We start from the raw sequence: 60,481 nt of genomic DNA on the forward strand, positions 1-60,481 counted from the left end.
TATGTCCGAAATATTGTTATTTTTTAGTTCTTTTTTCTGATATTTGACTGCCGTTCCCACTTTTCATACAAAATAACTCATACAACCGAAGCACATTAAACAAACGAAATATGGAAATCAATTTAGAAATAAACCTTTGTTATTCCAAAATAGTCACGTGGTTTTACCTCATCTTCAAATAAACAAGTTGTCGACTTAATCAATTATAACAAGTTGAATTTATCATGTCGACTTCTTATTACTATGTCATTACATTTATGTTAGCAAGTCGACATTGTAATGCAATTATTTCTTCGTCATTCCGACAAGTTGACTCCACATGATGATTACATTCAAGCTTATAACACACAACATAACTAATAATTCCGACTTATTAGCAACAAAATCACTTTACAAGGGGTGTACCATATGCGCTTCCATAAAAATCAGAAATCATACAAAATGAAATCATTGTCCTTGAAATGTAAGTTTTTACCAATTTTCACATTTAATGTTTGACTGTTATAATGTTATCTTTCAACTTTGTTACTATATGAGCTAAATAGGCATTTTCTCCGATTCTCAGAGTAGATAAATGTTTTAAGTGTTGATCTTTTTTTTTTTATTTACAGGTTTGCCTGTTTACGCACACTCTGAGACTGTCTTAAAAGAGGTTGGTTGGGAAACTTTAGAGGAACGAAGAAAAAGAAGAAAACTACAATTATTTTATAAAATTCAGAATAATAATGCCCCTGAATATTTATGTAACCATTGTGCCCCCTAAAATTCAAAGTACAACACAATATCCCTTGCGAAATGGACAAGATATCATTTTACCATTTTGCAGGCTGACACTAACGTCCCAATCCTTTATCCCATCAACAATTAAACTTTGGAATAATTTGAACATATCAGTTCAAAATGTAGACTCGTTATCAAAATCAAAAGTAGAATTAAAAAACTACGACATTCTAAATGAGAATCAATCTAACTTAAAACATTATTTATATGGTCCAAGAAAATTGAACATAATATTAACTCAATTTAGATGTTCGGCATCGTTCTTGAATTGTGACTTGTTTAGAGCTAACATTATATCTGATCCAACATGTAAATGTGGTTTGGATATTGAGGACATGCACCATTTTTTCTTTGATTGTCCTTTCTATCTAAATGAAAGGGCTATTCTGTTTAATGGTCTCAGCTGGCTTCCCGAAGGCTGCGATTTGGACTTAACACTACTGGTTTTTGGAAAAGACACTCTTTCCTATGATCAAAATGTGCAAATTGTTAAACAAGTATTCAATTTTATAAAGAGATCAAAACGATTCCTCGTAGTATAGTATCAACATAGGTAAAACACACATCATCATCATTATCATCATCAACCTAATCTCTGTCGTTCTTTCCTCATTCCCTCTACTTTTTAGATCACCTGGCCGAAAGGCCAAGTGAGCTTTTCTCATCACTTGGCGTCCGGCGTCCGTCGTCCGTCGTCGTCCGTCGTCCGTCGTCCGTCGTCTTCGTCCTGCGTTAACTTTTACAAAAGTCTTCTCCTCTGAAACTACTGGGCCAAATTTAACCAAACTTGGCCACAATCATCATTGGGGTATCTAGTTTAAAAAATGTGTCCGATGACCCGGCCAACCAACCAAGATGGCCGCCATGGCTAAAAATAGAACATAGGGGTAAAATGCAGTTTTTGGCTTATAACTCAAAAACCAAAGCATTTAGAGCAAATCTGACATGGGGGTAATATTGTTCATCAGGTCAAGATCTATCTGCCCTGCAATTTTCAGATGAATCGGACATTTCGTTGTTGGGTTGCTGCCCCTGAAATGGTAATTTTAAGGAAATTTTGCTGTTTTTGGTTATTATCTTGAATATGATTATAGATAGAGATAAACTGTAAACAGCAATAATGTTCAACCAAGTAAGATCTACAAATAAGTTCACATGACCAAAATGGTCAGTTGACCACTTTAGGAGTTATTGCCCTTTATAGTCAATTTTTAACCATTTTTAGTAAATCTTAGTAATCTTTTAGAAAAATCTTCTCCTCTGAAACTACTGGGCCAAATTTAACCAAACTTGGCCATAATCATCATTGGGGTATCTAGTTAAAAAAATGTGTCCGGTAACTCGGCCAACAAACCAAGATGGCCGCCATGGCTAAAAATAGAACATGGGGGTAAAATGCAGTTTTTGGCTTATAACTCAAAAACCAAAGCATTAAGAGCAAATCTGACAGGAGGTAAAATTGTTGATCAGGTCACGATCTATCTGCCCTGGAATTTTCAGATGATTGTTAGGTTGCTGCCCCTGAATTGGTAATTTTGAGGAAATTTTGCTGTTTTTTAGTTATTATCTTGAATTTTATTATAGATAGAGATAAACTGTAAACAGCAATAATGTACAACAAAGTAAGAACTAAAAATAAGTCAGTATGACCAAAATAGTGAATTGACCCCCTAAGGAGTTATTGCCCTTCATAGTCAATTTTTAACAATTTTCTTAAAATTTGAAGATTTTCAATAACATTTTCCACAGAAAGTACTGTTATAGATAGAGATAATTTTAAGCAGCAAGAATGTTTAGTAAAGTAAGATCTACAAACACATCACCATGACCAAAACACAATTTTGTCAAGAATCCATCTGTGTCCATTGTTTAATATTCACATAGACCAAGGTGAGCGACACAGGCTCTTTAGAGCCTCTAGTTTCAGTATAGATAAGTTATATTTAAGTTGTTTATATTATATGATGCATGCTCACGTTCAATTTGTATTGTTATATATATTGTATTGTGGAGAAGACTTTATGTGTCTGATCCTTTTTCGCTTTGAGCAAATAAAATATGTTTAAACTAATATGAGCTAAATTTAAAGTGTAAATAAAAAAGAAAAGATCAACGCTTAAAACATTTATCTACTCTGAGTTATCTACTCTGAGAATCGGAGAAAATCCAAAAACCATGTTTTGGAGTTACTGCTCCTGAAACACCTATTTACACTGATTTATGCAGTTTTCTTGAATACTGTAGGAGCTTGGTTAAAAATGTAAATGCAAAAATTATCAGCACAACAAGATCTACCTACCCTGAAAATTTCTGAAAAAAATCTGTCAACCTGTTTTTGAGTTATTGTTCTGAAATATAATTTTTTTCACCAATTTTTGCATTTTTTATATTATCTTGAAAATTGTACATCGTTGTTGTAAATGGGTAACTTCTCAAAAATGAAATTAACTGCAAATTGTATAACAGCCTTTATAGACATTTAGCCGAACACCTTTTGTTTCTGTACCAGGTCAGACTATCTAATCCTATAATTTTTGTTGAAACTGTACTGTAGTCCTTTCAAAATTTTGACAAATGAAAGAAATGTATAGTCAGGTGATGCACATTTTTCAATGCGTCTTCGCCAATTTTCTTCGTCATTGTCTAATCTTTAATTTTTGTTGAAACTGTACTGTAGTCCTCTCAAAATTTGGAAAAAATAAGAACAATAAGAACACCAAGTGTTTATTTGTTAAAAAGCAGTAGTAACAGTTACATTTGTATATACAAATTGACCACTTACCTAAAACTGCAACTTTTGACACAATACTGTAGATAACATCAACAATCAAGTATGAAACCCCTTACAGTAGGAATTACAATATAAATCATACTGGCATGAAGACAAATCTACTTATCAAGAGCTATATAAAATGGTCAACACTGCTCAGTTATCAAGGTACATCTATAAAGCTGTTGATCCTGATACCTTTGTTCATGTAAATAATATTATCATGTCTTAACCAATTTTCTTTTTTTCTATTTTTCAATATCTAAGAGCTGAAAATGTCATGTATTCAAATTGCTCTTATGTAACAAATGTTATTCTAACATAGAGTCTGAGCTATATTGATTTTAATAATGATTTATAAAATATATCTTGATAAATAAAATTTATTTTATTTACCAACTGCAATAAATGCTGGTTAACACTTGAATATTTTTGCTGTAAAATTCACATGAACAAGTAATTTCCAGGCAAACTTCAAGCCATTAAAAACAACCATCACTATACATTTGTTTATTCTTGATTACAAAGCTGTCTTTACAGAATTACATATCAAAATGGATTGTTCCTTCTTTACATAGTACAACTGACTGTTATAAAATGAAAATATTTGGTGGTATTTGACATATTTCTGCTGTAACAACTACAACACACAAAAGTCAACAAACTAAACATAAAATAATTTCTATCTCATCATACATATGTTTACCACTTCCATTCATACAAATGATGTTGATAACGCAGGTCAAACAAAATTAAAGATCAAATGCTCTCACACCCGGCCACCAATGAGTATGAAAAAAGTGTTCTTGGAAATTTTTTATTTTTTTCACTTTCAATTTGAAATAGAAGCCCTTTCTAAAAGCCATAACAAACAAAGTACATTATGTTCTCATATAAAATATTATGATCAAGTGGGACAATACGGCCCTCTAATTTTATTTTGCTTGGCCTCATGAAGAAATGATAGCTATATGTAATGTATTACACCAAAAATGTTGCCTTTAGTTTAATGTATATGTTATATGAATAAACCAAAAGGCTTGTTTTTATGTGAAAATAAAATATGACCATCTTAACTGTTTTTCTGTAGGTTTTCTCTGTTTTACATGTACCCAGTACATTTAACACATTGAGAACACTTCGAGAGTTTACAATGGTCAACTTATATCTCCTTCAATATGAACAAAAGGAGATTAGAATGAAATATCTACAAAATAGCAACCAGATATTACAATTAAACCAAAGCCTAATTTATGATCTCTTACAATTGACAAGCATGAGGACTATTCCATTTAAATGGTTTTGAGAGGGCAAGAAGGGGCTACCCTAACTCCACAAACAACCAAAATAATATGGATTCGATATTATTTGTAAGAAACAAATTTTCATGGATTTTGTGAGTAGAGGCGAACCACATATTCAAATGTTCAACAAACCACTAATTTTCTATAGACTTGTATGCAGACTTTTGTAAAATCACGAAATCCAAATATCCACGAAAATGCATTTTTTGGTTTAATCTATGAAAATTGGTACCCTCTGTAAATATAGAAAAATAAAATATGGATTCTGAACATTTCTTTTTTTTACATTTTTGTAGGTTTTACTGTATTTCATGTTAAAGCAGGTTTCACAAGTAAAACTGTGAGCTAGTGCTCACTGATGATACCCGCGATGAAATATTTCGGAATACTGTTTTTTTTTTTTTTTTTTTTGTTTTTTTTTGTTTTTTTTTGTTTTTTTTTTATAATATGGATATATGGATGGCTGTTAAAATTTAACTTCCATTGCATGCAAATCAAATATATATTCAGGGCGAGTACATTATAATGCGATATGAATATGGACCCTTCTTTGTGCAAGACCTGCATGCTGAGCCGAACTTTAAGCTTCTAATTCACGAGACACGATCTAAAACAGTCCTCAGGAAGACAAGTCACCCTAACCAGACACGTTAATCATAATCCAGGCTGACATGTTCGCTCTTACTCCTAGCTAGGGTGTCACGCGTCTAGCGGAGTAGCAGCAAATACTCAAGTTTCAAGTCTTTGGTTTGATCCAGTCCACGGTACCATGCGACCACGCCGAGTGAGGCATTGTGTTTTCTAAGTACTTTATTACTGATATAAATCAATTTTGAGATAGCAACAGTGAGCAAATTATAGTAAGTGCGTACCTACTTCCTCTTCCAGAAAAATCGCTGAAGAACGTGTTTTAACAACGACTGAACTTAAAGATGCTACTGAACACCAAAGGCATCAACTATAATTAAATTGAGAATGGAAAGTGGAAATATGTCAAAGAGACAACAACCCGACCAAAGAGCAAGACAACAACTGAAGACCACCAATGGGTCTTCAACATAGCGAGAAAATACTGCACCCAGAGGTGGTTCTCATCTGGTCCCTAATTAAAATTGTGTATATTAGTTCTCAATCAGTGAAAATGGACGTCACACTAAACTCCGAAACATATAAACGAACTAAAAATTAGAAATACACACAAGACTAACAAAGGCCAGAGCTTTCTGACTTGAGACATGTTTTCCTAAATAACACAAGAAATCTTTTTTTTTTAAATCTAGGTTTCAAATATTGTAAGATATTAACTTTTCCATCAGCCTTAAACGCTTTTTGTTTTTATGTACTAGTATTAGACAGTTTGTTTGTTTGTCTCCGTTGACAGTTATGATTTCTATACTTTGTTTACGACACTTTCTCATAAACGCTTCACTTAATTGTATCACAAATATGGAGATTTCTTGCGGAAGTAAGACACCCCACCTGACAAGAATTCATAAAAACAATGTCAACTAGATTTGTAATTGCTAGCAATAACGGATGGCACCCTTCCCCCATTGCCAGGTGAGCGGCAGCCATTTTGAAAAATTCAAAGTCAAAGATAACATATACACATGCCAATTAACATTTTTGTAAAGTTTCGTCAATTTTGGAGCATTTTGAAATTTTTGAAATTTTTGCTATTTCAATGGTTACGGGTACCATTTCCAAAATTTCAAAGACAGAAGCAACTTTGAGACATGCCATGTAACATATTGATTAAGTTGTAGAAGGTTTGATTTAATATTCTTGCAGGAACTGCAGCTTCAAAATGTTTTCCCTTAGGGCCAATGTTAAACCTTTGCCCTGTTTCCATGACAATGGTGGCCATTTTGGGATTTCCTAATATTGTCACAACATCTAGGCATACCAAGGAACATTACCATAAAATTTCATCCAGCTAGATCTTATAATGAAAGATTTAGAAATTGCATTTTTTTTCACATTTTATCAGTTTCCATGGCAACGGCAGCCATCTTGATGATGCCATACCCCGTTTGCACAATTTCATATAGTGGTCTACATTATGGTATAGTTCCATCAATATTGTTCAAGCCAATTCTGAGAAATAGCATGGACAAAATGTGTGGAAGAATAAATAAAATAATAAGAAAAAAAGAAACGTAGAATAACAATATGTCACCCAAACTCCGTTTAGGGTGCCATAATTAACACTGAGCTTTTTACGTTAATATTTATACTTAGGTACATACATGTAATAGAATTTGTCTTTCAAGTAAATCTTTTTTTTTTGGCCCTAATAGGCGCTGCCTTTTTGTTAGTAACGGTTGTACCAGTAGTGTAGCTTTGTAGTTCAATCATTGCATTGTATTTTGGGGACGAGAATGCTTCGTTTATATTTTTTCTAGATCAGTACTAACATATACTTCTATACTGATGGAACTATATTACTATTAAGTACACTGAATAGTCCAGGATTGCATTGAGACTTTATCGATGGTTAGAAATGAATCACTATAGATTATCAGAAATTGGAATAATAAAAGATTCTATAAGTAAAGAATTTAAATGAATTTATTGACTGGTATTTTTTTTAACATAAGTCATATTTATGTCTTTTCACAATAAAAAAACCCCTATCTTTTCGGTTATTGATTCTTCTGGGACTGACCAATATCCGAGACATATATGTCACTAAAATGATATACAGTCAGTGGACATAAAAGAGTTCCCACTCAAAAAATGTCCTATCATTTCCAGTAAAATCGATATTTATCAAAAAAATATCCCCAGTCACTTTATTTTCTTTGTGTTCACCTCGTCAGAAAATTAAATGAAGCGATGATGAATAACATCTTCGCTTTTCACAAAAATAAATCTAGGGGAGGGGTCTGAAGGAACTTTTACTTTTTACTGGCAATTAAGTTGACCCCACCATGCATAAGTTTTTAACAATATTTCCTTTAAATATTAGAACAAGCTTTCTTAAATAACAATCACCCATCAAATTTTGATATTAGTGCTTTCCTATATCATATCTATTTTTTTTTTATATTTATATATCGATGTGGACTTTTTTTTAGTGGCCACACTATTATCCGGATTAATTTCCGACTATAGATCTGAATTTATAATTTCATCACGTGACATATTCAAAATGGCGCTTTGCTGTGCAAGTAAGAAAGAAAAAGAAAAATCTAATGTTTTCTCATATATTTCGAATCCCAATTACATCTACTGCATTTCAGCAATCGCTACAAGTTAACACAATATCAATGAATGTCTACATTCAATTTATATTTCAGTACTTCTCAAAATACACACCATACAACAACATGCTTGCCATGCCGGCTTAAAACAGGCATGAGAATCGTAGATTAAAATGATGCTTATGGATACAAATTTATAAATGAGCATTTTGTTGAGGTGGTAACATCAAACATTCAATCTCAAAGAAATCTTGTTAACACCAATGAAATGTCACATGTAATTGAATACCTAAATGATTTGAATTGCCTTTTGAAAATAAGGAGATTACGGTACGATGCCAAAACACCTTATCGCAATTCGGAGATCTACCTGTCTACCTAAGTTTTTCCATACACAGGAGATCAGTTTGATCCTCTATATTTGGCTCTGGTTCATCGTCACTAACTACACTTGTGCTACTTCCGGTGTTATAGGTGTATTCAGTGTCAAAGTTTTAAATAGGGCTCTCCACAGTTAGTTCAGCCATATTGGATAGGGGGCAGATTTTTATCAAAGAGTTGGAAACAGTATGAAAGTATGGGAAATCCTATGCATGTTTCTAAGCAACTGCTCTATTTTAACAATGTATTCCCTCATTTTTCACACTACTTTTATCTCTTTAGTGACAATCTGCCCCCTATTCAATATGGCTGAACTAACCGTGAAGGAGCCTATTATTGGGTGTTCTTTCCAATGTTTCTCTAGACGATTTCCAAAAATCTTTACATTCTGCTTGATGCAAGTTTTAACATGGGTTTAACTTTGACTCATACAACAATCACTTTTCCATTGTGGTGTCGGATATTTTCTGATGTGACTTCAACATTTTCTGGGAACCTTTGCAATGACCAATGTCCAATTGTTTCATATTTTCATGTTGGGGCCTTTTATAACCAACTATACAGTACTTCCGATTTATTTGATCTTTGGCGGACAAATAGCAATAAGGTGTATGACAACTATCCACCAAAGATCAAATAATATAGGAAGTAAGAAATTACATGTATATGGCTTTTAACTATGAGAAAAACAATACTGTATAGTTGGTTATAAAAGCACACAAGTACATGTAGAATAGGCTTTTCTCATCAAGAAAGCTTAGAACATATTGAGAATCAAGCAATGATTGCTTATTGTTGATACAAATGACACATATTCTTTTAGTCAGTAATGAAGTTCCAGAACAGCCAGTTATATCTCCTGTGTCAGGACATGTCTATGAGAAAAGACTGATAGAGAAATATATAAAGGAGAATGGAGTTGATCCAATGAATGGAGAATCAGTAGCTGTAGAAACACTCATAGAAATAAAAGGTAAGTAGCATGACTTGTAATGAAAATAAACTTACAAAATTCAAGTGTATGCTTTCAAAAGGGGACATGTAATAGGAAAGAAAAGAAAATACACTTACAGGATTCCTGTACATGCATAAAAAAGGAGGACATGAACCATAAACGATGTATGAAATGGAGAAAAAAGGTTATTTAATGACCTAATAACATAATACAGTATATTGAAATATAAGATTAAGGTACATGGACCCTTTATAAAAATGGTACAGAATTCAGGAGGTTTTAAAGATATGCACTCTTAATAGAAAATATAATTAATACTGAAAAAGAATGCTCTCAAACATTATCATGATTATGCAGCAGTAAAAGTTTGCATGTAATATTTAGAAAAAGTCATTGCAGTCATTCTTATTGACCAAAGGAATCAACGTCCTGAGTGGTGAACAACTTTAAATAAAGAAGATTCTGGGTATTTCCCAGTGCAACAATAATCCAATCACAAAAATAATTGAAAGACATCTAGAGGTCAACATACAATTTTCCCCTGTAGCACATATAGGTAGAGTGATATTTAGTTAACCTCATCGAAATTTACAAAATTGTTTACAAAGTAAATCAATTCTTGTTTCACAGTTTTGTTTATTTTGAACTCTCAGTCTGACATTAGATAAAAAGCTCCTGTTTATATTTCAAATTTTTGATTTGACCAATCCTTTTTACATCAGACCAAGAAAAAAAGAGAAAGCATATTCCAAATTTACTGATTTTTAATATTATCTCATAGGATATGCTTTCTGATAATATTAGTCTTTCTTAAATCATTGTAAATGTGAACATCTGTGTTCTCTTTAGAAAGAAACAATAAAGATCATTAAATGGATTGAACAAATTCATCATGTAAATGATTAGTTCGTCATGTTTTTGGATAATATATTACAAGTGTATTTTGTTATTTTTAGCTAACCCTCTAGTAAAACCAAGACCTGCTTCTGCCACTAGTATTCCAGCCATTTTGAAGGTTTTACAAGATGAATGGGTAAGAAGTTTATCTGTTTTAACACCCAATCTATATAAATTAAACAAACATTCAGACATTTAGTTTATCTGTTTTAATTAAGTCTGGTTGTATACTTTCATAACTTTCAGATGCTTTGAAGTGACTTTAATGAGATTTGCTGCGGATATATATTCAAATTAAAAATGAAGATTCAAAAAATATCATTAGCCTATTTACAATCCATAAGTTTAAAAGAAAAAATAATTATAGGTTTATTTGAATTTTTTTGAGATATAGAACATGTAGAATATTTATTATACCCCCGCTTTAAAAAAGGGAGGGTATACTGTTTTACCTCTGTTTGTCCTTCCGTCAGTCCCATGAATATTTTTTTTCATCGCATTTTTCTCAGGAACTACAATACAAGGATTTCTGAAATTTGGTTTCAGGGTTTATCTAAGTCAGCTATACCGTGTGATGCATTTTCAGATTGATCACTCAACAACTTCATGTTTACCGAACACTTGTATGATTTTACACATGATAGCCAAGTTGAAAATTTTCGTCACATTTTTCTCAGGAACTACAATACAAGGATTTCTGAAATTTGGTTTCAGGATTTATATAAGTCAGCTATACCGTGTGATGCGTTTTCAGATTCATCACTAGACAACTTCCTGTTTACCGAACACTTGCATATTTTTACACTATTAATATTATCCACTTGCGGCGGGGGTATCATCAGTGAGCAGTAGCTCGCAGTTTCACTTGTTTTTGAATGAAAAGTAATGTCGCTTTATTTTTCATAGGAAATGAATGGAGATATTTCAATGTGAAAAGGGAACATATACAATATATTATTATTCAAATGTATGATTATGTGTAAATTTATTACAGGATGCTCAAATGTTACATAGTTTTACCCTTCGACAGCAGCTACAGACCGCAAGACAAGGTATATATCTTGCTTTTTACCAAATTGAAGGGTTATTTCAAAACATGGATTTAAAACCATAATTTATCTTCTTTCCAATTTAAAATCAGAATTCCAATTACAGAATCTAAATGGAAAAAAATGCTCTCAAAAAGTAGAGTTTAATCTTTTTCCACTGTAAATTCTATATGCCATTTACACATCAGGGAGTGAAAATATACCCAGAAAACTAATGGTGTTTCTGAAATTTCTGAATTCACAGATCTGCATGAACAATACAATTTTGAAGCATCAAAATAGAAAGTGTAAATCATATTTGTTATAAATGTATATGAATATGTTTAAAATGTTTAAAGTGGCTTTGAATTGTTTCACATTATGCCATGTTGGGAACTTTTGTTACTTACTATGCAGTATGGTTTTGCTGAAGAGTAAATGGCTGTAGATATGTAGTTGTTTAATGACATCCTCACCCTGTTTGAAAGTTGTCTCATCTTATAAACACATCTCTTTGATTAGATAACTGAAAGTAAAAACAAGATTAAAGTAATTTAATTTCTTTGAATATTTTTGATTTCAGAATTATCCCATGCTTTATATCAGCACGATGCTGCATGTCGTGTGATTGCTCGTCTAACCAAGGAAGTAACAGCAGCCAGAGAAGGTAAGTTGGTGCCTGTTTATACCAAAAAGTTTTTTGTGTAAAAGTATTGACAAAAAATGTATATCTGTAGATGTTTTTTATTTCAAATTGAGATGGTTTATTTCTAATGACAAAGATAGCTAACTTTATCACGCATGTAGAGTTAAATTTACTACTAAAACAAAGTCTGATAAAACATAGATAAGTAATTAGTAATTTTTTAACGCAATCTAATTAAGATACATGTACCTGTGAGAAAAATCTAACAATATGATTATATTTTCAGCTTTGGCCACACTGAAACCCCAGGCAGGCATTACCCCTGGAAATTATGCAGCCCCTGCACCCCAACCTGTAAGTATAATATTAATTCAACAGATCAGTATCTGCGTTCTTGGTATTTTAATTGCTTCCTTTTCATTCTTTTTCTAAGTGTATGTAAAACTACAATTTCATCAAAGAAATCTAAAACAATATAAGTTTTCACCTGAAATTAATATATGGGTAGCAAAATATGGTACTGGTACTTAAATGAACATTAATAGTTATCTGTATATTAAATTGTAGGTAATAATTAAAAACCTATATTACACTAGTTAAAATATTCCTGTTTTCTTGTAAATTGTTAGAATTTTATCTTCTTTTTTTAGAGTAATAATGAACCTCAGGTAGAAATTTATGAGTCAAGCTGTTTCATTTGTGCAATTTCCTTTAAAACAGCTGTGATAAAAAAGAATAAGTTACACTGATGACTTTTATATAAATAGATATTGTAGAAGATAGAGGCAATAGAACTTCTTTCAAAGTTATTGATAATTTAAACAGTTAAATTCAAATTTAGACATTAGTTGCTATTTTTCAGTCTATTGGTGCAGAAGCTGGACCAGAGGCAGCAGAACCTATGGAGGAAGCAGGCATGAGTGATGAAGTTTTACAGAAGGTATGCTACATACAACTATCTTTATTTATTTTGTAAATATAAATAGGAACAAAGAATCAGACAATAATATGTTTTATCGGTAATTTGTACATTTTTCCTTTGATGTGTACTCACTGATAATGTCAGTATCAGTGGACTGGCCATGATATAAAAATTATTGGGTCAGTACACAAATGACATGCGTGAATGCAACGGGCAAGGATCTACTTTCCCCTTTCATTCGCAATATTGCACATGATTTTTTTCGCAGAAACGCACAAGTTTTTTATGCCCCACCTACGATAGAAGAGGAGCATTATGTTTTTTGGTCTGTACATTCATTCGTCCATCTGTCTGTCTATTCGTCCCGCTTCAGGTTAAAGTTTTTGATCAAGGTAGTTTTTGATGAAGTTGAAGTCCAATCAACTTGAAACTTAGTACACATGTTCCTTAAGATATGATCTTTCTAATTTCAATAAGGGTTTTGACCCCAATTTCACGGTCCACTGAACATAGAAAATGATAGTGCGAGTGGGGCATCCGTGATCTGGGGACACATTCTTGTTGGCGAATGAAACACTTGTCATTGTTTGAAGCTCCCACAAAGTTCGTTTAGCCTTTTTGAACGATTGTTGTGAAAATATGCCATGAACAGAAAAGGTATGAAAACCATGATAAACTTATGAAAAAAACGTTTTCTACACTATGATTGATAAATGAAATTCAAGCTTTCCTTGCTATTCACAAGGACGTACAACTAATAGTAACATTTCGTCCATGCTGTTCCAATCTGAGTTTTTATTCATAAAATACCAATACATTTATTTTATACATAGCCTGGTGCTGTTCCAAGTATAGTTTTCTTTTTCTGCTTCTTGAGAAGTATTTGTTTTACCTGTTCAGTCAATATAAAGTGTTACAATTCATATATCATAGATCCAACACATATATAGTGACCAAAAAGGTACCGCTATTGCACAAGAGAATCTAGGGAAGAAAATGAAATGTACGCATTTTCAACATTTTTGTGGGAATGTTATATACAATTTTAAAAGATGTGGTTTCATTGTCAATATAAAGACAGATATTCATAGAACGTAGAGAATAAAAGAGAACATATTTAAATGCAGATCTGGGATAAATTTTTAAAAGGGGGCACCAAACTAGACAACGTTTTGAGTGAAACTATGCTGATTCTTTGTGGAAAAAAAAGAAATTTGATTTCCGGTATGCTAACATTATATTTGGCATTGTTAGAGTCTTGTCCAAAGCAGAATATTAATGAAACGCATTTAATAATTCCTTTTCGATACTTTGTGCAAGAGAACGCCATGTTTACTGCACTGTGATTAAATTTCAAATGACGTAATGTAGCCTGTTACGTCAAGTGTGATTCGCCGTGATTCGACGCAAAAAAGAAGTTCGTTTGTTATTTTCTCTATTATTGTAGTGATTTTTTTTTTTAAATTACCGATAAACAGAATAAAGGACTTTTGTTTTTTATACTGACGATATCACAGTAAAATATCATGCTCACCTGATCTTTTACTGTGATAAAGTCAGTATCAAAAACAAAAAGTCCATTATTTTATATGTAGAAAGTCTTACTTTGTTGAGCAGAAGAAATTAATTTTTACCACACACATTATATTGCAAATTCATGAGTTTAACATACTAGTACTGCAGCTCAGACAGTGTCCTATTTTGCCCAAAAATAGTGGGCTACAATAAAAAGTAATTCAGAAATGAATCCTTTGTCTTAAAACTTTGTTTCTACATTAGAAAATGCCTGTACCAAGTCAGGAATATGACAGTTGTTATCCATTCGTTTGATGTGTTTGGACTTTTGATTTTGCCTTTAGATTTTTGTCGAGCCTGCAACTTTTGTTGCAGAAAGCTCGACATAGGGATAGTGATCCGGCGGCGGCGGCGGTGTTAGCTCACTTCTTAAAAGCTTTATATTTTAGAAGGTGGAAGACCTGGATGCTTCATAGTTTGTATATAGATGCTTCATGTTACGAAGTTTCCGTCAGTCACATGTCCAATGTCCTTGACCTCATTTTCATGGTTCAGTGACCACTTGAAAAAAAAGTTCAAATTTTTTGTTATGTTGAATTCTCTCTTATTATAAGTAATAGGATAACTATATTTGATATGTGCGTACCTTGCAAGGTCCTCATGTCTGTCAGACAATTTTCACTTGACCTCGACCTCATTTCATGGATCAGTGAACAAGGTTAAGTTTTGGTGGTCAAGTCCATATCTCAGATACTATAAGCAATAGGGCTAGTATATTCGGTGTATGGAAGGACTGTAAGGTGTACATGTCCAACTGGCAGGTGTCATCTGACCTTGACCTCATTTTCATGGTTCAGTGGTTATAGTTAAATTTTTGTGTTTTGGTCTGTTTTTCTCATACTATATGCAATAGGTCTTCTATATTTGTTGTATGGAATGATTGTAAGGTGTACATGTCTAACGAGCATAGTCATGTGACCTTGACCCCATTTTCATGGTTCAGTGGTTATAGTTAAATTTTTGAGTTTTGGTCTTTTTATCTAAAACTATATGCCATAGGTCAACTATATTTGGTGTATGGAAACATTTCATGATCTTTATGTCAGTCGCACAGGTTTTATTAGACCGTGACCTCATTTTCACGGTTCATTGCACAGTGTTAAGTTTTGTGTTTTGGTCTATTTTTCTTAAACTATAAGTAATGGGTCAACTATATATGTTGTATAGAAGCATTGTTAGCTGTACATGTCTGCCTGGCATGGTTTATCTGACCTTGACCTCATTTTCAAGGTTCATTGGTCTTTGTTTAGTTATCTTGGTTAATGTTAAGCTTATATGACAGTTGTAATAAAGCTTAGCTGTATACTTAGGACTATCAACATAATATCAATAATTATAGTATAGAAGGCGAGACATTTCAGCGTGTGCACTCTTGTTGATTTTCCTTTTTGAATTTTCCTCAGAGTTCAGTATTTTTGTGTTTTTACTTTTTTCTCTGTCATAAAATTCTAAATCACTGTAATAGGAATTTATTCATTTCCACCCATCCACGTCTCTTGCCAAAAAAAATACATACATATACAAAAATAATTGATTGAGGTTAAAAAATAAAATAAGGTACCATCCCACATCTATTTTTATAGAAAGACAGGAATTAAATACATTTTCACTGTGATTCAAACTGCTAAACAATCATCTTATGTGAATCTATATTTCCAGACCTGTATGGTAAATACTTAACTTTTGTCAGGAAATCTTTGATAAAAAGAATTTTCTTTGTGAGGTTTATGTGTTAAATGTTGGATATTTATGTACCAATTGTAATAAAATTGTTATTAGACTTTGTTAATTTTTTTCAGTTACAAGACAAAGCCACATTACTGACAGCTGAAAGAAAGAAGGTAAATTATGAGAACACTTTATTATTAGTTAGTCTGCTAAAGAATTAGACAGCATTAAAACTGGAGAAAGATTTGTTGTTCGACATGTTAGAGATTTCTAGTAAATTGAAAACAATTTATTCTTCATCAACCGAAGTAACTCAGCTGGGAATGGGCCTCAAGTAGAACCATGAAATCTAAACCCTTTTAATTTTTAACTTTAAATCATTTTCTAAATAATACAGTATTTTTACATATGCTAAATGTTATTTTGGTGATTGAAAAATAAAACCAATGCAATTAAGAAAGTAAAAGAAAAAATGTGTGTAGACATGGTAGATATAGATTAAGGAAGTTTGCTGCTCTGTTTCACTATAAATAAATTTCCATAGCACTAGTATATATTACCAGCTGAAGGACACCTACGGATGCGGGAATTCTCGCTACATTGAAGACCCATTGGTGGCCTTCGGCTGTTGTCTGCTCTATGGTCGGGTTGTTGTCGCTTTGACACATTCCCCATTTCTTTTCTCAATTTTATTAATAGGGGATTAATTGAGGACTTGAAAAAGAAAAAAAAATATAGGGGTCAATATGCTTGTTTTCGAGATATTAGCTATTGGAATTTTGGCAAGAAATTGTCTTTTGATTTTTTATAGCTTTATCATTGACCAGTTAAAGTTCTCAAAAACTATTAAAAAATAAATAAGATTTTATAAAACTTTTACAAATGGCTTATAATTATACATGTTAAAGATTTATAAAAAGAAAAATGGGGTTCATGGGCAAATTTTTTTAAGGCATTTAAAATGGATAAAACCAGAGGATTTTGAAAATCTTACAGAAATTCCAAAACATGACAAGCAAACATCCTTAAAAGCACATGTTTACTTCATTACAATTTGAAAAGAAATTAGAACTAAAAAAAAACTAAAAATATTTAATTGTAAAATGTTTCTTTTTCAGAGAGGTAAAACAGTACCAGAAGGACTAGCCACAGTAGAAGATATAAAACAGTACAGACAACTAGCATCACATACAGTATGTATATCTATAATCATAGTCATGGAACTCCAGACATAATGGATACATACTATACATGAAATGTTATATAAAAAAGAAGATGTGGTATTATTGCCAATGAGACAACTCTCCACAAGAGACCAAATGACACAGAAATTAACAGCTATAGGTCACTGTACAGCTTTCAACAATGAGCAAATCCCATACTGCATAGTCAGCTATTAAAGGCCCAAAATCAAAAATGTAAAACAATTCAAACGAGATATCTAGTGGTCTTATTAATATACACAAAAAAAAGAACTACAAATATGTAACATAGAAACAAACAACAACTACTGAATTACAGGCAAATTCATACAAATGTGGCTGGGTTAAAAATGTTAGCAGGATCCCAACCATCACCTTAAACTATCTTCCTATTCACTATCTTCCTATTCACCTATTGTTGAGGGCTGTTTTATTTAAACATACATCATTAATTTACATGATACTACAGGAATGACATTTTGAAATGGGATAACTATCTATTTAAGTAATTTAAGAATATCCCATACATTTCACTAAAAACAAAGAAATATTTACCCTCCATTCCTTGTTGAGTTTTCAAAATACCGTCCCTGGGTCCCATCTAAAAATAAAAAGATGTGGTATGATTAGAAAATTCGGTCACTACTGTGAAGTCATTGTGATAAGATTTTCAAAAGAAAAACATATGAGTCAGAAAACTAAAATCTATATACCAGAATAGTATTTAAGAGGCAATGTCAGAGAGCACCAGGCAGGACTGTTCAACTAAAAAAAATTAATTTGGTCAAACTTATATTTTACCCTTTCAGTATAACATACTGACTGGGAATATATAATTTTTTTTAAAAATTTTTGTGAATTTGACATTTTTTTTAATGAAATTCAATATAAGGGCTCAAACCGCTATTTTCCATTGAAATGTATGGGAAAAAGCCAGTTTCTTACTGTTTTCAATTATCCGTCATCGGAGAAAAACAATACTTATGACAAAACTACCTATATGGAAGTCTAGTACTATGTTGGTGTAAAAATAATGATAATAAAATTTTTGGTATCTTTTTGATTTTTTTTCAAAAAATAAGGTAAAAAAATGCTAAAATAAGGAAAATTGAGAAATGCCAGTTTCTAACCGTTTTCAATGATCCATCATTGGAGAAAAACAGCCCTTATGACTAAACTACCTATATGGAAGTTTAGTACTATGTTGGTGTAAAAAATAATGGAAATAAAATTTTTGGTATCTTTTTGATTTTTTTCAAAAAATAAGGTAAAAAAATGCTAAAATAAGGAAAATTGAGAAAATTGAGAAATGCCAGTTTCTAACCGTTTTCAATGATCCAGCATTGGAGAAGAACAGCCCTTATGACTAAACTACCTATATGGAAGTTTAGTACTATGTTGGTGTAAAAAATAATGGAAATAAAATTTTTGGTATCTTTTTGATTTTTTTCAAAAAATAAGGTAAAAATATGCTAAAATATGGAAAATTGAGAAATGCCAGTTTCCAACCGTTTTCAATGATCAATCATTGGAGAAAAACAGCCTTTATGAATTAAATACCTTTATGGAAGTCTTGTACTATGTTGGTGTAAAAAATAATGAGAATAAAGTTTTTGGAATCTTTTTGATTTTTTTTAAGAAATAAGGTAAAAAAATGCTAAAATAGGGAAAATTGAGAAAATTTGAGAAAAGCCGTTTTCTGACCGTTTTCAATTATCCATCACCAGAGGAAAACAACACTTATGAATAAACTACCTATATGCAAGTCTAGTACTATTTTGGTGTGAAAAATGATGAAAATAAAATTTTTGGTATCTTTCTGATTTAAAAAAAAAAAGGTAAAAAAATGCTAAAATAATAAATTGAGAAAATTTAAGAAAAGCCAGTTTCTAACTGTTTTCAATTATCCATCACCAGAGGAAAACAACATTTATGACTTACTACTGATATGGAAGTCTAGTACTATGTTGGTTTAAAACAAGAATGTTTTCACAGTACACGGATGCCCCACTCGCACTATCATTTTCTATGTTTAGTGGACCGTGAAATTGGAATTCGGCATTAAAATTATAATGATGTTATCAAAGGAAACATGTACACTAAGTTTCAGGTTGATTTAACTTCTACTTTATCAAAAACTACCTTGACCAAAAACTTTAACCTGAAATTTGCACTATCATTTTCTATGTTCAGTGAACCGTAAAATTGGGGTCAAAACTCTAATTTGGCATTTAAATTAGAAAAAAACATATCATAGGGCACATGTTACTAAGTTTCAAGTTGATTGGACTTCATCTTCATCAAAAACTACCTTGACCAAAAACTTTAACCTGAAGCGGGACAGACGGACGGACGGACAGACGAACGGAGGCACTATCGTAGGTGGGGCATAAAAATAATGAAGGTACAATTTTTGGTATCTTTTTTACTCTTTTTAAAACAATTCAGTAAAAAAATGCAAAAAATAAGGAAAATTGTAATATTGAGAAAATTTTGCTTTGGCAAACCAAAATGGTATTACATGGATTAAGTTGCAAAATACCATACACTTTTGCATCTTTATTGTATTTATCATGTTTTAGTGAGTTTTTGATGAAAAAAAATAAAGAAAAAAAGTTGTAGTCTTGTCGCCACTTTGTTCCTTTGGTTGCCATAGCAAGCATAAAATGTACACTATTCCTTTCCTGTATGCCTTTTTTGTACACATTTTCACCATGAAAGTACTTAGTTGGAAGATGCAAGAAAATGCTCACTGAATTGGCATCTAGATCATAAGTCAATGCCACAGATACCTATAATACAATTTTTTGCTGACCTTTGACCTCAAAGAAAAAAGATGACTTTTGTTTACAATTTTGTGTCGGGAGCATTATCTATTTGCCCTTTGACAAAATCGTTTGATATTTGGCACATGTGTGCAGCACCTCAAGACAATCGGTTGTGTTCCGAGGACCATCATCCCCAAATTTATCCAAACCTTCCTTTAGGGGAATTGAACCTTTTAAGAAAATTTCATAGATATCCATTAATTTAAACTAAAGTTATTGTCCAGCAACCAATGTGTCTTCAGACAACAACAATGACGACATCATACCATTATACATTCCCAAAAATTGTTTGCAGTCGAATAATAAATGATTAGATCCTCATTTCTCAATCTTATATATTCTGAACTCCCAACTGGCATGACCATGGATCTTGTCCATTTATATAAAAAAAAATTGGGGGGGGATTTCAAATCAAGGACAGACACCACATGAATACATTAGTACATGCGCATATATGATTGATAGTGACAAAATCTATAAATAAGCATTCTCTTTGTTTTTGCAAAATCAAATATGATTATGCAGAGTGGTTTAATTCTTTATTGAAGGCTGTACCTATTACTATAAACTTTTACATTGTATGGTCTCTTAATGGAGAGTTGTCTGATTACAATTATGCAGAGGCGGATTTAGGGGGGAGCAGGGGGGCTCATATAGGGAATCACTGAAGCTTGACTGGAGCGGCCCCCCTTATGTCAGTCAGTGGGCCCCCTCTTATGAACATTTCTGGATCCGCCACCGTTATACTACATCTTCTGATTTTTATTGTGTTCCATAGCAGTTTCTTCAAAACCTTTGGAAATAGAAGCACCCTTTATCTTCATCACTTGGTTTGTATAAAAGTCAGAATATGACATCAGAGAATTATTCCCATACATCACAATGATTATGGCCTAAAGAGAACTGTGATAGGTACATGTAGCCTTGAAATTGGCAATCATATCAAACCTCCTTTGTTAATAAGACGGATAACTTGGCCTGATTAAATGTGACATATACTTAGCTACAGTGTTAACATAACAATTAGTTTCTTCTGTTTATTAATTCAATCCATAAATTTTGATCAAGATTCAAATGCATGTACTGCACAAAACTAAAAATAGCAAGGGCATACTACATTGATACTTATATTAAAGTTTATTTTGTTTTGGTGTACATATTTCTAAATAGCACAAAAATGTTAACACAATTATTTTTAAAAATACAATTTTTGACTTTTCATTTCCTTTTAACAGATCTGTTTTAATATAAATTGATCCCATTTTCTGTTACTCTGTTATAATTTGGAACTTATTTTATCAACACATATATACATCTTTTTAGAAATTCATAAAAACCCTTGCATAACATAAATGACATGTATAAATATTTGCCTATATAAACACATGAAACATGATAAATATCTAAATAGTTTCAGAAAAATTTGAAATATTCTTTCAGACACCCAGTAATATTTTAAAAGATAAAGATCCACAAACAACTAAGTTGATATTCTTAAAATTGTCCTCTATCAAAATTGTCATTTTCAACATTGAGGTCTCTCAATTACTAAAGTAACTTCCAAAATATTACCAAAAGTCAAACATATACATAAAAAACTTAATAGGTATTGAAATGTTCTGTTGTATGAGTCTCCCAAACTGGTTACAGTTTCATGTGTGATTTTCTTTTAGCTCAGTCACCTGAAAACAAATAAAGGAAAAGTCAAGCTATACATTTATACATCAGCTTTTTTGCTTGAAAATGTTTTAAATTAATTATATTAAATAAGATGAATTTTAATATTATATACATATATTCAAGTACACATATTTGAAGTTTAGTATAATTTTTTAGAAGATTTCACATTCAGGACTTCAAATACATTTGTAGTGAGAGATTAAAACCCTTCTTGCATATCTGGAAAATACACACTTGGTCTCATTAATTATTATGTGTGTGTCATCTGTGTTTTAATTTGTTCTTAAATTAAGCTGACACTGGTCATATTAAAATGTTTAACAATTCATTTGTTATGCATTCTTATTCTGATTTACATTATGTACTGATGTAATGTCTAGTATATTTACAGGATTTAAGATTTCACATACTTTATCTCATATGGTACTTTATCAAAATAAAGATAAACATGTAAAAATGTACTTTAAGAGATACTGGTACTCACTTATGAATGTTCATATTAATGCAGTAGGTTAACTTCAACATCAAGTTGATCCATTTCTTTAATTATAGGCTCCTCTATATGTAAGTCTGTCATCTGATGTATCTTTTATCTGTTTAAAGAAATAACAGATTATAAGATGATCAATTATTCCTTGAATTGAATTTGGAAAATTGTATTTAAAATCAAATTAGTTATTTTCTTATCTTAAGAACCAGTGGAAAATATATAATGAGCTGTTAGCATCTTACTACATTAAAACATTCAAAGTTACAAGACTTTTTTGTATGATTAACTCTATTTTTAAATGGACAGGTTAAGGTATAAAATGATCTAAATGAACACTTTAAAGCAGAAATGTAAATTGTGATTAACTTATTACTAAACAACTTTACTTGATATATTTGAGTCAAATTAACCTTATATGTTATGGGCTTCAGGATCACACATGTACATGTACAAATGTATCTAAAATCTAATGACAAGATCTCAAAATGTGCTAATTTTAAAATATTTTTTTCAGTTTTGAACTAAATGTTAAAAGTTTGAAATCCTTGCAATTGTATCATGTATATATCATATGTCTAACTTAGTTTCTAAGGACATGAAGGACAATAAACAACAATTTTATGAAACAAAGGTATTGCGGTCCCAAAAGATCCCATCTAAATAGTGGATTAAGAATCTAATTATCTTAAGATTTGATATACAAGTTTTATTTTTATAAATAAATATATATGTAATCATGATAACCACTTTTCAATATATGTGTGTCTTTCATATGTCATAATATATAGGTACACTGTATATGTAGCAATCAAAATTACAGAAAATTTAAATTTGACGTTCCTGATTTTTAACAAATTAAGCTTACTGTTTACATGTATATCTGACATAAACATACATACATGTATGACTATCCTGATACATTTTTATGTAACTGTAGGATTGTCTTTACTTTTATAAATTGTGACTTGGATGGAGAGTTGTATCATGATCTATCATTGACACTCATACCACATCTTTTTATACATTTATCTATTCTACATGTACATGTACATGCAAATGTATTCAGTTGTTGTCGCATTTTGCCTACATGTACATTCATTTTGGCACATGAACATACCTTACTGACATGTACATATTAATGATAAGCATAATAAATAAGGTGACAGACATGTATGGTCTGTTATGTATATGGAGGATAGTTGTGATTTTCTCATTGGCAACCATCATGATCATAACCAAATCTTCTTTTTTTTTTGCAACTTTTGAGTCTGAAACATGTAGTTTTATTTTTTTTTATTTCAAATTATTATCCTATTCAAATAATGTTTGAACATGATGAATAAAATTGTATAAAATTGCTTTCAGCACAGATCATATATTTGCAGAGAATAATTTCACATTGTAACTAAAAATATGAGGGAAAGGGGGATGTATTAAAATTATTGAACGGGCCACATGATTTATCCGAGAAGTAATTTTAAACTTTCATAATTTAAATTATTACCTGTTCCAACTGGTATAACTGTCGCAAATAATTCACTATCACTATCATCTGCTTCAAAGTGATCCGCCTTTCCAGTTTTCAAGATGCACAAAATTATGGCATTTACTGATTTAGATCTTTATAGTTTGCTTTTGGTGTCCATGATATACCATGTACTGTTTTAAGGTGGGAGAAAACTGTATAATTTCCAGCTTTTGTTCAGCTGAATCATCAAAAACTACTCACGGATGGCTTTACATTCCTCATATTCCACATTTTACAGCAAATAATACAATAATTTCAGTCTTATAAATAATCGTCATTCCCGTACAGATATTGTAACTGCCTCTGTCTAGAAGTGATCACCCGTACATGTATGCAACAATCTCCTGGTGAGGGAAATAAGTTTCCCAACACCACAAAGTTATGTACTTTTCTTTAATCTTATCAAAATGTTCAATTATGTATAAAAATATACAACAGAAGTTCATTTTTCTGTCAAAACATTACCAGCTGGTTACAACCTTTATCGGTTTTTAAATTGAAGAGCATCACTTTTGGTATGTCTAAACACCAAACAGACAAAAGTAAACTGCTGTTTCCTGACAGTTTACTGCATTAGAACATTTGCATATCAACAGATACCAAAGATGTTATTATCATTTCCTGCTGTATTCATGGTCATCTTTTAGAATATATATCAATTGTTATATTGTAGGCTGTTTTTGTTGAGAAATTAATACCCCTATTTCCCTATATAAGCAGTCAAATTTACTGAAAAATCAAATTCATTTTTTTATACATAATAACCCAATATGACTTTTTAAAATGTCATTTCCCAACAAAACAAGGTGGATACATTACAAAAACACATTTATCTCAAAAAGGCTGTTGAACAAAATTTCCAAGTTCTGCCTGGTTTTCTCTGGCATTGCCTCTTAACAAGGTTTTTAAAACAAATTATAGATTTAAAATTTGGGATGCATGTCACTGTTACTAATACTATAACCTGATAAAACCCTTGGTGATATTGTTAGTTTTGTATAGTCAGCGGTTCATGCTTTACAAGAACTTAAAACATCAATGATAAAACCCTTGGTGATATTGTTAGTTTTGTATAGTCAGCGGTTCATGCTTTACAAGAACTTGTATAGTCAGCAGTTCATGCTTTACAAGAACTTGTATAGTCAGCAGTTCATGCTTTACAAGAACTTAAAACATCAATATATCATATTGATCATTCATAACTAAAAGTTCAATTTTGAAAAAAAACAAAGTAAGTTAAAAATGTACTCAAACTGTAGAAAAAATTAATATGAAATAACTTTATTTATAGGGTTTACACAGTGCCAGTGTTCCAGGAATATTATCATTAGACATCTGTCTGAAAGATACAGCGAAAATTGTTACCGGTAAGGATTGTCATATTATTTATAACTGATTATTTACCATGATTTTTTAAAACCAATGACACACGTCTGGTTTTAAATGGTTGTCAAATTCATGCCAATATAGATAATAAAAGTTTTTATGTACACACTTAACATTCCTATTTTCATCTAAATACATATTATTTACACTGACCTAAAAATGAATCAATACAAAATAAGGAGACCAGTTTAATAAATAAATATATATATATACTCTAATATGATCAAATATTATTTTGAATACTGTGGATTGGTTTATAATTTTTGTGGATGGAGGAAAGTGGATTTCATGGTTTTGTCATAGTCTGCCGACAAGCCTATAGAAAATGTGTTCAATCCACCACAGAAATTGGCATCCCACAAATAATACTGTATAGTGAGTGTTTTATTGAATGTTATTTTGCAGACTATTGTGTTTTTTTGTACTATAATTTAAAGTATTTGTTTTTAGGTGGTAATGACAAGAATGCAGTAGTGTTTAACAAAGATACAGAACAAGTGATGGCCATTCTCAAAGGTCATTCTAAAAAGGTCACCAGTGTTATATATCACCCAAATGAGGTAAGTACAGAAAAAGGATTCAGAAATATTTAGTATTACAGTTTCAGGAAAAGGGTTATAAAATAGCTCCTTCCTTGTTACCCTTTGTTATGGGAAATAAATTAGTATAAGAAGTGAGTTTGCCACTAAGCCTAAATGTCTTCTTATAGGCTTTCATGTAAATAGAAATGTCTAAAGGATTTTTTAGCATTATATAATGAGTTAAAGGCTAATAATCATAAAACTTTCGAGAATGATAACCATAATCAGGTTCATAAATCAACCGTTCAAAATACTGGATTTGGTGTTTCAAGATAACTTTGTGTACTGAGTAGAGTTTTATTACCAGAACTAAATGTTTAAAGACGGGATATGAAAAACGGTTTTATGAAATTATATGCTTTTTAAGTCTGCAATAACGAGAAAATTAAGCATGTTGAGATTAACCATTTGAACATTTGTGATTGTTTTGTAGGAGTTAGTGTTTACAGCCTCACCAGATTGTACAATCAGAGTATGGGGCGTACAGACAGCTCAATGTGCTCAGATAATCAGAGCCCACGACGCACCAGTCACAGGAATCAGTTTACATGCTACAGGGGACTATCTCCTTAGTTCATCTACAGATACGGTAAGTTTTGACATTTGATTATTATCCCAAATAATAATCAGCAGATTTGTTACACAATTACATGAAAACAATACTGTAGAAACATTAATTTTCATTGGGTTAAAATTAAGAGGTTTTATCTCTATATAAGATATCATGGGGATTTAATTTTGTAATTTCCAGTAAATGGAAGTGATAATATATATAGGTTAAATTTTCTTGGGAGTTAATTTTCGTGGATATATTCTTTCCAAGAAATAAACAAATTAAATCCTTTCTGCTTTTACAGTATTAAAAACAACACACAAAGAAAATCAGTCATTTTACCTTGAAGAAATATTAAGGATTTATTTTTAAACATCCTACCTTCTATATTGACCGTCTTAGCAATATCTTCAATTATAGTGTAAATATTTGAGAAAGAACAAAAAAGCAGACCTCTCAAAAATTTACTTCTACAGACAAAACTGTTTATTTATGGATGTGCTAAACAAAACATAATTTCTTTCCATTGTATTAAAGGGGAGATAATTTACTCAAGAAATGACAAAATATAAAAAAAAAGGTATAAAAATGCAAATTTTATTTCAATAAACTAATTGCATTGCAGGGTAGGGGTATCTATTTGTATACAAATTATGTAATATTTCAATAATAATTACAGCATTGGGCCTTTTCTGATTTGAGGACTGGTAGAGTGTTGACAAAGGTGAATGATCCACAATCTCAGCATGGTAAGATTTATTCATATAGAAAATAAATACATTGTATGGAGGTGACAGGTTATGTTTTATTTTGTAAACATAATTAATGCTAAGAAAAAGTTGATTTAAAATATTAATAAAATCTCAAAATGATGACCATTTCTGAAATTACATGCACAGTTTTGTCTTGAGACCGAATGTAGTCTAATTTTAAAATGGAGAATAGAAACAGGAATATGTCAAAGAGACAACAACCAGACCAAAGAGCAGAAAACAGCCCAAGGCCACCAATGGGTCTTCAACACAGCAAGAAAACCCACTTTAGTTCGCTTTGTCCAGTTGTATGGTGTCTTCCTAGATTAGATTTTTAACATGCTTTTCTAAAGGAGTCATCTGGTTATTTAAATGCTGAAGAACACAATTGGGAAGTAGTCAACTGACAACAGTTTTCCTGTTATAAATTTTGTAACTTTCAACCAAACCTGTAAAATTTGTCACTGATGACGAAATGGAGGTCAAATTTGACTTATTTCCCTTTTGTTGTTGATAACGTATGATCCTTGGCAGATCACACAAGCCTAGAGTACCATAAGTTAGAAAACATTCATTTCATACCGGCTGTCCTCTCAAGTTCATCAATGGTTTTAACAGCTCATTTTTTGTTTCAAGTGTTCTGCATAATTTGTATGATTCCACTTACCTCTGTATCTTACCATGTGCTCAGTTTCTGCATTATTTCTGCATTATAATGAACGTTTTTATTTCTATTTATTTTCATAGCTTTGACATGTGCACAGTTTCATCCTGATGGTTTGATTTTTGGAACTGGAACAGAGGACTCAATGATCAAAATTTGGGATTTAAAAGAACGAGCCAATGTGGCTAACTTCCCTGGTCATCAAGGTCCTATTACAAGTATAGCATTCTCTGAAAATGGTTAGTAAACTTAACCTGTAAAAAGAAACGTCCCTTTTCACAGAAATATTTTTAGGAAAACTTTTTTTTGTTTGTTTCAAAATCCTCTAGGAGACATAAACACTGAAATTGAACCCCAATAAATGTTTTATGTTTGTAAATGATAATTGTCTCCTGTTTTCAGCAATTTCAGAATGAAATACTGATGCCATTTTATATCATTAAAAACTAACAGAATTATAGATGAACAATTAGAACCTTATTATAATGACCTAGATCAATAATATTTATGAAATGGAAATAATTTATCAAACAATGAGGTGAAATAAGAAATTGCTTGATGATAGGGGTCTAACAATACACCTCTTGTATAACTTGATGTATAAGAAAAATTAAAAAGATACGTTGGAATGTCAACTAAGATAATTATGTTTTCAGACTTTATATTCAGATCTAAAAATTTCACAAGTAATAATTATTCATCTGTGGAATGTTATCATACAACATAACATAATGAATGAAATTGTTTATAGAATTGTGAGTTCCTAACAAGTTGTTATTCTATCCACAGGTTACTATCTGGCTACATCTGCTGAGGATTCTGTTGTCAAACTGTGGGATCTAAGAAAACTGAAAAACTTCAAGACATTAACATTGGATGACAAATACGAAGTAGGTTAATCAAAGATATATACTGTGAAGCACTTGTTTTTTTGTGGATATTTGATTTTCTATTTTTTGCCAAATTTTGCAAACAAGGCTATAGAAAATTGTTCTTTGTAGAAAATTTGAAGTATTAGTTTATTTAAACCATTAAAATCCATAAAAAATAGGTATTACACTTAACCATAGTTGAGATTTCAAAGTACCCTCCCTGGGTTCCATGAATGTTTTAATGATCAGCATTAAATAATGGATGGATACAACCTTGTAACATATTGCTATTTCCTGGCCTACACGAGGAAAGGGTGCATTGATTTCTGGTCTGTCCTCACATTAAAGTTTATTTTTAAGATGGTTTACCATGAAGTTACAATCACATCAATTCAAACCTTAATAATAAAATTGAGATTGAAAATGGGTTACACGAGCAGTTCTCGCTGGTACATACACAACATGTTTATTATAATGTTAATTTTTTAAAATGTATATCAAATTTCATGAATTATGGTAATTCAGTGTTCTCCCTAGATATTTGATAAAGCATCCTTTTAAAAAAGGAAATTTGAAATACTATCTAGTTTCTAAAAATTATAGCATCAAATCCATATAACACTATCTATAAAAAAATCAATTCAGATAGCATCACATTCAGAAATATAGCATCACATTATCATGATGCTAAAAGGCCCTGGGGAGAACATTGATGGTATAGACCATGCTACTTCATAGATGATTCAAGTTATAACTAAGTTTATGTATAAGTTAAAGGGACATGATCATTTTAAATACTAATGTTCACATTGTTTTACAGGTGAGATCGTTATGTTTTGATCAAAGTGGAACTTACCTGGCTGTAGCTGGATCAGACATAAGGTAAACACATTTGGATGGTAAATCAGGGTTGAGAAACTCCCCTGTATTAGTATTTCTTACGTAGCATTTATCATTCAATACCATATATAAGCATCCACCCTTTTGTTAGCTTATTACAGGTCCATCTTATTTTGATTGTCCAATATGATACTATGTATGGTGAAGATGATTTTTTTGTTTACAGTTTTAAAGAACATTATGATTGCCAGCTGTATACCTCTTTAATAACCATGAATGGTTTTTTTGTTGAGCCTGCAACTTTTGTTGCAGAAAGCTCGACATAGGGATAGTGTTCCGGCGGCGGCTACGGCGGCTACGGCGGCTACGGCGGCGGTGTTAGCTAACTTCTTAAAAGCTTTATATTTCAGAAGGTGGAAGACCTGGATGCTTCATACTTTGTATATAGATGCTTCATGTTACGAAGTTTCCGTCAGTCACATGACCAATGTCCTTGACCTCATTTTCATGGTTCAGTGACCACTTGAAAAAAAAGTTCAGATTTTTTGTAATGTTGAATTCTCTCTTAATATAAGTAATAGGATAACTATATTTGATATGTGCGTACCTTGCAAGGTCCTCATGTCTGTCAGACAGTTTTCACTTGACCTCGACCTCATTTCATGGATCAGTGAACAAGGTTAAGTTTTGGTGGTCAAGTCCGTATCTCAGATACTATAAGCAATAGGGCTTGTATATTCGGTGTATGGAAGGACTGTAAGGTGTACATGTCCAACTGGCAGGTGTCATCTGACCTTGACCTCATTTTCATGGTTCAGTGGTTATAGTTAAATTTTTGTGTTTTGGTCTGTTTTTTTCATACTATATGCAATAGGTCTACTGTATTTGTTGTATGGGATGATTATAAGGTGTACATGTCTAGCGGGCAGATGTCATGTGACCTTGACCTCATTTTCATGGTTCAGTGGTCAAAGTTAAGTTTTTGAGTTTTGGTCTATTTATCTAATACTATATGCCATAGGTCAACTATATTTGGTGTATGGAAATATTTTATGATCTTTATGTCAGTAGCGCAGGTTTCTTTTGACCATGACCTCATTTTCACGGTTCATTGCACAGTGTTAAGTTTTTGTGTTTTGGTCTATTTTTCTTAAACTATAAGTAATAGGTCAACTATATATGTTGTATAGAAGCATTGTTAGCTGTACATGTCTGCCTGGCATGGTTCATCTGACCTTGACCTCATTTTCATGGTTCATTGGTCTTTGTTTAGTTATCTTGGTTAATGATAAGTTTATGAGACAGTTGTAATAAAGCTTTATACTTAGGACTATCAACATAATATCAATGATTAGTATAGAAGGCGAGACATTTCAGCGTGTGCACTCTTGTTTTCCCTTAATCCATCCTTATGAAATGTTACATTTTGGGAAAAGGTACTAATTAACGATATATCTTGATATGTAAGATTGTTTGTGAAAAAAAAGTCAAATAAAAGAAATGAAGGTTAGAGTAAAATTGACAAAAAAGAACATATTGAAAATTAAACCTGCTTTAATATGAAGTACAGTGAAACCTACAAAAATGTGAAGACAACCCTTTGAAGTTAAGAATCATGTGAAGACAACCCTTTGAAGTTAAGAATCATCATCACTGTTATATATTTTATTTTTCTATATTTACAGAGTATATTTATGTAAACAGTGGCAGGAATTAGGAGTATTCAACGATCACACTGCCATGGCAACCGGTGTCAGATTTGGTCACAACTCAACATTCGTTTCTTCAGTCAGTATGGATAGATCTGTCAAATTCTTTGGGATGAGCTAAAACCAGGAACAATCTGTGAATGAAATCATAATGTTTGTTATCATCATCATCACATATATTTTGGTTTATATAAGGTAGAGGTTGAACTTAGTTCTGTAGAACGCCATGACTGCATTATGAGAACAAATATCCTGCAGTCAAATAAAACTGTTTTGTTTAACTTTATTTTATATAGATGTCACTATTAGCATTTAGACACTAATGTTATTTTTACATTCAAAACTAAAATTTGTTTGCAATTTTTAAACATTTGTACAGTAAGTAATAGTGATTTTCAGCAATGATGCATTGAATTATTAAAATCATTAAAAGTCATTCAATATAACTGATTTAGTGCTTCTCCATGCAAATTGATTTATTTGGTTTGTGGAACATCAACTACACAAAAAAGTACTTCTATTTTCATTGGTGCCAATTTTTTAAGGATAAAGGAAAAAATATCCTTTTTGCAAATTATTAATTTTGTGCTATTACAAAGGTCTGCTTAAAAACCTACTTTGTTGAACATTTGAGTTAATTTTACCTGTATCCAAGAAATTCATTCAAATTGGTATCCTACTAATAATAATGAGTCGACAGTATGTAAAATTACAAAGGGAGATAATGCTGGATCTTTTGGGATTTTGTAAGTACCCACTTAGCTAGCCACATCCATTTTAGTGGAATAGTCCTCATGCTTGTCTATAGTAAGATTTTGGTATTTTGGAAATCCCCTATAGGCTAGCCACATCCATTATAATGGAATAGTTGTAATATGAGGTTGCTTTTGTGTAGATATTTCTTTCTATTCTCCTTTTGTTCATATTGAATGGAGATGTAAGTCAACTATTGTAAACTCTCAATAAAAGTGATTTTCAATATTTACATTTGAAAATATACCTTTAAAAAGAGGAAATTAACAGAAAAATGATGACGGTGTCCATTTTATATTTTCACATGTAACCAATCAATATGGTTTCGTCATAAAACATATACATTAATAACAACATTTTTTTGTTTATCACATGTTATAATCATTTCATTCTTCATGAAGCCAAGAAAAATAAAAAGAGTTTTGTTGTCCCACTTGATCATAATATTTTTTACAAGAACAATGTTCTCTGTTATGTCTTTTTAAAATGGTTTCTATTTCAAATTGAAAGTGAAAGTAAAAGTTTCAAGAGCACTTTTTGATAATCATAGGCTGGTGTTAGAGTATTTGACCTTGATCTTTAATTTTGTTTGACTTTCATTATCAACATCATTTGTATGAATGGAAGTGGTAAAAACATGTATGATGAGAGGAACTTTATTTTAAGTTTATTTTGTTGACTTTTGTGTGTTGTAGTTTGTTACAGCAGAAATATTTCAAATATCACCAAATAATATCATGTCATTTTATAACATTTGTTATATTGTAAACCAACTAATTTTCGTGAACGATTTATTTTCACGATTTTGCGAGTAGAAAAAAATTACGCAAATATAAATCGTTGAGAATAGGTAAAACTTTGATTTTTCCTTAATTATCTTCATCAGGTTAATTTGGGAATCGTGAAATTAAATCATCGCTGTCAAATGGGATTAAAAGGGTGAAATAGAGTATCCTTGAAAATAAGTGGTTTACAGTATTGAAAGAAAGAAGAATCCATTTTAATATGTAATTATGTAAGAGACAGCTTTGTATTCAAGAATAAATGAATGTACAGTGATGGTTGTTTTTAATGGTTAAAAGTTTCCTGGAAATAACTTGTTCATGTGAATTATACAGCATTTATTGCAATTGGTTAATTTAATCAACTTTATTTATCAAGATGTATTTTATCAATCATAAAATCAATATAGCTAAGACTCTATGTTAGAACAACATTTGTTAAATAAAAGCAAATTGCATACCTGACATTTTTGGCTCTTGAATATTGAAAAAAATTAGAAAAAAACACATTCAAGAAAATTGATAAAGATATGATAATTTTAGTTACATGAACAAATATATCAGGATCAACAGCTTTATAGAGGTACCTTGATAACAAAGCAGTGTTTTTCATATAATATACTGTAAACCAACTTATTTCCGTGACCTTCATGAGTGAAAAAAATAACGCAAATATAAATCGTCACAAATATGTAAACTTGGATCTTTCCGTATTTAACTTCATGACGTAAATTTGAAAATCGGGAAATTAAATAGCCGCTATGTTGACTAGAAAGGAGTAGTTAGTTGGTTTTCAGTAGCTCTTAATATACTGACTTGTCATCATGCCAACAAAAAAAGAAATAGTTTAACATAAGTATGATTTATATTGTAATTCCTAGTGTAAGGGTTTCATACTTGATTGTTGACATTATCTACAGTATTGTGTGTCTATAGTTGCAGTTTTAGATAAGTTGTCAATTTGTATACAATGTAACTGTTACTACTGCTTTTTAACAAATAAACACTTGGTGTTCTTACTGATCTTATTTTTATGCCCCACCTACGATAGTTTTAGGGCATTATGTTTTCTGGTCTGTGCGTTCGTTCGTTTGTTCATTCGTCTGTCCCGCTTCAGGTTAAAGTTTTAGGTCAAGGTAGTTTTGAAGAAGTTGAAGTCCATTTCACATAGTACACATGTTCCCTATAATATGATCTTTCTAATTTAATGCCAAATTAAGAGTTTTGACCCCAATTTCACCGTCCACTAAACAGTAAAAATGAAAGTGCGGGTGGGGCATCCTTGTACTATGGACACATTCTTGTTTTATCAAGTTTTGAAAGGACTACAGTACATTTTCAACAAAAATGACTATTTTTGAATATCAAGAAAAGGTTTTATGTGAATATATTAGTTAAATATACTTGCCTGAATCAAGACGAAGAAATTTGGCAAAGATGCATTTGAAAAGATTTCTTTCATTTGTATAAAGACTACAGTAGTTTCAACAAAACTTATAGTATACACAGCAATACGACGACACAAAGAGCCAAAACAAATATTGAGGTTAACTTTATTTAACTTATACAATACTGTTAAAAATTCTTTCTTATTATGAGTAATAGGATAACTGTATTTGGTATGTGCATACCTTGCAAGGTCCTCATGCCTGTCAGACAGTTTTCAATTTGACCTTGACCTCATTTCATGGATCAGTGAACAAGATTTGGTTTTGGTGGTCAAGTCAATATCTCAGATACTATAAGCAATAGGTCTAGTATATTTGGTGTATGGAACTGGCAGGTGTCATCTGACCTTGACCTCATTTCATAGTTCAGTGGTTATAGTTAAGTTTTTGTGTTTTGGTCTGTTTTTCTTAAACTGTATGCAATAGGTCTGCTATAATTGGTGTATGAAATGATTGTAAGATGAACATGTCTAGCTGGCGGTGTCATCTGACCTTGACCTCATTTTCATGGTTCAGTGGTCAAAGTAAAGTTTTTGAGTGTTGGTCATTTTTTCTAATACTATATGTAATACGTCAACTATATTTGGTGTATGGAAATATTTTATGATGTACATGTCAGTCTCACAGGTTTTGATTGACCTTGACCTCATTAATTGTTCATTGCTCAGTGTTAAGTTTTTGTGTTTTGGTCTAACTTTCTTTAAAACTATAAGCAATAGGTCAACTTTATTTGTTGTAACGAAGAATTGTAAGCTGCACATGTCTGTCTGGCATGGTTCATCTGACCTTGAACTCATTTTCATGGTTCATTGGTCAATGTTTAGTTTCTTTGTTAAGTCTGTTTCTTAGAATCTATAAGCAATAGGTCAACTATATTACAGTGCTTATCCAGCAACCTTTGTGGTATCATATTAGCAATGGCTAAACAGTTTTCCAAAGAGCAGTTAGATTTCTTCTCCAACTATTAAACTGATCACATATAAAATGTTTTAGCAGATTGCTCAAGTGAAAGGTTGTTAGTATGAAGTGAGTGCTGTGAAATTAAAATTAATATTTACCATCCAGTTCCAGTTATATGATGTCTTTGTCATGAATTTCAAACAAAATGATGACTTAACATAATATGAGTCATGAAAATTTTTAGAAAGTCCAATAAAACACTAAAATTAAATAATCTAACATCAAAACGCTTTAATGAACGTTTTCCCACTAATCATGGATGTGGGATATTTAGTATACACAGCAATACGACGACACAGAGCCAAAGCACATATTGAGGTGAATTTAATTTAACTTATACAATACTATAGATGAGTAATTGCATACTTCTGTATGACAAATGTTTATAATCAACGAGGCGAGGATTATCATTTTCGACAAATGCCACGATGTTATTTGGGGTGTAACTAGTTGAGGGGAATTGCTTACACTACCGGCAAACCTGGCACCATCACCAATTTTAGTTAGCTGCATGTTCACGAATATAGTATACTAGTCTAGTAGTAGTTGCGACGATATAAGTTTTCAATACTTAGGACTGCTGGCCATTTTAACTACAAGAGAAAATATTTTCACCCTAGTTTTATGTTTGGTGGGATTTATATTTGCGAACCTTCTAGCAGTTACCCCACCACTGAAAGTTAATCCTGGCTACAGAAATGTGTGTGGTATTTTGATATTTGACCAAGTCTTGGTAAGATTAGGATCTTACTAAAAATTGTTATGATAATTCGTCCGTTTTGCTGATTTGACCTTTAATATTGGTTTATTAACCTTAAATGAAGTTTCAGCACCAAACAGTCATTTACCTTGTAAAGAAAGGAATGGGTTTGCTCCAAAGAGTTTCGCTTAAAATTTTGTCATCTCACGCCCCCATTGAAAAACAACGCTTAAATGAAAAGAGGTCTCCCTTAGTTGAGATAATTTCTCGCGGAAAACCAGAATGGACATCTTTTTGTAATTTTGAACGAAAAGCATTAGTTCTGAAAGGTAAAATTAATTTTTAAAAAATTAAAAATTACGAATTTTAATAGAATGAAATTCAAAACAGTGTGGCTGTGGCCATTGATTGACACATTAAATTCATCCATTGACTGGGACAATTTACGTGAACGTTTGTCTGTAACGACCACTGTTCACGACGTACCTACGATAGACATTTAAACTGTGGGGTCACCAAAGGTTTCTTAACGCCTTTAATTATAAGATAATTCGAAAAATAAATCAGGAATAACCTTTATGTTTTGATTTATATAATTGATATAAATCAAAACATCGTGTTATTTCTGATTAATTTTTCAAATTACTTTATTAAGGTGTTGACTATACAATGTTACAGTACGGTACACTTGTTTCACTTGCTTACCACATCTTGTTCGAGAATTAAGCTATCATGCATTTTTTTTTAAATGTTGACTTGTAAAAGCCATCGACATACACGTCAACCAATGACACCAACGACCAGTATAACTTATGAAATCGATATAGATACGACTAATGACACCAACGACCAGTATATCTTATGACATCGATATAGATTACGACTTATGATACTGACGGTCAGCATAACTAGGACTAATGAAACTAACGGTCAGTATAACTTTTGACATCGATGAAGATTACGACTAATGAAACTGACGGTCAGTATAACTTTTGACATCGATGAAGATTACGACTAATGAAACTGACGGTCAGTATAACTTTTGACATCGATATAGATTACGACTAATGACACTAACGGTCAGTATAACTTTTGACATCGATATAGATTACGACTAATGACACTGACGGTCAGCATAACTTTTGACATCGATATAGATTACGACTAATGAAACTAACGGTCAGTATAACTTTTGACATCGATATAGATTACGACTAATGACACTAACGGCCAGTATAAATTATGACATCGACAAACATCACAACCAATTACACCGACGGACAGTCATACACAAGAATGAGGGACATTTAAATTTTTACATTAATCAGAACACGTGATATGTCATTGACAAATCGTATAAATAGTTATCATTGATTTAAGGAGGCTCGCAGGTATAAGATTTTCAGAAAAAAATTTAACATTTATTTTTCATTACAAATTTTATTTAGTACCTTAAGTAGTTGTTACTTTATCATATGGTACAAAATTCATTCCATAAAATCAATTCGTGTTGGCCCCAGGTGACTTATAAAATGTAGATATCATTGAAAAAAAGCTCCAAATTATCTCCCTTTGGTGCAAAAATGCATTTTTTTGGCATTAAAATGGAAATATCTTTTTTAACTCATCGGTGACCCATATTTTTTATTGTTGTTTTCGAATAACCTGTAAATAAACTAAATAAAGATAAAATCTAAGTGATTTCTGTAATTTAGTTCTCTTTTTATTTCGATATTACCGCTAATTTCGCCTATAAGTTCAACAGAAAAAAAGGGCATTAACAAAAATTTATGCTTCTTTCGAAGGCAGATTGTGAGCGTAGATGAACGGTGACCTCATTTTTTTATTTCGTTTTTCTATTAAGTATAAGATAAAGTTCTTTTGTAGAAAAATAAAGTGAAATCCTATATTAAATTAAAAAAAAATGATTTAGACCCGCGAGCACCCTTAAACGGGAAACACTTATACCCTGTTATAATTTGTAGTATATCTTTTTTACCTTAAATGTAATGTAAAAAATCCATAGCAAGTGACATTTAAGAAGGATTTCCAAATATGATTCTTCAAAAAAATAGTTTTAAGTCAGCGTTTACTGCTGTCAATGGCCATTTGAAAATAGAATTCATATCCCCCCTATGTTTCTATTGTGGTTATTGTACCTTCAGTTTTACTTTTAAAAAAATCATTAAATTCGTCGTAGTTAATTTTTCCATAGCAGATAAGATTGAAAAATAATGAAACAATCTAATTATCAAGAAATTTCTTTTTTAAATCAATGTTTTCTGTTGTCAACTGCATTTTGAAATGCATAACCTCAGTTCGACAGATGTCGTATGTACAGTATACAAATGGATCGACATAATAGAAAGATTGACTTTATAAAAGTTTCTGCTTTGTCAACTTTCATTATTTAGAAATAAAAAGTTGTAATTGTTATTGAAAGTTCTATCGAGATTTGATACAGAAAAATGTATCAAAATGACGATTTTTGTTTATGAATTTGATATCCACTGTGACATTTTGTTTTCATAACAACTATTTGATCATAATTGATATTTATTGAACACATTTTGAATTACAAAGTTGCTTCATATAAAATAGTTCATGAAAAAACAAAAAAACTATTTAAAAAAATTAGTGTAGTGTTGTTCAAAGAAAAATAATCTCAGAACTGAATTGTGACTTTTTGTCCTGTGACTTTTTGTCCGTGACTTTTTGTCTGTGACTTTTTGTCCTGTGACTTTCTGTCCTACATTCTCCGTATATACATGGCCATGATATATTTTGATAAAAAAAACGAACAATAGAATAACACAGATACATTCAAAACCGAGGTTATGTCAATTTACCAAAATTATGAAGACTTATTTAAAAAACAGATACGAGATATCATGTGTCATAGTAAAATTATATCTCGGTGAGCAATTTAAAACTATCAGAGTTTTCTATTTTGACATCGACATACACTGCAACCAATTACACCGACGGACAGTATAGCTTATGAAATCGACATACACTACAACCAATTACATCGACGGACAGTATAACTTATGACATCAACATACACTACAACTAATTACACCGACGGACAGTATAACTTATGACATCAACATACACTACAACTAATTACATCGACGGACAGTATAACTAATGACATCGACAAACACTACAACTAATTACATCGACGGACAGTATAACTTATGACATCAACATACACTACAACTAATTACACCGACGGACAGTATAACTTATGACATCAACATACACTACAACTAATTACACCGACGGACAGTATAACTTATGACATCAACATACACTACAACTAATTACATCGACGGACAGTATAACTAATGACATCGACAAACACTACAACCAATTACATCGACGGACAGTATAACTTATGACATCGACAAACGCTACAACCAATTACATCGACGGACAGTATAACTTATGACATCGGCATACACTACAACCAATTACATCGACGGACAGTATAACTTATGACATCGACAAACACTACAACCAATTACACCGACGGACAGTATAACTTATGACATCAACATACACTACAACTAATTACACCAACGGACAGTATAACTAATGACATCGACATACACTACATCCGATTACACCGACATACACTACAACCAATCACACCGAAGGACAGTATACCTTATGACATCGACATACGCTACAACCAATGACACTCGACGGGCAGTATAGCTTATGACATCGACATACACTACAACCAATATCAATGATACCGACGGCGATTACAACTGTAAACACTAACAAAAATAATAACTAAATACACGTATGAACATTTCAACTAATGACACTCATCTATCACGGCCATTACAACTAATGACACTCACGGCCATTACAACTAACGGCACTCACGGCCATTATAAATTACGGCACTCACGACATTATAACTAACGGCACTCAAGACCATGTATAACTAACGGCACTCACGGCCAAAATAACTAACGACACGCACGCCATTATAACCAACGGCACTCACATGCATTAAAACTACGACCCAACGACCTTATAACTAACGGCTCTCACGGCCATTACAACAAACGGCACACACGGCCATTATTATAACTAACGACACCCACGGCCATTACACACATCAGCACTCAAGACCATTTAAAACTAACGACACTCACGGCCAATTTACTAACGGCACTCACGGACATAACTACTGACACTTACGGACATTTCATTTTATAGCACTCACGGGAATTATAATTCATGGCACTTGTGGAATTACCATTGACAACATCCACACCCATTATAACTAATGGCACTCGCAACCATTATAACTCACGGCACTCACGTCATTATAACTAATGACACTGACGTCATTCTAACTAACAGCACTCACGTCATAATAACTAACGGCACACATTACATTATAACTCACGGCACTCACGTCATTATAACCCACGACCATCGCGTCATTATAACTAACGGCACTCACGTCATTAAAACTCACAGCACTCACGTCATTGTATCTCACGGCACTCACCTCATTATAACTAACGACACTCGCGTCATTATAACTAACGACACTCGCGTCATTATAACTTATGGCACTCGCATCAATATAACAATCGACACTCACGTCACTATAACTAACAGTTCTCGCGTCATTATAACTAATGGCACTCATGGACATTATAACTAACGATACTCACGGCCAATATAACTAAAGGCACTCACAGACATTATTTAAAGACACTCACGGCCATTATAAGTAACGGCACTCACGTCCATTATAACTAGCGACACTCACATCATAATAACTGGCACTCGGGGCAATTATAATAAACGATACCCACGGCTATTATAACAAATGACACTCATGGACATTTTAAACTGCGGCACAAATGGTCTTATAACAAACGACACTCACGGCCATTAAAACTAACGACTCAACGGCTTTACAACTAACGGCACTCATGGCCATTATAACTGACAGTATCCACGGCCAGTATAACTAACGACACTAACGGCCATTTAAGTAACGGCACTCACGGCCAATTTAAGTAACGGCACTCATACCCATTCTTACTAACAAAACTTGCGGCCATTATAAGTAACGGCACTCATACCCATTCTTACTAACAAAACTCGCAGCCATTATAAGTAACGGCACTCTTACCCATTCTTACTAACAAAACTCGCGGCCATTATAAGTAACGGCACTCATACCCATTCTTACTTACAAAACTTGCGGCCATTATAAGTAACGGCACTCATACCCATTCTTACTAACAAAACTCGCGGCCATTATAAGTAACGGCACTCATACTCATTCTTACTTACAAAACTTGCGGCCATTATAAGTAACGGAACCCATACCCATTCTTACTTACAAAACTTGCGGCCATTATAAGTAACGGCACTCATACCCATTCTTACTAACAAAACTCGCGGCCATTATAAGTAACGTCACTCATACCTATTCTTACTTACAAAACTTGCGGCCATTATAAGTAACAGCACTCATACCCATTCTTACTAACAAAACTCGCGGCCATTATAAGTAACGGCACTCATACCCATTCTTACTAACAAAACTCGCGGCCATTATAAGTAACGGCACTCATACCCATTCTTACTTAAAAAACTTGCGGCCATTATAAGTAACGGCAATCATACCCATTCTTACTAACAAAACTCGCGGCCATTATAAGTAACGGCACTCATACCGGCCATTCTTACTAACAAAACTTGCGGCCATTATAAGTAACGGCACTCATACCCATTCTTACTAACAAAACTTGCGGCCATTATAAGTAACGGCACTCATACCAATTCTTACTTACAAAACTTGCGGCCATTATAACTAACGGCAATCATACCCATTCTTACTAACAAAACTCGCGGCCATTATAAGTAACGGCACTCATACCCATTCTTACTAACAAAACTTGCGACCATTATAAGTAACGGCACTCATACCCATTCTTACTAACAAAACTTGCAGCCATTATAAGTAACGGCACTCATACCCATTCTTAATAACAAAACTTGCGGCCATTATAAGTAACGGAACCCATACCCATTCTTACTAACAAAACTCGCGGCCATTATAACTAACGGCACTCATACCAATTCTTACTAACAAAACTCGTGGCCATTATAAGTAACGGCACTCATACCCATTCTTAATAACAAAACTCGCGGCCATTATAAGTAACGGCACTCATACCCATTCTTACTTACAAAACTTGCGGCCATTATAAGTAACGGCACTCATACCCATTCTTACTAACAAAACTTGCGGCCATTATAAGTAACGGCACTCATACCCATTCTTACTAACAAAACTTGCAGCCATTATAAGTAACGGCACTCATACCCATTCTTAATAACAAAACTCGCGGCCATTATAAGTAACGGCACTCATACCCATTCTTACTTACAAAACTTGCGGCCATTATAAGTAACGGCACTCATACCCATTCTTACTAACAAAACTTGCGGCCATTATAAGTAACGGCACTCATACCCATTCTTACTTACAAAACTTGCAGCCATTATAAGTAACGGCACTCATACCCATTCTTACTTACAAAACTTGCGGCCATTATAAGTAACGGCACTCATACCCATTCTTACTAACAAAACTTGCGGCCATTATAAGTAACGGCACTCATACCCATTCTTACTAACAAAACTTGCGGCCATTATAAGTAACGGCACTCATACCCATTCTTACTTACAAAACTGGCGGCCATTATAAGTAACGGCACTCATACCCATTCTTACTTACAAATCTTACTTACAAAACTGGCGGCCATTATAAGTAACGGCACTCATACCCATTCTTACTTACAAAACTTGCGGCCATTATAAGTAACGGCACTCATACCCATTCTTACTAACAAAACTCGCGGCCATTATAAGTATCGGCTCTCATACCCATTCTTACTAACAAAACTCGCGGCCATTATAAGTAATGGCACTCATACCCATTCTTACTAACAAAACTTGCGGCCATTATAAGTAACGGCACTCATACCCATTCTTACTAACAAAACTTGCGGCCATTATAAGTAACGGCACTCATACCCATTCTTACTTACAAAACTTGCGGCCATTATAAGTAACAGCACTCATACCCATTCTTAATAACAAAACTCGCGGCCATTATAAGTAACGGCACTCATACCCATTCTTACTTACAAAACTCGCGGCCATTATAAGTAACGGCACTCATACCCATTCTTACTAACAAAACTCGCGGCCATTATAACTAACGGCACTCATACCCATTCTTACTAACAAAACTTGCGGCCATTTTAAGTAACGGCACTCATACCCATTCTTACTAACAAAACTTGCGGCCATTATAAGTAACGACCCTCACTGACATAACTACCGATACTCACAGACATTTCATTTTATAGCACTCATGGTCATTATAAATCATGGCGCTCAAGGGCATAACCACTGACACTCACGGACATTATAAATAATACCAGTGTAACAAACATTACAACTATGATAGCCTTGCACGTTGACACTTAAAGATAGTACAAATTATGACATCAACACAGTACAATGACGTCAATGGAGAGTACTAAACTAATGGCACAACTTTCAATTTTTGTGTGCTAATTTGAACATTTTTTGCAGATTTCGAGATTGCGAAACTATATCAATTTCAGCAAGATAAATACTTGATGGGGGTCGCAATTCTGTGTTATCATTTTTCCATGAACTTTAAAATTTTCTACAATGCTTCATATACACTGAAGATGTGCACACCACTTTGTAAATACATTTTAAAAAGGGAAAATATAATCTTTCTCAAGTATTTGTAACTGTACAATCCTGGCTTTCCTTTAAAACATCTATTTGAATGCTAGTTTTATATTTTAAATAACTGATCTATAAAGCAGACGAATAACTATTATACCATATGGTTTAAAAAAAAATAGACCCTTAACAACTTTTTGATATATACTTTAGAATAAACTGCGAACATTTCTAAACATGAAGCATAGGAATTACTAATTAATTTCTTTTTCTTTTTTTTTTTGAAAGGAATTAGCCATTCATTACATCTCTCTGATATGCATTTAGAATTATCCTTAGAAGATGGCATGGATAGTCTTATCTGGTTTTTGAAAGAAACTTTTTGGATAGCATAGGATGTTTGAACATGTGTATAGTAACAGTAAATGAGGCAGACGACACAGCAATACTGCAAAATGAAAATCTGAAAAAGATCAGAACTTTTCTGGCACACAAATGGGAGGAAAAGAACGTTTTTAAACATTTTGGTGTTAAAACAGCAGTTCATTTTCTTCATTTGTCGACAGATAAGAATTACCAGAGACGTGGAATAGCCTCTAAATTAATGAAGGCTTCACTGACATTTTGTAGAGAACTAGGATTTACCCAGTGTGCATTGCTGCAGACTGTACTTCCAACATATCACAGATAATCTTTGAGAAATTTTAATTTGAAAATTTGTACACTGTAAGATATGACGAATATAAAGTTAATGATGAAATCGTTTTCACAAACATGGGTGACAATAAAGTAGCAATGTTTTTTGTTAAACGGTTATAAATTATGAAATTTTATGAGCAATTTTTTGTTTTGAAATGTATTCCAATTTTTATCCTGTCAACTCTAATTTCTCTGACTATTGATAAACAAAACTATAAACAGAGGAACAGCTAAAGTATTCATCTTATACATTGAACCAAATGTATCATTATAATCCATGTGTATAATTATCGTGTATTAAATTTTATAATTAAATTCATTTTATTTTTGTCAATTTCAACTTTTGAGGATTGAGGAAAGCAAAATTACGATACTTCATTTCTTGGTATTTGAAATACATGTATTAACGAAGACCAAGAAAATAAGTGCTTTACAAATTATAATGAATTGTTAGTATTTTAAATAATAAACACATTCTTCATTTTAATTTTATTTTTGTACAATATCAATAAATAAATAAATAACAATATACTATAAAAACAACAATGACAAAAGTTTTGATTGGTCAATATGGGTTTAGGTGGGGTATTGCAGATAATATGTATAACAGGCCCATGTCAGGAGGATGTACCATAATATATACAATGTTCAACTCTTAAGGTGGTTGAAGTATGTTTTATGACAATGTGGTAATAAGCCATAAAAAAATACTATTTCAAGCATCAATCAAAATTATTGATATAGATAAATTTCAATACTGTAAATGGTTCATTCACTAAGGGACGACATCAAAAGTTCAATGTAGGATAAAAAACTTAATTCACATAGTTTTTTCGCTGACCCCTCTACCCCCCTTCTTAACTTAATTTGGGAAAAATTGATTTACCTATATTGATATATGTAAAATCGATTTTGGATTAACAAAACTTACAGCAATGTTGACCCCCCACCCCCAAACTATTTGATTTAAGTTTTTTATCCTACATCGATCTTTTGATGTCGTCCCTAAAATACTATAATGTGTGTAATGTACCCTTTTTGGATTTCTACAGATATAGAGAAGAAACTGTTTAATGCTAATGTGGTAGTGGTGACAAATTATATAAAAAAATAATCTTTTATCAAATGCAGACATCATAATTGACATACAGTTGTAACTGTGACATAGCATCACATAGTACATGATAAAAATAAGAATATATCCAGATTAATTCTCTTATCATTAAGTAAAACTCCTTAATGTAAAAGTTGTTTATATTTTCAGAGATTTAATTTCATGATTTATTGGTTCAAATCCTTTTTAAAGGTTTTATTTTATTTTTTTCCCCTCAATCTAATCTTCTTAAAAGATTGAATCAATGCATGGAAATACTTTGCTTTTTAAACTAAATAATGAAATTGATGGAAAAAAAAAATAAAAAAATTCTCATTTGTTATCATGGAACATTTTAATTTTGATAACTTGGATTTGATTGGCTGAATGGTCTAAGGGTAATATCTGAAAATCATTTCAGGGCAACCATGGAAAAACACACAGCAGGGGCTTTGATAGAGGAAATCATAAAATAAATACTAGTATTTTGTAATTTGGTCCCATACAAAGTTAACATGCAATGAAAATTTTGATTACTACTAAATTTTGATATCATAATTGTGGTCAGACTTGGTTTTGATTGGCTAAATGCTTTTATGGAAATTATTGAAAAATCGTTGCAGGGTAATAATGGAAAAAACACAGAAGTATCCAATGGCAATACAATTTAGAGCTATCACTTTGTTCACGAAGAGAAATAAAAGGATGTTTTTAAATTTGGCCAGATACAAAAATAACATATAAAAAGATAAAAATTTTGATTCAATATAAATATTGGTCAGTACATTAAAGAAATTTATGGTCAAACTTACTATGGTTTTCTGCAACAAAGAAGTTTTTTTTTCAAGCAAAATATTGTTTGGTAATACAGAGAAATTAGTTCAAGCAAAATAATACTTTGTGCAACAGAGAAGATCTATATTATATGCTACAACACAGTTGATATAAAAAAAAACATTGTTTGGCACAACAGCAGGGATGGGGTAATTTAAAATGTAATGGTAATTAAGTGTAATGCATTACAATTTTCCATGTAATTGAATGTAATGTGTAATTGAGCATTTCTTTAATTACATGTAATGGTAATTTAATTAATTACATTGAAAAAAGCATGTAATGCTCAATTACTTTTGAATTACATTTCAATTACATGTTCTTTTATGGTGTGCCAGATAAGGATTTGTGTTTAATAATATAAATTGTAAAATTCAAATATTGATATCACTTGCTTTTTTTAATATACAAAGCTTGTAATTTATTCCGAAGTTTTTATATCATTTATTTGACCTACAGATCTTTTTTTGAATACTCTAATTATAGTCTATAATTTTAAAAAATGTGAGAATCATATGTTAGTGTTGTTCAGTTTTTAAGAAAGATCTTTTAACTAAATAGATTGATAAGTAATTAATCACCTTGTTAAACAAAAGCAAAAAAAAATGTGTCACTGTGAAACATCTTTCTTTAAATAGACAGATCATTTAGAATTTAAAACCACTGCATATGATCATTTTGTCAAATAAGTATACACAAAAGGATTATAAAAATTAAAATTAACAGCTGTAAAAACAAACAGCAAGTAATCAGATTAAAGTGTCCAGAGGCAATGCCACTATTACATGTATTTTATATAATTAGCAAAATATTGCTAATATTTAGATAATTGTATCCATTGTTTGTAATAAGAATTATTTCAATATTGTGACAAGCACACTTTTTAATATTTTTAAAGTAAAATTTAATTTTAAATTTTTATAATTTCTTTATTCATATTATGTTTAATTCAAATGAGTTCATTTTTGAGATGTCAAAATACCCCTTTATGTGTTGGCAAGTTAATAGGAAAAAATTCCCTCCCCTTACAATATAATGATCTTCTAATCGTAAAACTTCCATGTTCTGATCAAGCAATATCTAGCACATTAGCTCCTGTCGAAAGACTATTTACAATTGCTGTTTTCAGACCAGACAAATTCAGACTAGATGACAAAACATTAAAATAAATAAATTAAATGATTATCAAATGCAACGTTTAAACTATGCTTACATGAATATTTTAGACATGCATTATATATACATGTAAAATATTGTTAAAAAATATCATGATGAAATGTAATGTGTCTTTACAAATTACTACAACAAAGAAAATTTGGTTCAAGCAAAATATTGTTCAGTATATCAAAGACATTTCGTCTCAAGCAAAAAAAAGGTTGGTTCCACAAATTCCTATTGTTTCAAGCAAAATATTGTTTACTACACCAAATTTAAAGTGTTTTAGGTTCAAGCAAATATCATTTGATAAAAACAAAGTATTTGATTCTTATACAGCCCTATGTTATACATCTGACTTCTGAGTTTTATATTCAGGGTGACTGTCTAAATATTCTTTAAGTTTTGTTGGAAAGTCTGTCATCACACCATCAGCTCCCAGTCTGAAGGCCCTAGTGTATTCCTCCTCATCATTTAAAACCCACAAATAGGTCTGTAAAATAAATAATATAGCATCACTAAAATTGTAAGCATTACTTGCTAGTAATCAGGGCCCATATGCATTAAACCACTAATGTTAATTAATGCAATCGTAGTACAAATTTACCATTAGACATGTAGTAAAATCTGTTCGTTTGGAACAAATCTTAACTTATGTAGTTTTATGCATACAGGTCCACTTGCATAATTAGAGTTTCGCAACAATATGTATACATGGTTTAAAGTTATTTTTTTTTTTATCAAACATGTCAAATGACAAATTTTGAAGTAGAAATATATATATTACTGCTGCATGTTTAATTGCATGGGATACCTAGTTAATAGTGACACAATTACAAAAAATATGGCTAACAGCTAGCACATTTTACTTAGGCATTGTACCATTTGGAGTTTCAGTGATTCTCTAATTATTTTTATCTTGATTTATATGTTTGAAGTGGATTTGTAAGTTTTTTCTGTGTTTTTTTCATCTCTGCATATGGTCTTGAGTAGGATCAATAATAAACAGGTGACATGATTTGAGATAGGCACTTCTTTAAGGTACAATGCTTTGATTTTCTCTAATCATTGATTTTTACTGAATAATGTTAAATTCAAGATAATAAAAATAATTTAATGAGTATTTTTTCTCTTCAGGTGTATTAAATGTTTTCTTACAAGTATATGTTCCTCTTAAATATCTTTACTTGGACTATACTTTAAGATATGATATCTGTACTTTTCTGATAAAGGCAATAACATGAAAGAACAAAATTGTTTCAAAATCTAAAATTATAACACTAACCTGCATGCCTCTTCTTCTTAAATGATTAAATAATACTGGACTCATTAGTAATCTGTAATCAATTAATATAAATTATCTATCTGCTTGAAATATCCTATTGGGAAGGCAAGAAAACAAAACAGCCCGGCTTTTCCCCATGAAATCATTAAATAAATTTGAGGAGTGAAGAATAACAGAATAGTAAAACTATCTGACTTTGATTATTTTTATTCCACTCGTCTGTAAATCAAGATGTCTAATCCATTAACCAACTTGAACAATTTGTATTAATTCACCCCCAGTTTTTGGTGGGGTTCGTGTTGCTTAGTCTTTAGTTTTCTATGTTTCATCATCTGTACTATTATTTGTCTGTTTGTCTTTTTCTTTATAAGCAATGGCACTGTCAGTTTTCTTTTGATCTACGAGTTTGAATGTCTGTCTAGTGTCTTTCGTACCTCTTTTGTATAGATATTATTTGTCATTCTAATATCGTTTGTTGACCTTAAAACACTTCTGGATTATAATTGTTTTATTTTTCCCAATTACCAACTTTGATTTTTTTTTCATTTTAAAATAGCAGCTTCTGAGAAAATGTGACCAAAAACTTGATGAAAAAAAGGACAAATGTATGAACAGACAGACAGACAGGGGGATTGTTATAAATTCCTCATTCCTAGAGTGAGGGGTAAATAATTAATTGCTTTTTTCAGACACATACTATTTCCTATAGACTATACTTAAGTAATGCAACTTACACATCAGCTGTACGTAATAAACATGTCATGGCTCTACTGAATTTCACAGGAATCTTCCTGTCGCTGAAATAAGAACATGATAACTAGAAACAGTGAATTTTATATTAATCTTTTGTTACTACTTGTCATATATGATATATTTCTTCAGTTTAGGTGAACCACAAATTTATGTGTTTAACAAAACATAATTAAATTTTGGATGTAATGCATCTTCTGATTGGCTGACAGGTGTTTTGTCTTTCAGCTTATAGACATAATTTTATCATGTGATCATGACGTAATCAACGTTTTTTCCATGATTTACCCTGCCAGGCTTTAAATCAAATTTAGAATTAAATTATAAGGAATGACAGCAGTTTTTTTACCTTCTGTCTATTCAAAACAACATTATGAACATAAAAACAAAGATGTGCACACTTTAAATTAACGTACACCGGTTATTCAGTGTGCACCACATTTTTTATGTAATTTCTCGATTGCTTCATAGACAGAAAAAATATTACAGTCATTCCTTAAATAACTTTTGTTTAGTATCAATATTGTATGAAGAATTTCTCAAAATCTTAAGATTACAACTTTTCAGCAATCCACAAAAATTGGTAAATACCAATATATATATATATATATGATTTAATAAAATACACAACTTTTTTTGGGGTATAAATAAGAATTTGCACACAAGAAACTATCAATAGAGTGCAAAAAGAAAATCTATAAAAGAGTTCAGCAGAGAAATAATAAATATTAACTTTAATTCTTGAGACTTTTGGCATAAAGACTTTATATTTCTTTGCTTTTTTTTGCACATGTCCCAAGTCAGGAGCCTCTGGCCTTTGTAAGTCTGGTATAAAAAAAAAATTTGATCATTTATGTGTTTTGGCGTTTAGTTTGACGTTCATTTTCACTGAACTAGTACACATTTTCAATTAGGGGCCAGATGAGGGCACTTCAAGGTGAGGATTTTCTCAGTATGTTGAATATCCATTGGTGGCCTTTAAGCTGTTTTCTGCTCTTTGGTTGGGTTGTTGTCTCTTTGACATGTTCCCCATTTCCATTCTCAATTTTATACTGTTTGTCAGTCCATACTCACTCAAACACTATACTGGGCATGACAACCTCTAGTAATGATTCTTTGATTGGTACAAAGGGGAGCAACCCAGTGTAAAATAACACAAGCAGCATTATTACTCTCTGCATGGAGAAAATTAATGGAATATCTGGATTCTGAAAAAAAGAAATTATTAGACACTGTGTTACTATATATATAAAATATAATAAAAACTGTAACACAAGTATCAATATGTTTTCACCATTGCGACCATCTTCATTGGTATAAATTACAATATTAAAACAACAATTACATTGCTTTGATACATTACATTTCAATATCTTCTATGACGTTCATATGACATTGCTTTTTCTTTTTTAATTATTGCTTTTTACTATCATTCATACATAGTGTTCAGTACATCAGACTCTAAAGTTTTTTTGTTTTTTAACCCAAAAGGCTTTGTTGGTTTTGATGATTTACTATGCCAAATACTCTATCTATTGCAGTGACTTTTGAAATTTTCATCATTGTGTTGAATGAAGTGGTTTGCTGGTTTTGTTAGTTCTAATTTTTGAAAACTGTTTGTCCTCAGAGGCGGATCAAGAATTTTTCATAAATAGGGGTCCACTGACTGCCTAAGAGGCTTCGGTGATTCCATATATATAATCAACCAAATTTTTCCCAGTCCTACATATTTATATGTTATTTTTTCACATTTTGTACTGTTTATTGCATACACTACACCCACAGTTTTACAGTCTATTTGCAGTTTTATCACATAATATTTTTGTTTCCAGATATATTGGAAAAGAATATGCCATTCAGTGACAAATAAAATAATTGACACTGGACATTAATCAACCAACAATCAATCAATCATTGTATAGATACCAATTACATCACATCAGGTTCCAATTGCCACAATATTAAGAATCATTAAGTTTGCACTATTTGTACTTACAATTGTGTATAATATTTGTACTTACAATTGTGTATAATTTGTCTGTCACTATTTGTACTTACAATTGTGTATAATTTGTGTGTGACTTTACTGCTCCTGTTTCCCCAGGCTATTAAATGTTCTCTCTTATATTCTTTTATCAAATTATTAACCTGAAAAATATATGATAGAACTCTATAAATTGGTTAATTTGATTTCTTATATTTATTTATAGAGAAAATTCTAAAGGACTGAAACTCTTGCACTTGTATGAACAAAAAATAACATTGTAATATCTGTATTATTTAAAAAAAAAAAAAATTAAAAAGAAACATTAATTTGACTTTGTATCAAAACTGTCAACATAGTCATTGTTCCACTGACAAAGTGTACCACATGTTGTAAGTGTCAAACATTTCAATTAGGTTGTTAGAAATTACAAATTTTATGTAATAGATTATTTTTAACTTGACAAGGAAAATTGAAATTCAATGTTAATGGAACAGGCACTTGACTCTCAATATTTCACATTTTTTTTTTTTTTTAAGATGCAAATATCTGTGGTTAATTGAGTCTTGATGGAAATTCTGAAATATATCATCAAGATTTATTCTTCATATTACAATAAACACACAAAACATATGCAATCATCATATAAACATCAAAATATCCCCTCCTCTCCATCAACTATGTATTGAACCGGCTCTTTAAAAATATGGTTTAGTTTTTACCTTCTCTATAAGTTCATCATCATCTATTTTGATATCTATATTTATAGGCATGTGAGGAAACTCCTCAAAAACTTCCCGTAATAATGGTATTCTTCTGTCCTCTCCACCCTTCAGTGTAAATGCTGGAAAAGTAAAGTGTCATCAATATATCTGATTAATGCAAACAAATGAACAGCCCACCAACAGACAAGTATTTTACCTTCAAATCATATACATGTACCTTATGAACTTTATAGTAACAAATATTTTTATGAATAAGTAATTGGCTCTGTTTTCATGCAACTGAAATGAGACATGAATAATTTACTCCAAATATTGAAGAAGAAAAAATTGATTGAAGAAAGCAATTGGTGCTTACATGAATGTTCAATCAACAAGAAAAAAAATTGTAAGGGTTCCATGGAACCCAGTGTCTCGCCTACTATATGAAGCTTCAGTGTAATAAATGTTTTAGGAACTTTAACTGCAGCTTGTAGTTAATGTTAACTGGAAGAAAACTATGTACATAATGAAGTAATATACAGAAAAACAGGAAATATATTTTTACAAAATTTTCTTCTAGCTACTAGCTTTTGATCATAAACAAGCTTCTGTCTAAGTTTGGTACAATTCCAGGATAGTTTAAGAAAGTAATTAAATTAAAAAAAAAAATAACCACACAGTGAATGTAATGTTAACTGATCGAAAAACTAAGTCCATTTATAAGAAAAATATGGATAAACAGGAGTTTTCTTTAATTTTTTACTAAATTTATTTCTGGATACTATCTTATGATCATAAATAAGCTTCTGTTCATGTTTAGTAGAAATCCAGGAAGGTTTAAGAAAGTTATTAAAATTTCAAAAACTTTAAACACAGAGTGAATGTTATGTAAACTGACAGAAAAACTAATTTCATCTATAAGTAAAATATGGATAGACAGGTTTTTTATTTTTACAAAATTTATTTCTGGATACTATCTTATGATCATTAACAAGCTTCTGTCCAAGTTTGGTAGAAATCCAGGATAATTTAAGAAAGTTATTAAAATTTCAAAAATTTTAACCACAGAGTGAATTTTTGTGTAAGACACAGACGCTGACAACGGAATGTAGGATCGCTATGTCTCGCTTTTTCGACTAAAGTAATAGGCTCAACAAAAATTGGGATATTTTCTGCTAATTTTAAAAAAATTTCTCTTTTGCACTATTAATAATAAAACTCTACATAACAAAAACAAAAGTTAGCACACCTATTGGAGTATTCAGGAGAATTAACATAGGATCTGGCTTATACAATCATGTTCACTTGCTTAAAATGTGTTGTTAAACAATCAACAAGCAATCCATTAAATATAATACTGAGAAAATCATTATGTTTGAAACAGTATTTTTTTTTTATAATTGCAGAGCTCTGATTTAAGTTAAAATGATGTGGTTTGGTCAGTTTGCTTACTGAGATCTGGAACTTTTTACAGTTGACATTTCATGACCTATTCCAAGATTAATACTAAGAAGTCTGGCTAATTTCTACTTTTGTATTTCCACCTCTGACATATATGTCAAGTATCTAGGAATTGGAACATGTTTAAATAGACAAGCTTGAACTGCATCACTAAATGTGACCTGTTACTAATTGACTTGGTTTTTAATAATACATTATAATACCCAAATAACTGTAATATTTTATTGATTATCTACATAAATTATGTAACGATAAAGATAAATTTAAATCTTGGTATACTTACTTTGATAGAAATCTAATCTGTGTTCTTGACTTAGGAGTGGCAGTTCCTTAAAAAATATTAAATCAGACATTATAAATAAAACATAGATAAAACTTACCAATCTCTATAGCTACCAATTTGTAACTGATTTTTACAGTCTGTTCTTATGTTGTACTATTACACCAGGTTGGGGAGTGTTCAGTTCTTACAAACATGTTTACTCCTGCTACTTTCTTTGTGTGTCTTTCCAAAGTTATGGTTCATGACTGTCATATTTGTTTTTTCATAAATAGTATTGCTATAAATTAGGTCATTAGTTTTCTCATTTAAATTGTTACACATTCATAACAATTTCTGTGTTGGTGCCTTTTATAGCTGACTATACAGTATGGGTCTTTATCGTTGTCATATCTTAGTCATTTAAACTCCGGTGGATAGTAGTCTGATTTGCAATCATACCAAATCTGCTTATTTTTTTACATAGTCCTTAAGAAATTCCTAAGGCCCAAAAATATAACTAACCTCATACTTAAAATCTGACACTTGACCCTCAGTTTCGCATGTTCTTTTAAGACTACTGTCATGTGATACAACCACCTGACCATCTTTGGTGATATGACAATCAATTTCTAACATATCTGTTCCAATGGAAGCAGCACTGAAATATTGTAAAAAGGACAGTTACATTTCATTCTTACTTATAAATTTAAACATTTAAGTCTCAAATACATGTATAATCCAACAATTCATTGAACCAAGAAGGAAAATTAATGTTTCCTAATTATTTTTTTTTTGACTTTTAAGAGAATTTTAACCTACCCCCAAAATAAGACTGATATTTTGGCTAGGTAAGAAGAAAATAACAGCCATAGAAAGCAATAGATATATACACCTTTTTGCTCATCAGACTATATTCAATTGAGCAATTATGAAATTTGTTAGGCTAATTCGTAAACTTGTAGTGAGGTGACAGGTTTTTTTTATCAGTGTTGAAGGCCACACCGTGACTTTGAGATGAAGAACAGCAATAAAACTAAGCGCTGCTTTTTCTTTTTTAACTGTGCATGTACAATGTACTGATATTGTGTCATGGATGGATACCCGATATCCTATAGCTTGACCTCTCTAATTGTTGAGAAAGAGAAACATGCTTTACGCATTAATGAGACAGCAACCTTACAACACAAATAAAAAGAATTGACATATACGTGTACTGGTAGCTGTTTTCTACAAACTTACTGTTTAAATGCTGTCATTGTATTCTCTATGTGTTCTCCGGCTCCTGTAATAAAAATATCAAATTCATAAGAGTACATGGCAAACTATAAATATATAATATAATAATTTAATTTTGGATGTAACACGTTTTCTGATTAGCTGACGTTATTTTGTTATCAGCCCATAGACATAATTTAGTCATGTGATTGGACGTCATCAACGTTTTTTCATGGTTTTCTACGGTTTAAAATGGAATTTAGAATTAAATTATTCGAAATAACATAAAAAATGTGTTGCACACTGTTAAATAACCTGCTACGCGCGTTATTCAGTGTGCACCAAATTTTTTATGTTATTTCTTCATAGACAGAAAAAATATTACAGTCATTCCTTAAATAAATCTAGATTTGGTGAATCTACAATTGATAATTTAACAGCTTTGCTTTTTTGATATGATGTAGCCAGTTTAATGTAATAAATGTATATCCACATTATCTGGTAAACAAACAAACAAATAAGGGAAAACTCTAGCAAAGTAATATATTTCTTTCATTATTACTTTAGGCATTTGTTAGGAGAAAAAGTCATCTAAATTCTTAAAATTTGTTCCTCCCATCATCTCAATATTTATCTTTGAACACAAGGAATGCATGAAATTAATCTCAAATGTAATAGTGTTATTTTTCTTTCAGATTACAACATAGCGATTATTGGAATACCTTTTTATGTCCCAATTCAAACCAATGTGAGTGTACAATGTTACATTATATTTACACACAGAGCACAACCAAACAGATTGAGCATGTGAACAGTTAAACATTGGGATCGACTACATGGACAGTTTAGTTATGAAAATCAGGGTCACTGGTCACCTGTGAGGGAGAATAGGATCTATCTGGACTCTGGTATTGGGTGTTTTTTAAGCTCAGGATTTTTGGATTGACCCTACCGGGATACAGGAATTCTTTTTCGAATGTCGGGATTTAAATTTATTTAAACTCAGGACCTCAGGATTTTGTGTTTTAAGCCCGGGTTTTCGGGATCAGGACCCTCCTACCCCCCCTCACCTGTGGTCAGCAACTATAGTAGTATAGGCCATACAAATTACAATGAAGACCTACATGTAGATAGTTTTGAACAACCAAATCATTTGTTCCCTGTTCGATGGCAGACTTATTTACAATCATACCACATTTTCTTATTTTTGTGGCCGCAATACTGCCTTCTTGTGGTGCTAGTGCTTCGTTAAGCAATCACCACTCTATCGATCTTGTTTATTATTTTAAGACTTTTTAGGTTAGAAGAAATATGATTGTTTAACAATAACAAAAAAATGAACATTGTTTGTACAGATACAAAACAAAAAGTGAATATTTATGATAACAAATAAAATATGCATACCCCCTCGATGGCTAATATGCACCGGTTTAAATTTTATGTTTTTCTTCCTGTGTAAAATTTGAGGAAATTTCAGTAACAACACTGAGGTTACTATGTAACCTCCTATCACTGCTAAAACCGACATGGTTATGATAATTTCTATCAACATCGGTTATCATAAAATGAATTTTGAGATAAAACAACTGTCACTCTTCTTCTTGTTGGACTTTGTAATGACATCGTTTGTTCTAAATTTTGACTACAGAAGGAAAACAAATCATATGTTAAAAATAGAAATGTGATTTCTGGACTCCACAAGAAAGAGTTCATGATACACTAAAGTACAAAACTATTACGGTTATGCTATTTTTACGGAACATAACAAGGAAACTTCATCAACCTCCGTTTGTGGAGCACCGCGACAGACACATTTAACGGGACAAAACGAAAGATCTGATGCAAATTCATTTTTTTTCAAAAGGGGGTCCATAAAAACTGACAAAATGAAACGTTATCAACCAACGGTACGAACAATATGTAATCATCGATCGGATGTCGATAGAATATTGTATACCAAAAAGAAGAAAAGATTGGGAAACAACTGTCACATTCCTAACTTGGTTAAGGCATTTCCCTAAGAAAATGGTGGGTTAAACTTGGTTTAAACTTACAAAGATAATTTTATTGGACGTGTACAAAAATACGTGTTGAAAACTTTTAAGTTTTTTTTGGCCTAAAATGCTCATGTTCGTATGGGAGACAGAGTCAAGTGATTGATACTTCAATGTGGACAAACTGTCCACTACTGCTGCTGAATTATACCTTTATATATTGTAATGAATCATAATTTATGGTTTACCTCAAATTAATAGACATGTTTACAAGGCCATACCTGCAGACATTTTTTCTTTCAAAGTTTATCAATTTAGATTTTTCATACCATTTATACAAATTAAATATTTCAACCACTCTTAATTACTAGGCCAACATTAATAGTGACCGATCTCCTTTCTAAAACCCGAGATACGAATACGTCATTTGGTAATATTCTTACCAAACAAATTTATAAATTGGGCAATTTTCCCTTCCTATTGTTAATTTCTTGTCTTATTACGTTTTTTTAACTGGCTCATTCTTACTTACTTACTTTTTTTTATTTGGTATAGGTTCCTCTTCATCAGACTCAATTATATTAATTCCAGCAAATGAATACTGACATCTTGTATTCCGGTTATATAGACTTTGTAGTCGACATACATAAGATATTCATGTCTTCAGTAATTTTTGTTTTTTTCTAATTTATTTACTGATGTATATGTCTCAATCTCGTATCTCCTTATCCTCCTTTAGGCTGATGCTAATGGATTATTTAATCAATAAGAGTAGATTCATTTCTCTTAACTTGGAACAATCTGTATTGTCCTCTTTTTCACATAAAAAAAAAAATATTTTGTATTTGAACCCTAGAATGAGCTTGTACAAGCTGGTTGAGTCACAAAGGTTTTAGATATGACAGGAATGCTTCAGCGGTTCAGTATTTAAAAGTTCTTCTAAAGGCGGTCAGTACTGAGTATTTCCATAAGTCCATTACTCGAGTAAAAGACTTCTGGTACTACTTATTTACTCTTTTAATGTATGAAGTTTTTCTTTCATTTTACTAATAATTTTACCGAATCATAGTTGATAGTGTCTACTGCTCTTCGCTTAATATCCTAAATCAATCTTAATGTTTGTATCGTCGGCAAATATATATACTAGGTTTCTAAATTTACTTCTGCCTTTAAATCATTTACATACAGCACAAAAGGTAGGGGACCTAGTTCAGAGCCTTGTGGTATTCCAGAGGTTACTGTCTTCCACTGGGAATTGTCCCAATTTATCGCAAATAAAGTTTAGGGTTGAGATATGTTCGCTGCATTTTCAGGCCAGTGTATGATTTTTTTCTTGTTCAATTTGTGTCATATATTGTAGATCTTCATTTTCTATCATGTGGTATATACTGCTAGCTCCTAAAATAAAGAACATTTCTGTTCCTTAAAATTAATGATTTTATTTTTACCTTTTCAGACTTTTGAATAAAAGAAGTAGATTACCTGCAAGAACTTTTAATGACAGTACTATAAACAATGATATAAAAGTGCCTGTGAAATTCGGAGTTGTTTCTAATTGAACTTGTTTTATTAATGAAAATCGGGATCATTTGTTGATGCATTTTTTTGTTTGTTATTTTTATTTGCCTTCTTGATCATTTTTTTTATTAGATTTGAACACCTTTAGGCCTGTTGCTTACATTAATGTAAGAATAAATTACCGTTGAAAAATGTTGACACACAACCAGTATTCAGTAGTTTTTCTTTTGGCATTCATAATTTGCGCCCTTCGGGTCCAGTGGCGGATCTAGGAGGGGGCCCGCTCCCGTCACGCTTCAGTGATTCCCTATATAATCAACCAAATTTTTTTTCTCAAAAGGGGGGGGGGCGGGCCCCCTGCCCCCCCCTTAATCCGCCTCTGATGTCGACACACGTTGCAGAACCTACATATATATATTGCACACATTTAATTTGTTCTCCGATACAGAATATATACTTATGTGTTATATACTGCTGGATGTTCAGCAACGTGCAACTAAACAAACAAACGGTTCAGTATTTAAAAGTTCTTCTCAAGGCGGTCAGTACTGAGTATTTCCATAAGTCCATTACTCGAGTAAAAGACTTCTGGTACTACTTATTTACTCTTTTAACGTATGAAGTTTTTCTTTCATTTTACTAATAGTTTTACCGAATCATAGTTGATAGTGTCTACTGCTCTTCGCTTAATATCTTAAATCAATCTTAATGTTTGTATCGTCGGCAAATATATATACTAGGTTTCTAAATTTACTTCTGCTGTTAAATCATTTACATACAGCACAAAAGGTAGGGGACCTAGTTCAGAGCCTTGTGGTATTGCAGAGGTTACTGTCTTCCACTGGGAATTGTCCCAATTTATCGCAAATAAAGTTTAGGATTGAGATATGTTCGCTGCATTTTCAGGCCAGTGTATGATTTTTTTCTTGTTCAATTTGTGTCATATATTGTAGATCTTCATTTTCTATCATGTGGCATATACTGCTAGCTCCTAAAATAAAGAACCTTTCTGTTCCTTAAAATTAATGATTTTTTTTTTTACCTTTTCAGATTTTTGAATAAAAGAAGTAGATTACCTGCAAGAACTTTTAATGACAGTACTATAACATGTATAAACAATGATATAAAAGCGCCTGTGAAATTCGGAGTTGTTTCTAATTGAACTTGTTTTATTAATGAAAATCGGGATCATGGTTGATGCATTTTTTTGTTTAATTGTTATTTTGATTTGCCTTCTTGATATTTTTTTTATTAGATTTGAACACCTTTAGGCCTGTTGCTTACATTAATGTAAGAATAAATGACCGTTGAAAACTGTTGACACTCAACCAGCATTCAGTAGTTTTTCTTTGGCATTCATAATTTGCGCCCTTCGGGTCCAGTGGCGGATCAAGGAGGAGGCCCGCTCCCGTCACGCTTCAGTGATTCCCTATATAATCAACCAATTTTGTTTCCCAAAAGGGGGGGGGGGCCTGCCCCCCTTAATCCGCCTCTGAGATCGACAGAAGTTGCAGAACCTACATATATATATTGCACACATTTAATTTGTTCTCCGATACAGAATATATACTTATGTGTTATATACTGCTGGATGTTCAGCAACGTGCAACTAAACAAACAAACGGTTCAGTATTTAAAAGTTCTTCTCAAGGCGGTCAGTCCTGAGTATTTCCATAAGTCCATTACTCGATTAAAAGACTTCTGGTACTACTTATTTACTCTTTTATTAACGTATGAAGTTTCTTCTTTCATTTTACTAATAATTTTACCGAATCATAGTTGATAGTGTCTACTGCTCTTCGCTTAATATCCTAAATCAATCTTAATGTTTGTATCGTCGGCAAATATATATACTAGGTTTCTAAATTTACTTCTGCCTTTAAATCAT

The 60,481-nt window shown here is 31.7% G+C and overlaps 2 protein-coding genes and 1 long non-coding RNA gene across 3 annotated transcripts; 1 reads left to right on the plus strand and 2 right to left on the minus strand.

Moving 5' to 3' along the window:
- Positions 1–7,967: 7,967 nt before the first annotated feature.
- Positions 7,968–33,771, plus strand: LOC139528625 (pre-mRNA-processing factor 19-like). The gene is made up of 17 exons (XM_071324691.1): positions 7,968–8,027; positions 9,265–9,414; positions 10,353–10,429; positions 11,288–11,345; positions 11,905–11,988; positions 12,254–12,321; positions 12,830–12,907; positions 16,264–16,305; positions 17,251–17,325; positions 25,152–25,227; positions 25,697–25,806; positions 26,261–26,416; positions 27,060–27,129; positions 27,880–28,035; positions 28,586–28,686; positions 29,489–29,550; positions 31,194–33,771. The coding sequence occupies exons 1-17, from the start codon at positions 8,009–8,011 to the stop codon at positions 31,336–31,338; spliced, it is 1,527 nt and encodes a 508-aa protein (XP_071180792.1). The 5' UTR covers positions 7,968–8,008; the 3' UTR covers positions 31,339–33,771.
- LOC139528590 (uncharacterized) lies at positions 20,631–24,371 on the minus strand. Its single transcript, XR_011665637.1, has 3 exons — positions 23,837–24,371; positions 22,327–22,435; positions 20,631–21,844 (listed from the first exon to the last, which is right to left on the minus strand). It is a non-coding gene; the product is annotated as an uncharacterized lncRNA (long non-coding RNA).
- Positions 33,772–45,684: 11,913 nt separating the features above from the next.
- Positions 45,685–56,778, minus strand: LOC139528591 (lysophospholipase D GDPD1-like). The gene is made up of 10 exons (XM_071324624.1): positions 56,486–56,778; positions 55,106–55,148; positions 54,389–54,524; positions 53,888–53,933; positions 52,162–52,283; positions 51,514–51,603; positions 50,530–50,663; positions 49,440–49,502; positions 48,706–48,757; positions 45,685–47,913 (listed from the first exon to the last, which is right to left on the minus strand). The coding sequence occupies exons 1-10, from the start codon at positions 56,631–56,633 to the stop codon at positions 47,767–47,769; spliced, it is 981 nt and encodes a 326-aa protein (XP_071180725.1). The 5' UTR covers positions 56,634–56,778; the 3' UTR covers positions 45,685–47,766.
- Between the last annotated feature and the right edge of the window lie 3,703 nt (positions 56,779–60,481).

Source organism: Mytilus edulis, chromosome 6 (assembly GCF_963676685.1).
Source record: "Mytilus edulis chromosome 6, xbMytEdul2.2, whole genome shotgun sequence".
In the NCBI taxonomy this organism is placed as follows: Eukaryota; Metazoa; Mollusca; class Bivalvia; order Mytilida; family Mytilidae; genus Mytilus; species Mytilus edulis.

Bases quoted from the DNA above. Each gene is read 5' to 3' on its own strand.
- LOC139528625 (XM_071324691.1), top strand. The intron at 12,322-12,829 runs GTAAGTATAATA...GCTATTTTTCAG, and splicing joins CAGCCCCTGCACCCCAACCT to TCTATTGGTGCAGAAGCTGG. The intron at 28,687-29,488 runs GTAGGTTAATCA...ATTGTTTTACAG, and splicing joins CATTGGATGACAAATACGAA to GTGAGATCGTTATGTTTTGA.
- LOC139528591 (XM_071324624.1), bottom strand. From the start codon at position 56,633: ATGTTGATAGAAATTATCATAACCATGTCGGTTTTAGCAGTGATAGGA. The intron at 49,503-50,529 runs GTGAGTATGGAC...TTCTTATTTCAG, and splicing joins ATGCCCAGTATAGTGTTTGA to CGACAGGAAGATTCCTGTGA. The intron at 47,914-48,705 runs GTTAGTGTTATA...TTTATTTTACAG, and splicing joins TAAGAAGAAGAGGCATGCAG to ACCTATTTGTGGGTTTTAAA.